Source organism: Bidens hawaiensis, unplaced genomic scaffold (genome assembly GCF_021521415.1).
Source record: "Bidens hawaiensis isolate Kalapana, Puna unplaced genomic scaffold, B.hawaiensis_p1.1 tig00001961_1, whole genome shotgun sequence".
NCBI lineage: Eukaryota > Viridiplantae > Streptophyta > Magnoliopsida > Asterales > Asteraceae > Bidens > Bidens hawaiensis.
Window position 1 is genome coordinate 1629357 of NW_027491109.1, and position 71840 is coordinate 1701196.

General features: G+C 35.5%; 7 protein-coding genes across 7 annotated transcripts; 3 read left to right on the forward strand and 4 right to left on the reverse strand.

Moving 5' to 3' along the window:
- Window positions 1-3624: 3624 nt before the first annotated feature.
- On the reverse strand, window positions 3625-5785 carry LOC143604697 (U-box domain-containing protein 45-like). The gene is made up of 3 exons (XM_077081098.1): window positions 5769-5785; window positions 5266-5694; window positions 3625-4714 (listed from the first exon to the last, which is right to left on the reverse strand). The coding sequence occupies exons 1-3, from the start codon at window positions 5783-5785 to the stop codon at window positions 3781-3783; spliced, it is 1380 nt and encodes a 459-aa protein (XP_076937213.1). The 3' UTR covers window positions 3625-3780.
- Window positions 5786-11610: 5825 nt separating this feature from the next.
- Window positions 11611-13599, forward strand: LOC143602978 (uncharacterized). Its single transcript, XM_077079924.1, has 3 exons — window positions 11611-11988; window positions 12076-12160; window positions 12244-13599. Exons 1-3 carry the CDS (start codon window positions 11866-11868, stop codon window positions 13464-13466), a joined length of 1431 nt encoding a protein of 476 aa, XP_076936039.1. The 5' UTR covers window positions 11611-11865; the 3' UTR covers window positions 13467-13599.
- A 348-nt stretch (window positions 13600-13947) lies between these two features.
- On the reverse strand, window positions 13948-19915 carry LOC143603919 (uncharacterized). Its single transcript, XM_077080577.1, has 12 exons — window positions 19820-19915; window positions 19616-19718; window positions 18665-18808; window positions 18431-18546; window positions 16478-16632; window positions 16307-16395; window positions 15585-16224; window positions 15343-15497; window positions 15100-15179; window positions 14623-14734; window positions 14456-14530; window positions 13948-14364 (listed from the first exon to the last, which is right to left on the reverse strand). The coding sequence occupies exons 2-12, from the start codon at window positions 19709-19711 to the stop codon at window positions 14221-14223; spliced, it is 1806 nt and encodes a 601-aa protein (XP_076936692.1). The 5' UTR covers window positions 19712-19718; window positions 19820-19915; the 3' UTR covers window positions 13948-14220.
- A 21710-nt stretch (window positions 19916-41625) lies between these two features.
- Window positions 41626-43105, reverse strand: LOC143602988 (ethylene-responsive transcription factor ERF071-like). Its single transcript, XM_077079930.1, has 2 exons — window positions 42928-43105; window positions 41626-42133 (listed from the first exon to the last, which is right to left on the reverse strand). The coding sequence occupies exons 1-2, from the start codon at window positions 43103-43105 to the stop codon at window positions 41649-41651; spliced, it is 663 nt and encodes a 220-aa protein (XP_076936045.1). The 3' UTR covers window positions 41626-41648.
- Window positions 43106-53014: 9909 nt separating this feature from the next.
- On the reverse strand, window positions 53015-54658 carry LOC143603000 (RING-H2 finger protein ATL2-like). Its single transcript, XM_077079938.1, has 2 exons — window positions 54458-54658; window positions 53015-53909 (listed from the first exon to the last, which is right to left on the reverse strand). Exons 1-2 carry the CDS (start codon window positions 54619-54621, stop codon window positions 53291-53293), a joined length of 783 nt encoding a protein of 260 aa, XP_076936053.1. The 5' UTR covers window positions 54622-54658; the 3' UTR covers window positions 53015-53290.
- A 3746-nt stretch (window positions 54659-58404) lies between these two features.
- On the forward strand, window positions 58405-63649 carry LOC143603011 (PGR5-like protein 1A, chloroplastic). The gene is made up of 11 exons (XM_077079948.1): window positions 58405-58780; window positions 61669-61884; window positions 61985-62085; window positions 62148-62204; window positions 62415-62491; window positions 62627-62678; window positions 62764-62874; window positions 62979-63076; window positions 63149-63224; window positions 63335-63476; window positions 63549-63649. Exons 1-9 carry the CDS (start codon window positions 58420-58422, stop codon window positions 63216-63218), a joined length of 1143 nt encoding a protein of 380 aa, XP_076936063.1. The 5' UTR covers window positions 58405-58419; the 3' UTR covers window positions 63219-63224; window positions 63335-63476; window positions 63549-63649.
- A 1880-nt stretch (window positions 63650-65529) lies between these two features.
- Window positions 65530-66537, forward strand: LOC143603019 (expansin-A7-like). The gene is made up of 3 exons (XM_077079957.1): window positions 65530-65701; window positions 65821-66130; window positions 66219-66537. The coding sequence occupies exons 1-3, from the start codon at window positions 65530-65532 to the stop codon at window positions 66535-66537; spliced, it is 801 nt and encodes a 266-aa protein (XP_076936072.1).
- Window positions 66538-71840: the final 5303 nt, after the last annotated feature.

Here is a 71840-nt window from a genome sequence, read left to right on the forward strand (position 1 = left end):
GAAGAAAAAACGTGCAAAGTTGAAACTATAGGACTAAAACTGCAGATTTGTACAAAACATAAGGACGAGAACCGCAGTTCACTGAAATAAGTATTATAATAAAGAAAGAGTAAAAATACATGTTTACCCTTGACTTAACGATTAAATTTAACGGGGTTAGTGATTTGGATGTAATTGGCAAGAACTGGGAAAGGTGGAGGCCTGGAGGGTCCGGTCCATATGCAAAAAATAAACCTTTTGAACTAAATTCACATTATCTGTCAAACCATAAGAACGAAAATGACACTTTACTCTTATAATTATAATGATACCTTTTTTCATATGAGCATAGCAGAAATAAGAAACAATATTACATAATACAGGAATAAAACGTTTGCAATTAAATAAAAATTAATATGATAGTTATTTTAAACAAAATTTTATCTATAACGCTAAGGTGATATTTGCGTCACCTAGCTATTTTATTTAATTAGGATTAGTTAATGACCAAAATAAGAAATTATAATTAAGCATCAAACGAATTAGAAAAGTATATGGTGCACACTTGTTTTGATAATTTTATTATTTCAAGCACATAAAACACCTTATTGGTTCAAGGTGGTAAAGCGTACCGGTAGCAAAGTGGCAACCCTGGTGCTGATGTGTAGCACTTTTTTATTAATAACAAACGTGATGTAATTGTCAAGTGACCAAAGAAGATGACTAATGGCATATACACTATATTCTTCTACACTTGTGTAATTAAAATCATTTTATCATCAACACATGTATTGTATATGATCACACCTAGTCCACCTCAGAACTAGAAACACTGAGACCCAAAGAAATTTTCCATGCTTATATAGTTATAGCTAGTATTCTAAGACTAATAAAATAAACACAACAAACATCATAAGCACAAGTTTAATGATACACAACCACACTAACGATGATCATCATCTCAAAATGGCAAACTCTTTGAAATTGAGATAATTGTGAGTGATCTAAAATGTTGCGACGGGACGAAATCTTGTGGCAAGTTGGCTCTTTTAGCTATCCTCCTCATATTGCTATGCAAACTTTCTTGTACCAAATTCTTAACCGCTTTACTCTCATCACTCATCATCATGTCTGAATCCTTTACGAGGTCTGTTGATCCCAATGATATGGAATCAACAAATCCACATAGAGGCGCTGAAACATTCACTCCTATGCTGCCTACAAAGGTTTTAGACACTTGTTTCTCTTTATCATTACTTAAAATTTCCAAAATCCGAGAGGCTCGTTTTTGTGCTAAGGTGCTACCTAGAAGTGTAAGTTCAAGGAGCGAAGATTTAACCCAGACTCAATCATGAGTACTCGATCTCTATACGACTTGTGAGCCATCACCATCAAGATGCACGTCACTTGTTCTTGACATTCAGGCGAATCCGACCAGCTTAACACATCAACTAGTTATTAAATATTATCCGTAAAGAATTTTAACATGCTAGTCATCATTACTCGAAAGTGAAAGTTGTATTTATGTTAAAAATGTGGAAAATGCCAAAAGATAACTACAGTGCAACAGGTATCTGAAATAGTTTTTAGGATAAAAACAATTTAATAAGTTGTCCACGTTTGAGGTCATTATAATTATGCCGATACCCTTTTTACATATTAATAGGATTTAGACCCGCGCTTCGCGACAGGACCGTTATATCGAACAAAATACATAAGTAAAAACGTTAAACCATAAACTCGTTGCAAGTCGATGCAAAGTCAGTCTGTATCAAGTTACAACATCGAAACTAAACAAAAGAAATAAACCTGTCAATGCCAAAATACAACAAATTATCATGTGTGGAACTAAAAAGACCGGCATGTTACTGTTGCGAACCAACACAAATTCGGTTCGTATCAGCGGTACCAACACAAATTATTAAACATAAATTAGTAATCCAAAAAAAATATTTTAAAGGCGAGCAAGGTATCAAACGTTGAAACGCGAATATAAACCATGCGATGATGAGATATTTTAAATCATGAAAAAAATTTTCGGTCATTATAAAGACGAACTATAAAAAAATATGAATGCAAAGTTTAAGAAAATCATTTAACCAACAAATAAAATATATAAAGCCGACACTTGCCCAAGTTTAATGTTTAAAAATATAGTTGGTTAAATATTATAATTAGTTCACAAAAAATTATAAAGGAAGTAAAAACTATATTTTTATTTATGGAATTATGATTAATGGATTAATGGTTTTAATAATTAATAAAATATTAAAATATGAATAGTAAATTTGTGAGGGGGATTTAATCCCCTTTTTAATATAGATATTAATGAGCATAGCAGAAATAAAAAACAATATTACATAATACATGAATAAAAGAGGGTCGGCCTAGTCATTTTGGTGGCCTAAAGCGAACAAAAAATACCGGGTCTTTTTTTAAATTAAAAAAGTTAAGTTCGTAGCTTTCAGATTTTTATGTATTCTGCTTCGCATTTATTTAAATGAATGAGTTAAAAAATATATCAAAATAATTTCATTTCCCTTTAGACAATATATTTTATAACATATGCTAGTAGATGACAATATTTGATTTGTTTTTAAAAGTAACCAGCCAAAACGTGAATGTGTTGAAATAAAACATGAATGTAAGATAATGAAAAGCATCTTGAGGACAACACCAAACACGTTTGGCCACTTTCAACATGGGCATTTACAATTATAATGTTCATATGTCATCTTTATCTTGAGAAAAACGAGTGTTATAACTAATATAATTTAATCTTCTAAACTTAAAACTTTTGCCTGTTGGAAACTACAATATACACTTAAGTTGTTGAATTGAATTTTGTTAAAAAAAATAAAAGTGGTTGGAGAACTAAAAAAAGAGTATTGAGTTAGATCTTTATGATGAAAAAAAATTGAAAATGTTGGATTTCTTGTTTGGATTCATGCAGCCTAGCTGCTTCCCTCCCAAGAGTAAGAAACCAAGAATAAAGTATATTCAAAAAAAAAAATAGTGAACAAAATGAGATTTGAACACTAGTCTACCACACATTATTTAAATAAGATTCAATTTACCAACACACCACAATTGGTTATTTGGTTTCATAGCCAAACTATCGTTAATTTATATTAATTACATATATTTTTTTTAATTTGGGGCCTCAAAAATTGTGGGGGCCAAAGCCTTAGCCTTAGCATGCAACACTAACGGGCCGGCTCTGGAATAAAACGTTTGCAATGTCAAAAATAAAAAAATAATATGATATAGTTATTTTAAACAAAAATTTATCTATAACACTAAGGTGATTTTTGCGTCACCTAGCTATTTTATTTAATTAGGATTAGTTAATGACCAAATAAGAAAATTAAAGTTAAGCTTCAAACAAATCCGAAAGTATATAGTGCACACCTGTTTTGATAATTTTATTGTTTGAATCACTTAAAACATCTTGATGGTTCAAGGTGCTAAAGCGCACTGAATAACAAGGGTTTGGGGGCTTGATGCAGATGTGTAGCACTTTGTTATTAATTACAAACGTGATGTAATTGCCAAGTGACCAGAAGATGACTAATGACATATACACTATATTCTTTTACACTTGTGTAAATTAAATCATTCTAACATCAACACATGTATTGTATATGATCACACCTAGTCCACCTCAGAACAAGAAACACTTAGACCCAAAGAATTTTTTCCATGCTTATAGCTAGTATTCAAAGACTAATAAAATTAACACAACAAATACCATAAGCACAAGTTTAATGATACACAACCACACTAATGATGATCATCATCTCAAAATGGCAAACTCTTTGAAATTGAGATAGATGTGAGTGATCTAAAATGTTGCGACGGGACGAAATCTTGTGGCAAGTTGGCTCTTTTAGCTATCCTCCTCATATTGCTATGCAAACTTTCTTGTACCAAATTCTTAACTGCTTTACTCTCATCACTCATCATCATGTCTGAATCCTTTACGAGGTATGTTGATCCCAATGATCTGGAATCAACAAATCCACATAGAGGCGCTGAAACATTCGCTCCTATGCTGCCTACAAAGGTTGCAGACACTTGTTTCTCTTTATCATTACTTAAAATTTCCAAAATCCGAGAGGCTCGTTTTTGTGCTAAGGTGCTACCTAGAAGTGTAAGTTCAAGGAGCGAAGATTTAACCCCGGACTCAATCATGAGTACTCGATCTCTATACGACTTGTGAGCCATCACCATCAAGATGTACGTCACTTGTTCTTGACATTCAGGCGAATCCGACCAGCTTAACACATCAACTAGTATCTGAAACAAATCATGAACACCACCAACCGCCTTCCGTCCATCAGGAGTCGACACCACATTACTCAAAACCGACAAGATCCGATCGCTAACTTCCATATCTCCCAGTTTGACCAACATAGATGTCACAAAATCATCAATTTCAATCATGAGTGACACATTTGAACCCAAAAGTGACAAGTTGTAAAGTGCCCTTAAACAATCTTGAACAACTAGTGAATTGACTCCACTTTTGACTGAATTCTTGAATGTGTTGACCAAGAACAAGATGGCTCCTGATGTACCAATGATGCCCTTGTTCGAGTCAAGTGCGGTTAACCCGAGAAAATTGGCTACAATTGCTGCATACACATCTTGATTGACCTCACCTTCATCTACAGATTTGACAAGATCAAGCATCTTGTGTACTGCCCCAGCTTTAACAATGGCAGCTTTGTTCCTGAAAATAAAATTATTCAAGATCAAAAGTTTTTCAACAATTGAGTAAACCCATTAAACAAAGATCAGATATAACTGTACCGTTGCGTATGAAACCGAAAATCTATCCGAAACCAAGAAAGCTGAAAAAACCAAACCAGTAAAACCGAGCCGATGGTCTGATTTTATGTTTTTTTAAAAACCGAACTTACGGTCCGGTTTTGGCTTTGGATGTAATAAAAACTAAACTAAACCGAATATCTAGAGTTTCATTTTATTTTTATTTTTATAAGAAATTTATAACACTTAATAAAAAAGTAACTCAAATATTGTAGCTCAATGTATAATAATCAATTCAGTATTAATTAACAAAATGAATTAGACATAAATTCATTATTATGGGTTTTTTTTCATCCAAAATTATCAAGCTTAAATGACAAAACCGAAGAGAAACCAAAAGAAGACTGAAAAACCGAAACAAATTCAAATTTTGGTCGGTTTTGAGCATTTAGCTCAAAACAGAAACATACCAGATCAAACCGTGCACACCCCCTAAATAATGGAAATGCTTACGTGTCATTTCCGATTCCGATATTAAGAAGAGCGTACAAACCGGCGATTTGGAAATCAAGATCGCCGGAATCAAGCATGCCGACTAACGGCAGGATTGCTCCGAGCAATGCTAACGTCGTTCTGACGTCAGCATTCTCCTTCGTTAACCTCCTCACATCCTTGGCGCCACCCAAAACATCATCGTACTGTAACCTTCTAACCACTTGTTCCAACTCTTCCTGTTCCTCTAATAGCTCCGACATCCTTAGTAACTCCGAAAGCTTCTCAGACTTCTTTTTCTTCACACCATTATTATTATTATTATTATTATTATTATTATTATTATGTGACGATGACGTCAGATGTGCATTCTGATTCAACAGTGTGACTGCCGCATCCGATGGTGTGGATGAACTTGCGGCGACACGTGGACCATAAGTTGGTGGTGTGCTGGTGGTGAAGAAGAAGCATTGAACCCAGAGAGTTTTGTTGTTGGAATGATCGGCCCATTTAATCAGTGGTACATTGCACCGATTGACATTATTACATTAAAAGATATCGGAAAGCAGAAGTAAGAGTAAATGATGAGAGGTGAAGGTTACTTGTGATACAATGGAGGAAGTATATAGTATAGTGATGTGTATCAGATACAGAGACAGAAAAAAACTAGCTTTAGGGTGGGTCCACATGGGAGCAATGGTCCGGATGACCATTCCGTTCAAAGAACGGAATGTGATGACCCGATCCTTTCATTCAGGACGAAACTCACAACCAGTAAACTTTTTGGCTTACCCTTGAAACAAATTGTTTTTGAGAAATTACAATAAAATAAGTATATTATTTCTCTTTTGCTTAGTTAAATACTATTTTAATACAATTATTCTTCTTTTATCTTCTTTATTCACAACCACTTTCAAAAAATATTAAAAAAATTATACTATATTGATTTGTGTCGGCATCCTTAAAACACCATATTAGTCGGCGATGTTTTAGGCTGAGGTGTGGTGGCTATGTGATGGTGAAGGATGATTCCAGATTTAAGATTAAGTAGGTGGCTACAATAGCTTTGTTCACCGTCTTAACCAATCCTCCGGTTTTGGTTACTAGAATGGCAATGGTGGTCGGAGTGGTGATGGTGGTGGTTGAATGATGGAAGTGCAAGCGGTTTTTATTAATGAAGCCCTAATCGGGGGGAGGTTTGAAAGGAGGGGGGATCTGATAAATTTTTTGCAGGTATAGACGAAAAGACCAAAAAACCCTCATATTTAACTGAGTTTTTCTAATCCAGTTAGCGTAAAATACATAATGTGTTAAGAAAAAAATGTTTAAAGGACACCGTCTGTAAATAAACTAAAAAATGGACACGATCCATAAATTGGCTTTGTTTAAAAGACAAAATTTGTAATTTTGTCTTAATTTTTAAATATAAAATTTTAATCTTTCCTCTACTTACAACCACGCATAACTATATCAAATAATTTACAAAACTTACTCACATAATTATAACTTATAAGGCACAGCCTGAGAATGCTCTTAGACAATACTCGAACTCATAATCTTCTGTAAGAAAGTCAAAGGGCTACTGCTAAACCAATTGGCCTTTGGTAGTTGGTGGGCCTAGGGCTGTTCACGAACCGAACCGAACGCAAACATGCTCATACTTGGTTTGGTTTGAAAGCGGGCCGAACCGAGCGGATTGAATTTAAAGAAACGAACGATATCTTTATGCTTGAACTTGGTTTGGTTTTGAAACCGAGCGGCTTGGTTCGGTTTGGTTTTGCTTGATTTCGCACAAAGTTATCAATTTTAAATTTTTAAAACTTCAAAATATCATTATTTTAAGACTTTTAACTCAAAATTATCACTTTCACCTTTAAAATGTATAAAACTCAAAGTTAACAACAAAACATATATAAAACGAGCGGCTACGGTTTAAAATTGGACTTTGAATTCAACACAAAAGAGAGAAATTAAAAACTTTAAAAAAATAGTATACTTTTATATATATATAAATAAAGTTTATATATAAAACTAATAAATAAAAAATAATTCGAGCAAAACGAACCGAACCAAACCGAGCCGAACGACTCAATTCCAAACCGAGCCTAAATCAAACGAGCATTTTTCGAGCGAACGACGAACGAGCGGCGAGCAGTTTGGACAGCTCTAGGTGGGCCCAACATTCTTGACCTATTATCCTTAAATAGTAAAATTGGGTTGATACGAGTCATTTAAAAAAAATATGTGTTGACATGGGTGGTTGTTTCTCATAAAACATGTTAAAAGTGTGTTGATTGTGACAACCTTTTAGATACAACGGTCGGAATGAGTTGGTGTAATTTTTCAAAAGGGTAAAAATGGGTTTTGTGTATTTTTCAAACAAGTCAAAATGAGTTGATATGGGACACATAACTCGGCGCCGGTATGCACGTACAGTGGCGTACCTACCTTAGTGGTAGGGGGTCGGCCGACCACTGTGAAAAAAATTTTTTAGTGATATATATATGTTAAAATTCTGACCGATCTCTGTTAAATTTTGACACCGACCCCTATGTATTTGAGAACGACCATTAACTGAGAGAACTTGAGATGAAAAAATTAGAGTAAACCAACCATATTTTCAGGCAGCCAGCGCAAATAAGTATTCTCATGTTACAGTTAAAGAAGAAAAGAAAGAAGAGACCTAATTTAACATTTTAAGGATGTAATGAGACTTTATTAACTCTCTTTCACAACTCATTATTTTACCAAAATTTAATAGGACATTGGAAAATAAAGATAAAGTCAACAAAACATTTATTTGTGCACATTTATTTATTTCTTAGTTAGATAACCTAATATATAATAAAAACCAGTATGTATTTTTTTTCCCAAAATTTACTTTGCCCATTTGTTTCGTATATGATTAATTAACTTTTAATAAACTTTTGTTTTGTTTTTATATTTTATTAATATATGAATATCAAACAAGATGATATTATAACTAGATACCAAAAACTAAGAACTTGTAGAAAACAACTATAAATCTATAATATATATAAACGAATATCCAAAAATCATAGGTGTCACGATGTGGTCGCTCCCCCTTTTTTTGGCGTCACCAGATTTGCTTAATTTTTAAATGAAGGCTTCTCATGCATTTGACCCGAATTAATGGGTATGGGTCTTACCAAACCCATATATTCCTTAAACGGGTTATAACATCTCATTAAATAAAAAATTATTCTCACAAAATTATTGATGTAAAAATCTTATAAAATAGGATACACTAAAAATTAATATCTTATTTATTTTAAAAAAGATATATATATATATATTATTTAAATTAAAAAAACAAATTTTATAGTAAAAAAAATAAACGGGTCTTGGGTCTCATCAACCATACGTATATTATTAACTTTCATAAATATTATTTATAATTTAAAAAACCAATTTTATAGTAGAAAAAATAAACGGGTCTTGGGTCTCATCAAAATCATATAACTTTTAAACCGGGTTATAACATCTCATTTATTTGTGAAACAATTTATCATCAAATCATAAGTATATTATTAACTTTGATACAATAAAAAATATAAATTCAAAAAATAAATAAATATTAGAACAAACAATATAAAACAACATATATAAACGAAAACATAAAAATCCTACGTGTCGCGATGTCGTCACTCCCCCTTTTTTTGGAGTCATCAGATTTGCTTGATTTTTAAATGGAGGCTTCTCATGCATTTGACCTGAATTCACGGGTATGGGTCTTACCAAACCCATATATTCCTTAAATGAGTTATAACATCTCATAAAATTAAAAATTATTTTCACCAAATTATTGATGTGAAAATCCTATAAAATAGGATATACTAAAAATTATTATATGATTTTTTTTAAAAATATTATTTATAATTAAGAAACAATTTTATAGTAAAAAAAATAAGCGGGTCTTGGGTCTTACCAAACCCATATAACTTTTAAACCGGGTTATAACATCTTAGTTTTGTGAAACATTTTTATCATTAAACTATAAGTATATTATAAATTTCATTACAATAAATAAAATTAAACCCAAAAAGGTATATAAATATTAAAAACGACTAATGTAAAACAGCCACCGTAATACGGGGGATAAAAACTAGTATATTATATATATAGATAAATATTTGAATTTTGGTGCCACAAAAAAGTTCCCCGTTTCTAGACCAACCATTTAAAAAAATATTTAGAAGCCATCATCACATGTTATATGTTGTTGTGATGATTATCCTAGCATCCATTAAAGCTCTTTTGCATCTATTGTTGTACTCAGGTTCGAGCCCTTACTGCCACATTTCTTCTTTTTTCTTTTTCTTTTCCTTTCATTTTGTTTTAAATAATTTTTTCTTTGCCCATTTTTTGTTTTAAATATTTTTTTGTAGTTATTGTTAGATTATAATTACACCGTCGATACTAATCGAATTCGTGTCTGTTAAAGGCCGAAAGCGTTGGCTATGTTAGTTAATAGTTTGTTGTATTTAGGCTCGAGTTCATGTTGGTTCGCGTACGCAACATGCTCTTTGTTTTTTTAATGTCTTACGATACCGACTGAATTCACGTCGATTCGTAGCCACATTTTATTTTGTTATATTTGAGTGTTGACAAATTTTTTTTATTGACTACGCACCAACAGACCGACGCAACGCGTCGGGTGTGATAACTAGTTGTATTTTAATTATGCTTAACTAATGACGTATCATGTATTTTTTTAATTTTTTTGTTATATAGTAATATGATATTTTGGTTGATTACCTTTTTTTTAATATGATTCGCCCCATTTGACCCGACTTAAACGACCAAACCGGATCGAAAAATTATTTAGATACCAATTTGACCCGACCGTACAACCGAACTGGACTGAAGAAAAATTTATATAGCGATAAACAACTAAGTACCGACCCGAAAGTTTTCCGACCCTTGCAAGAAAATTTTCTGGGTCTGCCACTGTGCGCGTAACGTCAAATCGGACGTGTAACATGTCCCACTACATTTGTAATACAACATTTGGCGCGTAACCGGTAACGGTACTCGTGTACCTTCGAGTTTGGACTAAAATGTCACAAGTTTCTCTTCTTCTCTATTAGTTTCTTTGAAGATCGACCATCTCAAATATGGTCTTAAAAAGGGGGTGATGGTAGTTGTGGCGGTAGTAGCAACGCCAAGCGGGCCAGTAGATGAATAGATGATGGCGACAGGGAATGGTGGTGGACGGTGTTAGTCTATTTGAATCCGTTTAATATTAGCAAGTTTTAAATGAATGATCTATTATATAATTTAAGTTACTCACATCAACCTTTTTAGTTATAAAACTTTATTCCGGGCTAGTAGGATCAATCTCATTAGACATGTTTTTGTCAATTGTATCGTGAGATATATTTTGCGTAGATTAGTGTTTGATATTGTATTCGTACCACATTTACAAAACAGGACCAAAGACTAAACTTGAGACCACAAGAGTGCCCAATATTTATAGACCAGGACCATAAAAATAACTTGATCCCACAAGAGTGCTGCCCAATATTTATAAACCAGGACCAAAGGCTAAACTTGAGCCCACAAGAGAGTAGAAATGCATAAAACCCGGTTTTTTTGGGTCGAACTAGCTCGGTTTCCAAACCGATTCAAATCTAGCCAAAGAAGATCTAAATTGTATCGGTCAAAACAGATTTGGATTAGAAACCAGTTTATAGAGAAAAAGGCTGGGCCCATACAAACCGAGTCGGGTGGGTTTGAAGACCGGTTTGAAAAATCCTGTTTCCATGATTTAGAATATTTTTTTTAATTTGTATATTAACTCTTGAATTTTGATTGATTTAATTTAATTTTAAAGTTCACATAGATAAGTTCTAATATGAAGTTTTTCTATGTTCTTTTCTTTGGTTATACCAAAGTGAACGTAATAACCGATTGAAAATGTGTGTCGTCGTCGTTTGGAGTTTAATCTTCATCACTGTTGTTTTGCAGTCCTTTGAGTTCTTGTGCGGTAAGTGTGACCAACAATGCATAACACCAAGTGACGATATCAATTATGAGGTGCAACCGGTTATACATGTCCAACCCGTACAGGCCCAACAGATTCGGTCTAAATCCAGCCTAAATCTCCACTGGCCTGCCCAACCCGAGACCAACCCACCATTAAACGGTCCAGCTCTCAGATTTCTAAACCCAACTTTTCGGTTTTGGTCACAGATTGGTCCCGGTTTTGACCAAATGCACACCCCAAAATACATAGCAACTTGTTGCAAAAATTCGACAGAAAAAAAAATACTCAAAAGACTAGCAATGGAACTCCTGCTGGTAACTAGAGAAACTTCCAAGAAACACACCAAAATATCATTCCAACTTTAATTATTCTTAGCAACAAATCTTTATTCTCCGACGCCCATCGTTGCAACACTTTATTAACACGACATTCCTTTCACATCGACTGGTACAAGCGCACTCACATCAAACCTTTCTTAAAGAATTCACGGCTCAAAACCGCATGCTATTTTAATCAAGTAAACAAGAATATATTACAAGTTCCTTTTAAACCACAACGTTTATATACTTTGAACAAAAAGAAACAAATTTAACACGAGATAGATTCTTTAGATGTCCCACACACCTTCCCTTTTATATATTCCCTCTTTGTGCACAAATAAATGTCTCACATATTTTAATTCCTTCGTTCCATTCCACCTTCAATTGTTCATCATCATGGTTCCAGATTTACAGGTATTGTATTTGCCCCTTATGAAATCTATCTAAGAATATTAATACACAAATCTTTTTTCTTAAATTCTATGTTCTAAACTCATGCAGAAGCCTCGAGTCACCGAGATACAAGTTCGAATGGACTGTAACGGGTGCGTTCAAAAGATCAAGAAAGCTTTACATGGCATCAATGGTGAGTTCTAATTACCTTGCTACAATCTTACTTTACTAGTATGTTTTGTTGACTGATTTCATGGCTGATTTTGTTGTTTGTAGGGATATACGATATCTATATCGACATCCCGCAACAAAAGCTCACATTAGTCGGGTGGGCAGACCCAGAAAAGATCGTTAAAGCTATCAAGAAAACGAGAAAAAACGCCACTATATGTTCACATACAACGCCAGAGTCGGAGCTGCCAGAGGAAGGTGAACCGCCATCTTCCGACACAGCAAACCACCCGCCTGGAGAAGATGCTGCACCGCAAGAACAAGCCCCACAAACAGAACCACCACCGGAGCCGGAAAATCCTCCACCCGATGCAGCGGCAACGGCAACGCCACCGCCACCGCCTCAGCCTACAGAGTCTACATCAAACCAACCGCCACAATCTCCCGGACCAAGAGAGGCAGAAGAGGTTCATGTTGTGTACCGTTATCCATCTGAATATAATAATGACCGTGTCTACAGCGGACGTGTGGCCCATTATCCAGCGAGTCAAGGTGATCCACGGTTCGGTGAAGGGTTCAGACACGAGCCACCACAACCTATCCATGTGAACCATAGCTATAACACTTACAAGCCCACGCCTTATGTCACGGAATATGAATACATCCGTCCACCACAACAATACACCCCTTATCGCACACCGGAACCACCACGATATACCTCCTATAGATGGCCTGAGCCGCAACAGTACTCGCATTACAGCCGACCAGACCCGCCACCACGACATTACAGCCGACCAGACCCACCACCACAACATTACAGCCGACCAGACCCACCACTACCACAACATTACAGCCGATCAGACCCGCCGCCACAACATTACAGCCGACCAGAGCCGCAAACGCCACAACATTACAGCCGACAAGAGCCGCCAACGCCACAACATTACAGCCGACAAGAGCCGCCACCGCCACAACATTACAGCCAACAAGAGCCGCCACAACGTTACAGCCGACAAGAGCCGCCACCGCCACAGCCACAGCATTATAGCCAAGCAGAGCCACAACCGCCACAACAGAGCCATACGGAGCCGCCACAACAATACACGCATTATAACCGTCCAGAGCCACCACAACAATACACTCATTACAATCGTCCCAAACCACCACAACAGTACACACGCTACAGTAGACCGGAGCCATCAGCACATTACACATACTACAACAGATTCGAACCACCAGATTACAATATGCACTACAATAGCAGCAGAAATGATGACATCAGCTCACCTTTTGGAGATGAAGATCCAAATGGATGTAAAATTGTCTAAAACGAAACAAATCCAATGCATCTTTTGGTCCAATTACTGGTTGCCCAACAGGTTAATGGAGAATAACCAAACAATTGATTAACACCATACAATATAATATTCCCACAGAAACATGTGATGGTGATGATAGAGAAGAACAGATTCTTAGCTTGTGAGTGCATGAAGAATATATTCTTCATTCCTTTTGAGAATGAGGTGTGTATCTTAAATACTACTTTAGTGTGTTAAAAAGGAATACTAATTCTAAACTTAAAGTTTACCTAATAATATGTATTCTTATTTTCTAAAAGTCTCAACCTTTTGACATTATTATGACTCTAATCTGACTATCTTGACTTTAGTTTCAAAATCCTGCATGTCATGCACGCTTTTCCTGTAGACCTAACTTGCTGCCAGTGACAAAACACGACTTTAATTATGCGAATATATCAGAAACCTTGTGCTCCAAACGAAACAAAATGTAACACAAAAGAAGAGAATAAGTGAAAAAAGAAAATGCAAATTTTCTGATATTCAGTAACTATAGCTTACAAGAGCAATTACATTAAGTTATCAAAATATCACCAAGAAAGAAAAAGGAGAATAGTGAGACAAAATTGCTTCCGCAGGATCGTTTAGAACGTGACCAAAGATTTGATAATAACAGGAAAACTTCTAAATAACTAATTATACCTCCACAGATATCATTTCTACATGGGGAACATGATATCTAATGAAGAAAACCAAAACCTATGCTTGTCTGTCTGAAACTGACCTAGTTATTGTCATCTTCACTAGTATTTTCAGATGCTTCATCTTCTTCAACAGAAAGCATATCTTCATCATCATCATCGTCGTCGTCGTCATCTTCACTTTCTTCTTGTTTCAGAGGTTGGCTTCTATCAGCAGCCTTGTTGATCTGTTCAGAACAAAATTTCAAATCCCCATTAAAACATGAACAAATCTCATATTAATCAAGGGTTATATCCCTTGCTATTAAAGAGAGTAACCTGTGCTGTTATTAGCTGCAAACGCCCAGATAACTGCAGTAGAGACTGAATAGACGATCCTTTTGACTTTGTAAGCTGCAAAACGATTAAGAACATTTATTTAATAAATTAAGATGCTAAAACAGCTAGGAGCATATTATACTAATAAAGACTCAATATAACCATACCTCATGCAGTGAATCCAGTATGTTTGATGCTGATTCTGCAGATTTAACATAGTGCCCGTGATGCACTAGTATGCAACAAACCCATGAAAGAATGTACTGCACGTTCATTGACCTATGACAAAGAACGTCTTTAAAATACTAAACCACTATGTTTATTTAACCCATAAGGCTTAATTTGGCTTCAGGGGAGTTCATAAATAAAAAGGTAGAAATGCAAATTGAGCATGTTGGGAAACGAGTTAAAATGGGTTCGGTTAAAACTTAAAAACAGTTTAGTTTGATCCTTGTCAGATTGGGTTAACCCGTAACACTTTTTCGTCCAAAAGTTTCAGTTCATAATAACCAATGTACCAGATATTGGATCAAAAAGATATACGTTGGTTATGTTTCAACTTTTCAACAACTTTAGTAATATTATAATAATCACAGTTATTAGTAATAACCAAAAGTAAGACAGAAGTATTAGAAAATGCGCACCTTGATTGCCACATGGACAACAATATTTTCAACAATGTAAACGCATCGTCCGATGTCATAGATGAAACAGTTGCTCTTATCTGTTAACATTTTAGTAAAAATGCATATATGAGAAACATGTTAACACTACTTTTCAATGCACTTAAAGCATGTTTTGGGTATATAAAATAGTTTCTAAGTTAGACGAGGTATTCATGAAATAGCCTCCAAAAAGCATGCACGAAATGTGAATAAGCAAAAAACCTGTTTTGGTGGTACAGCATCTTCAAGGTTGACACCGTTTAGAAGCTTGGATAAAATAACTGTGTTAGATTTTATATCATTATCACTCATGAGAATGCCTTCAGCTCTTAACCGATCTTCAAAGCATACGGTTACTTTATCCATTTCCATATCATCTGATCATAAGATTTGAAAATCAAAGTGAACAATAATTTACATATTACCACTATAAACATCAAACTAAGAAAAGATCATATGTATACCTTTAGTTAACGAAAGTGGATCTCCACTTTTGGCATCATCAGCCACATTGAAAATCTTAGAAACTGGAAGCAATGCACCTTCAGTATTTGCACGGTCTAATGCTGTAACTGTTGAGGTCGGGACTTTCTTTGACTTGTGAGATTGGGTCAAAGGTAAGAGGATACCATCCATTGAACTGGCTAGTTTTGTGTCCGTACCACAATTTACCAAAACTTTCTCAAATCTCGGTTTTATCAACAAACCATGAGCAAGAAAAACATGTCCAGTTGCAGGTTTCGAAAAACTTTGTAACTTTGCAGAGAATATAGTAGGACCCGCACCCTTGTAATTCTTAGAGAAATCATCTTCTACGGATACCATGACTTTTGTTGACTCGGAACTGTTTAACTCCTCAATATTCGTTCCACTCCAAAAGTAACAAACACCCATTTCTGAAATGGCGAGTACAGATAGACCTAAATTATCTGGACCGTATGACTTGCTATCTATGAAGATAGCAGGATGGTCCATTGCAAGAACACAAGAAGCTGATTTCTTTTTGCTTCCATCTATCCCCCAAATGGCAATGTATCGTTCACCAACAGCAGATGAAATTACATATTTGCCATCATCAGAGAAAGTCATACACCGAACAGCCACCTATTATAAGATATAAGATTAAGCAAAAAAAACAGAAAGCAAAAAAGTTAAATATAATTATAAACACAAAAAACAAACTTACAGGATGCCCGGAAAATTTCTGAATCTTTTTGTGGTCTGAACAACTGAATATCTTTAGTTGAGCTGCTGCTGTTGCTAAAAGCTTCCCATCTGATGTTTAAGGATTAGAATAACAAATGTTGCATGATGAAGTAAACAAAAATTCAACAAAAATTTCAGATGACATATATACCTGATGAAACACACATTGCAGATATGGCTTTTGCAGAGGCTTTAAACTTGCTCAACAAGTTTCCGGTCATGGAATCAAGTTCACATACCATCCCATCAACACCAGCAGTATACACATGAGATCCACTTGTAGGAGCTGAGATGGCAGTGGCACCCCTGCATATTATATATATAGATAAATATTGGATCTTGGTGCCGCAAAAAAGCTCCTCATTTATAGATCAAACATTTAAGTAAATATTTAAGAGTCATCACCAACTGTTATATGTTGGTGTGGTGGTTGTCTTGGTACCCCTTAAAGTTCTTATGCCGTTGTTGTGCAGGTTCAAAACCCTTCCTGCCACCTTTTTTTTTCTTTCTTTTTTTTTTTTGCTTCTTATATTTGTTTTAAATAATTTTATTTTGTAGTTATTATTAGTGTATAATTGTTGTGCAGGTTTGAACTTTGAAACCCTTAATGCCATCTTTTTTTTTTGGCTTTTTATATTTGTTTTAAATAATTTAATTTTGTAGTTATTATTAGTGTATAATATACTAGCTTGAGACCCGTGTATTACACGGACAATTAATAAAAAAATCATGTTTAATAATTAAGCGAAGTCGAAACAAATAAATAAATAAACTTATCATGCATATTAAGAGACAACTGTTATACATTTGTGTTTAAAACAATTTAAATATTCATTCATTTATTTCAATCATTCAAATTAGTAATTAATTTATTAACCATCCCTCACGTGTGGCCTTGTAGGTGGCTTGAGTTTTTTAGTGGTGACTCAAGTTCGAATCCTACTTGTGTCACTTTTGAATGGATATTGACAATGAAGGATTTGAGCTAGGCCTTATGCAAAGGTTGTCAGTTCGAACCCTGAGCCCACCCGGTCTTCGTCCCACCGTGTGTTACGCCAGAGAGTGTTGCTATTGTGGTGGCACAACGACTGTCAAGTGGCAGTCGACGTTATGGTTTCCTGAGGGAACACCCAAGCGAAACTCTTAAGCAAGTGGGGCCCCGGTTTAGACAACACAGTATGGTCAGAGTGTGGCATCAGGTCTCTCTAAATTTGGATTGTGTTGTAGTCTAAGTAAAAGAAAGTCGTCGTTCTAAAAAGCAAAAAATAAAAATATATATACAAAAAATATTTAAAAAAATAAAAAAAGTTAATGTTATTAACAACTAACTTGGTCTAGTGGCAAAGATGTATGTCTTACAACCAAATAGTTGTGGTATCTAGTCTCACTTGAGACATGGGGGGAAGAATTAGTTGTTCAAAAAAAAGGTATTTAATTTTATTAATTAACAAATAAATGGTAATGAAGGATTTTAGAGATTTAATTGGTTTTAAATTGTGAGGATTAATGTGGAGGTGACAAGTGGCAAAACATTGTAGTGTTTTATTAGAGAGTATAGATATATATTACACAGTTGATATACCAACCGAATTCGTGTCTATTCAAGGCCGAAAAACGTTGGTTATTATTATTTTTGGTTTGTGGCTGTCTTTTTTTTTATATATGTTAGTTGATAGTTTGTTGTATTTGTGCTCGAATTCACGTTGGTTCGTGCATGCAACAGGTTTTTCGATTAATTTAGTGCTATCATCTTTGATACCGACTGAATTCACGTAGATTTGTAGCCGCATTTTATTTTGTTGTATTTGAGTGTTGACAAATTTATTTTTTTACTGGCTACACACCAACAGCCTGGCGCAACGCGCTGGGTGTGATACCTAGTTGTTATTAATATTAAATTTTGGCTATAAGAAGCAGATTTATAAAAATTACTCTAAAAAATATCATCTTTTTCGCTGCCGATTTTTTAAAGTGAATGTTACAAGCTGTAATTCGTGTGTTAGCTTCAACACATGATGCATGAAGCATTGCATATAATTTTGGTAAACTATTATCAAGAACCTTGACATACATAGAACTATAAAAGAATGAAATTAGAACTCACCCAGGATGACAATCACTAATCCTCCACTTTAACTGGCCAGATGATACATCCAAAGCTAGAATATCCCCACCCCCAGTTCCTAAAATGAGCAATGAGTTTCGAAGCTTCCTTTTTTTCTGACAAAAATATAATCAAGTAATCAATAATGATTAATGGCAACCAAACACTTCATCATATATGTATAATAAATAAACCAATTCATTTATACAAAGAAAAAGAAGGCAAAAAACAAACCTTTTTCTCCAAGGACAACCATTTCATGCAAGTGTAATCAACCGACATGTGTCCACCTTCAGGTTTAGCAAAAATACTGGTTTCATCAGTCGACACAATGTTTGCAAAGTCTGTCTGCACTTGGCCCTTAATAGTGTCCCAAATCTGAAGAAACAAATTAAAAAGCATCATATCATCAGCCAAAAACCTCTAATTCACAAAACCCTAAAACTTTGAAAGTAAAGTAAATGATACTAGAGGTGTAAACGAGCCAAGCCACTCATAAGCTACTCAAAACCGGCTCGTTAAAAACTCAAATCTAGCCGAACTTAAACAAACTTGAGCCCAAGCTCGAGCTTAAAATATTTGCTTGTTTAATAAACAAGCATGAGCTTCACTTTTCAAACTCAAGCCGACTCGCGAGCCTATTACTTAGCTAGTTTATATTTAATAATTGAAATATACAAATCTATAACAATTCTTATTATATGTAAAAAAATGCAATAAAAATAAGTAAAAAATATGTATTATGTTGTATATAAAAATTTTACATAAAATATATAAAAAAAATCAAGCCCGAGCTGGAGTTTGAAAAACTATCTCGAGCTGAGCTCAAGCTTGAAAAACTGATCACAAGCTGAGTTAAAGCCTAGACAAGCTTGGGCTCAGCTCGACTCGTTTACACCCCTGAATGATACAAAGATTCATAATCAACCTCTGTGAACTTAAAAAACCAGCTAAACAGCCAATTTCAATTCTTCAGTTAAAAAAAACAGTAAGTGAGCTCAATTCTTCAACGAGCAACCGATTTCAAAATTTGACACACTCTGATTTTACTTTATTTCATATTACATTAGTTTATATAACATCTAGGTTACTCTAATTTATACTAATTTCACAGTTTAATTTTGAAACTAATTTTAGAAGGTAAAAAGAAAAAAGAATGCACATAAGTCAAAGTCAAAACCCTACCTTAATCCGGCCGTCACCGGAACTGATAGCAAGGAAGTCCAACGACGGACTAAACGAAGTCAATACGTCTCTGATATTAGCTGCTGTTAACTCCATTCTAAACCTTCAATCAATAATATATATATATATAAGTCGATTAATGTTAAAACAAAAACGTTCATAAATATGTGTATGACTAATGATTTAAATAATAATAATACATACCTGTTACGGGAGAGTATATGACGACGGAGGAGTAACTAATAAAGTAGCAGTGGCGGCGCCGGTAGGATGATGTGGCGGTGGTTGTTTCTCCTTCTGCTTCTTGTTATAAAAATGGTGGTGATTTTGAAAAGGTAGGTTACCTCCTTGTTGTGTTTAATTTGGCCCTTGTACTTTTGGTCTTTGTCCAAAACTAGCTTGTTATAAAGGAGGAATGGATTTTATATACCAGCGTCTGCAACGGGGGATTTCATAGTTGATAGTGAATGAATACCTCACGTAGGCTGAGAGGGTATTTATAGTCAAAGAATGTCGGAACATGATTGGGCCAGCTGTCCCGTTCTAGAATATCTCCCGTAACCGTCTGGATACGTGTCCTTACGTGATATGTTGAGCTATACGTCCCATGTGTATGGGTATAACAACCTGGACACGCGTCGTTCTATGATAGGATGAGTTAATTCCTAGCCATGTGCACGGTTATAACAACCTGGTCAGCTGTCCTCAATTCATTGGTTAACGGGTCACGTGTCCTTCAAGTAACAATCGTGGTTATTCTTCTAGAAGGTAATTAGTTAGTTAAAGATGTCCTGTGACATTACCTTCCTATCGTCCCAGCGGGTGAATATGTTACCCTGCGGATGACTTTAGAGGGTGTCTGGATGCTTCCGCGTATGATAAGTTGTGCGGGTGATCCATATGCTCCGCGGGTTGCATATGAGGGGGTTTTCTCCTACCCGCGGGTGATACTTAAGGGTATTTGAGTCTTTTTGGTACCCTGCCTCTATAAGTCACCCAGTTCAGTGTTTCTTTCACGTGAAGTTTTTATGCTGGTGAAATTTTGGACTTAAGATATATTTGGGGATTTTTGAATTTTGGAGTTTGGTAGAAATATCTTCTGTTGGTGGTGTGGATAACCGTGAAAAAGGACAAGTTGACCACTTGCAGGCGCGTGAACAGACGATGGGACGTTTATGTCGGCTGTCATTGTACCCGACTGTACACCTTTTTCTCTTTTTCGAATTTCCCGCGTGACGTGGCGTCTGCTGTGTAACACCCTTGGCAAACACAACATCGTCGCACTCTTAGGCTATCCCACATCGGCTGTGGACAAGAGAGATCCTTGGTTCATAAGTAATGTCCTGCCTCTTAACATCACCAACGCGTTTTGGGCAACCAAAAACAAATCCGTGAGCTCTTCGTGGGCAGAGCGGACAATATTGGTGGTGCGAGGGGCCCGGGTGTTACAGGTGGTATCAAAGCCACTCTTGTGCCGTTCGGGATGAAGGGACATGCCTCATCGAGGACGATGAGTCCAAAGGGGGGTTGTTTGTAACACCCTTGGCAAACACAACATCGTCCCACTCTTAGGCTATCCCACATCGGACGTGGACAAGAGAGATCCTTGGTTCATAAGTAATGTCCTGCCTCTTAACATCACCAACGCGTTTTGGGCAACCAAAAACAAATTCATGAGCTCTTCATGGGCAGAGCGGACAATATTGGTGGTGCGAGGGGCCGGGGTGTTACACAATCACTCCTAGAAATTTTCCCTCTTTCATCCCGAAGGAACACTTGGCTGGATTCAACTTCATGTTGATACTTCTCAGAGTTTCAAATGTTTCTTTTATGTCTCTCAGCATTTGATATTCCTCAATGCTTTTAATCACAAGATCATCCATATATACTTCCAAGTTTCGACCAATCTGTTTCTTAAATGCCTCGTCCATCAGTCGTTGATATGTAGCACCCGCATTTTTTAAACCAAAGGTCATCATCTTATAGCAAAATGTGCCTTGGTCTGTGCGAAACGCTGTCTTGTCTTCATCACCCGCCGCTATGCGGATTTGATGGTAGCCTTTGTAGGCGTCTATAAAGCATTTAAACTTGAATGGAGCTACGACATCAACTTTGAGGTCGATTTCCGGCAATGGATAACAATCCTTGGTACATGCCTTATTCAGATCCTTGAAATTTATGCACACCTGCCATGTCCCATTGATTTTGGGGACAATGACTGGATTGGCGACCCAAGTCTGGTATTGTATTAGGCGGATGATTCCAGCATGTAAGAGGTCCTGAACTTGTTCATTCATTGCTTTCGTTTGTTCTGGACCCATCTTACGCTTCTTCTGTACTATTGGAGTAAACGCTGGGTTTACTCGCAACTTGTGTTCTGCAATCTTCCGCGGGACCCCAGTCAGGTCCTTGGGCTGCCATGCGAAGATGTCGAAGTTTTTTTTCCAGCAATTGCTTTAAAAACGTCCTTACTATCTCAGAGATAGCGGGTCCAATCGTTACAGTTTGATCTGGGATCTTTTTGTTTAATACCCATTTCTCAGGTTCAATCCGTCGAACTTGCTTCGGAACTTTGTTGGGTTTTGAACTTTCTGTCGTGAAGCAATGACGATTAATGTGAATAATAGCCACACCGGTGCGAGTCGGAACTCCCACTGCACCGTGTGCTGTAGAAGGATGGGCATTAAAGTCACTGATCGCTTCCCTACCCAGGATGATGTCATGCTTTGATGTTGCTGGCAAAACCAAAAACTCAACCTCTTCGGTTCTTGAATGAATTCTGTCACTAAGAGTGACCGAAAAAGATATCACTCCTCGCGGGTGCATCACCTCGCCTCCAAATCCAGATACAGGAGCATGAATGGGTTTCAAGCTCTCCTTATCTTCTTCATCTAGCTGCTCAAAGCACTGTTCGTACATTATATCCGATGTACTACCAGTGTCGAAGAAAGCATACTGCGAGAGATAATGGCCAAAGAGGGCGGTGATAATCAAAGGATTCTTGTTATAGGGGCCTCCTTTAACTCGTGGAAAAATCACATGCTCATTCTTCCATTCTTCATCCAGAAATTCTCTTCTATTTCCACCAACCTTGTATTCGACTTGAATCATATGAACATTTAGGTTTTTGACTTGTTTCTTTGGCGGACCCTGGTTATCTCGCGTGGGAGCCTTACCAGTCCTTGGTCTTACACCTTTGACCAAGTGTCCCAATTCTCCTGATTTCACAGCCGCCTCAATTTCATTTTTCAAAGCGACACACTCGTTCGTATTATGACTTATGTCGTCATGAAACGAACAGTGTTTCTTAGCATCAAGGAATGATCTCCTTGTGAGTGGTTGCGGTTTCCTGAAATTCATGTTTTCAGTAGTGAGAATTTTTGCAGGTGTTTTCAACAGTGGAGTCCAATTGTTAGAGCCTCAAGCTGAGGAACCCGCTTTGTTTTTGTTGCCGATCAAAGATCTAGCATAGAATGATTTAGACGCCTCCGCGGACGGCTGGAGTCTAGACCAAATTGTCCCTTTTGCCTGCTTGTTCGGCCGCGGGGTCTGGAATTCAACCTTTAAATTCTGTTTCTGATTATTGGATGCCAAAGTCTTTTGAGTCCTTGCGAACAACTTCGTTGCGGACATAATTTCATCCCAAGATTTGGGCATACCATCTCTTCCGGTTAACGTCCAAATCAATTCATCACTCTTCACATTTTTGCGGAAAGTTCCTCGCAACATATCTTCACTCACGCCGCCAATATTGAGACACTCGTTGTTAAACCGGGTAATGAAGTCTTCAATATACTCATTATTCCGCCTAACCACGTCTAATATTTCGGACGAATCGCGAGTGTGTTTCTTCTGCTGACTAAAGTGCTGGGAAAATTTGGCTACAAAGTCATCTCAACTCTTTATTTGTCCATCCGGAAGCTTCTCAAACCACTCGCGCGCTGCACCTGTAAAAGTTAATGCGAACATGTGGCACCAGTATGGAAGAGTCCAACCTCTGACTCCACCTACGGCCACAAAGTTCAGTAGATGATCACTGGGATCAATCATCCCATCATATTTCCCTACGAATGTTGGGATTTTCGCATTGACTGGGAATGGGGCAGTTGCAATTCGTGCAATGAACTTTAATTTTTCAGCAAAAGTAGCCGGGCGATATGGCTTAAAAAAGTATTCCTCAACATCGCTATGATAACCCGCCTAGCGAACTACCGCCTGTGGACGACTAGTTCCCACATGCAAATGGCCGGCTATCACCGTTGTAGTAACTGATATCACCTGGACGGTATGACGGGTTGTAACTATCATACTCGTCAAGGTAAGATGGCACACGCATGACCATACGAGGAGGATCATGTTTTCTCCAAACTTCCCTAGGATCTCTCTCCGTCTGAGCGCTGTGACGGATCTGACTCCTCCTTGCTGTTGCGGGAAGAGAGGGAGATTTCCTGGGGGATTCATCATAATTCAGAGTTCGAGCTTGGAGTCGCTCTTCGCATACCCTACGCTCGTACTCTGATACAACATTCTCTTGCTGGATACGGAACCACTCGTCCGGAGACAAGGGTCCTCTAGCTTTGGAACTACGATGATGAGTTCCCACCGGTTCGGAATCGATAGAATCATCCTCTAGACCTAATTTCGAATGAGTCTGACGATTTTCTCTCGTAATTCGCCCCGGGTTGCCAGATTTGGAACCTCCTGGCAATGTGACATGTCCTAGGTCCGTTGGAGTAGGAACTGTAGGTGCCGTGACATGTCTTAGGTCACCTGGAGTGGAACTTCCAGGTGTCGTGATACGTGCAAAGACATTTGAGGCAAAGCCTCCCAATGCTTCAGTATCAGTAGTACGTAAAAGCGGTGCATGTGTTCCCGTCGGCCCCTCAGGAAGCTTACTCATATCGTACGAACAAAAAAAACCAACAAAAACTCTTGCAGTTCTAACACCAAAACGGATGGCGCCAATGAAGAAACACGGATCCAATCCCATGGATGGGTCCTGGATCCAATGAGTCCACATGGTAAGATACAATAACAACCAACACGATATGAACACAACTTCCCAAACTCCAATGACCGGAACCTGCAAAACAGACACCGTGAGGTCGTTACGGGAAGGACAGGAGGGGGGTCTTCCCGTAACCACCATCCAGCGTGAGAATAAGTACAGTTCTGACAAGGAGAAAGTACTCAAGTAATGTTGGTAGATAGTGGAGAGTGAATGAATACCTCATGCAAACTGAGAGGGTATTTATAGCCGAAGTATGTGGGAATATGATTGGGCTTCTAGAAGATCTCCCGTAACCGTCTGGACATGTGTCCTTACGTGATAGGTTGAGCTATACGTCCCATGTGCATGGATATAACAACCTGGACACGCGTTGTTCTATGATAGGATGAGTTAATTCCTGGCCATGTGCACGGTTATAACAATCTGGCCAGTTGTCCTCAATTCATTGGTTAACGGGTCCCATATATTTCAAGTAACAATCATGGTTATTCTTCTAGAAGGTAATTAGTTAATTACGGCTGTCCTATGACATTGCCTTCCTGTCGTCCCAGCGGGTGAATATGTACTTTAGAGGGTGTCTGGATGCTTTCGCGTATGATAAGTTGTGCAGGTGATCCATATGCTCCGCGGGTGGCATATGAGGGGTTTCTCTCCGACCCGCGGGTGATACTTAAAGGTATTTGGGTCTTTTTGTTACCCTACCTCTATATTTTTATTGTGTGTCATCGTTTTTACATAAGTTCACGAACTAAACAAACAATAAGTTGTCTAAAGAATGTTACCTAAAACCCTTCCATACTTATCAATTTGGTAAGTTTCAAATCTTTAGGTAGTGTTTGATATTAGGGTATGTTTGGATGGAAGTAATGGAATGAAGAGGGAATGGAATAAGATAAGGAATGAAATGAATAAGAGAATGCTATGGATTATTACTATTCCTTTGTCTTGTTTAACTTGGAAGTAAAACCCTTGGTTTTCTCAAGTCCCTTCGCTTGAGTAGGAGGAAGATTCTGGGCAACAGAGGCATCATCTTTTTTCTATTTTTTACTGGCCCCTGCGCCAGTTTTGCCTTTAGCCTTGCGCTTGAGTTTTTGCGCTTCAGCTTCTTCCTCCTCCACTTCCTCTTCCACAGGCCCCAACTCATAATTAGCGAGCGCATCTACAATACGCGCAACAGAAATGTTAAAACCAAATTTGGTATTCTAAGGGCCTAAGCACAAATACAAAGGCTTACCAGGCGCATCGCTGTTAAAGCAAAATTCTAAATCGACAGGGATGAACATATCATCGAAGCGATCAGGGAAAGCAACTTCCCCAGCGCTCAGCGCGACAGAGCCACCTTCCGTATGCTCGTCATAGGCGGCGTGGATGTATTCCTTGCTTTCTGCATAAAACAAGACAAGTGATATCAGCAAAACGAATTATACTCGCGCAGAATTAATGCAATGAACAAACAACCCACCTGAGCCATCATCATGGATGACAGGCTCAGTCTCGCTGTCAGTCCACCTCTTGCTCATACCAACCCCCACCAGCGCTTCCTCGCAAATACTCTTGGCGGGGGATGGTTCAGCAGATAACTTCTTAACCCATGTGCCCGTTGGGTTCTTAAGGACATTGTCATCCGCGGGCGCAAAAGTGATCGCGCGCATAGTCATGCGGATTGGAATCACACCAGCCTTGGCGTAGAAAAACTTCTCAGTCCAATCATGAAGGCTCTTAAAAGTGACAGTAGAGCATTTAACCTTCTGACTACGCGGAGTAAACGAAAACCAAGAATCTTGAACCTTTGGTTTATAGAAATATTGAAAGCGGCGAGGAGTAGGCTCTTCGCGCTGAGCTTTGCACATAAACTCAAAATGAGTCATGCGCACCAACCCAAAAGGGTGAACTTGGGATATGTGAATCCCATAAAATTGGAGGAGCGCACCTATAAACCTCGTCATCGAAAGACGAAGATTACAGTGGGTGAAAAAATGAGAATATAAAGAGATATAGCCGGCGGGAGGATCCGCCGTCGTCTGCCCGGTCGCCGGGAGCAGACAACCATACTCAGGGAGAAAACCCTGAGAGGCGACGAGATTATCAAAATCAGGTTGTTTCAACTTGCAGGGAATCTCATCCCATTTCTTCACAGCCTTGTTCTTCCCTCCCTCCTCCGACGAGGCCTCGGCAACTCGAGTACCCTTGCCAGCTTTCTTCAAAGTAGACATAACCACTGATTTTACACGGCCTTTACTAGGGAAAATTGTGGTGTCTGGGTTATCAGACATACAATTGCGAATCGAACAATATGGTTACTTTAAGCACGGAATTCAGGGACAAAGACGAAAGCTCTTAATCGGAATGTAAATGATAGGCAAAAGCTCTGAAAGTGACAATGGAGATGAAGAAAAAACCGTTCAAAAGGTTTGGCTTTATAGGCCTAGGAGAGAGGGAGAGAAACAAGTAATAATCAGATCTGCGCTCACGCGCCCCCACTCGCAGGCGTAGGCCAACAAAAGCGCGACACGTGTTCCTGACACTGTATGAGGAGACGTGAAAGGCCACTGTAGCACCTCGAGCACACGAAAGGTCTGACACATAACGTCTCCATCTCTGATGCATGTCAACACCAACCAACCACGTGCATTGACGATTCGTTTTAACCAAAGGGATGGAATTTCGCGCAACGCGCGTACAAGAAAAGAAAAAGAAAAAACAAGCCCTATTAAAAAAGCAAACTATTAAGTCTAATATCTATCTTACCTCGCTCGCGCGAGACAAGACACACATTAGACTGGGGGGCTTGAAGGGGTATGCACCCGCCTTAACATCGAGCGGGGCGGGTCAACCCACAAGATATTGACAAGAGGCTTGAAATCAGGATGTCATGAAGACACAAAGCCAAAACCTATGCGCAAGCGCATGAAACACCTGCGCGTGGCGCATATCACATATGGACACAACACACACATTTGGTGTGAGAATAAAGAGAAGACCCTGCGCATCCCCGGGATAGGCGCATAAAGGCCGCGCGTAAGCGACACACAACAAATGAGACAATAGTCTAATCCAAATCAGGATAAGGACAACCATGATTGTACTCATCAGACAACCTTCCAGAAGGTATCTTTTAAGGAATAAAGAATGTGCTGATATTGACAGTTGCCACCGAAGGGTGGACAACTCAGCAAAGCCCATGTGCCACCACGTGATGGCACATGGGTCAGGTGAAATACCTTGGTCAGAGAATAATCAATGAAAAAGCACCAGGTGTCCTAAGTACACGTGGCGCGAAGCAGTAGGAGGAGGCCAAAAAGGCCCTAATTGGGTCTGAGCCCAATCATTGGAAACCCTAGCACTATAAATACTAGGAGGCAGGCAAGAAAATGGATTCCAAGTCCTTTACTCATTTTCACATCCTTATTATCTTCTCCTACAATATCTTATTCTCACACCGGAGTGTTACCCCAAAGAGGACCCCTCTGTCCCTTTCTGAGGGGTAAGCTCAAGGTGCTGTTCGTTTTGTAGGTGGAAGAACTCGTATCTCGGAAAACCATCGGTGATATAGCACACTCGTACTCGAGGAACGTTGATCGTATACAAGTAAGTCGATTCACGCTTCTTCAGTGGCAATGACAATTTTGGCCGGTATAGTATAGGAATGGTCGGGTCAGATAAGTTTTTCTAGTGTGATCATGATATTAGTTGTAAAGCTATTTGGTTGTTTTGTGGCATACTTCTTTTTACATGATTTTGTAATATTTTGACACATCTCTTACCTTAAAAGAGTTATAAAGGTGTTTTGAACTAGTGTGTGCAGAGGATGAATTGATTTTTTACATATATTCTCATCTATTTGATGATCTTAATTATAAATCCGAAGGTAATATTATTACTGATCAAAACATTATTATTATTATTTTTACATATACCCTCATCTATTATTGTTAATTAGTATGAATAAGAGGTTTATAACCCAATCCCTTCATTATCTGAATAATAAAGTCTCTGAGTCTATCCCGTCTTTTAACCTTAGCTAGTTAGCTTTGAATGAAAACCGATTACAAAAACACGCAAATTACTCCAACTATGCGACACTTTTAATTAAAGTCAAGTGTAGTGGAAATTACAAGACTTGAACAAACAGACAAGCTGCAAACTCAAACCCTACTTAAGGTGTTTATTCAACCGACCCTAATGTACTACGTACGTACACAAAGTCAAATTATTCAAAAACTTAAAACTAAGATAAAAAACATATAGCTTGGAACTCATTTACCCGCTTTCTAACTTCTTCATTACGTGCTGCCTTTTCACATTGCCTTTTCCAGGCCACCGCTAGGCGCCAGCGATTAAAATCTTTCGGTTGTTCAGGCCATCAGTGGCGGGTGGAATCACGACCCCATTATCTACGCCAGCTATCGAAATCTTTCGATTGTTCAGGCCGTCAGCGGCGGGAGCGGCAGGTGGAATCACGACCCCATTTTCCAGGCCGTCAGCGGCAGGTGGAATCACGACCCCATTTTCCAGGCCGTCAAATGGCCAAGTAACCACGACCCCATTTTCCAGGCCGTCAGCTGCAGGTGGAATCACGACCCCATTTTCCAGGCCGTCAGCTGCAGGAGGAATCACGACCCCATTTTCCAGGCCGTCAGCGGCAGGAGGAATCACGACCCCATTTTCCAGGTCGTCAGCGGCAGGTGGAATCACGACCCCATTTTCTAAGCCAGCTATCGAAATCTTTCTGTTTTTCAGGCCGTCAGCGGCAGGTGGAATAACGACCCCATTTTCCAGGCCGTCAGCGGCAGGTGGAATCACGACCCCATTTTCCAGGCCGTCAAATGGCCAAAGAAATTTGTTGTTTTCTATGGCATTAGCCACTGAAAATGCTACGAGGGCCGTGAAGGTGAGTGCGAAAAGTGCAAGTTTCGCCATTGAATTGAATGTCGTAATTAGATCGAGTTGATATATACACAGGAGGAGGTTGATTTATAGTACAAACAAGCTGCATGTAGTGATTTGCATGGCAAGCACGTGGAGAGGAATTGAAGGATATAGGGTTTGGATTTTAATTGACTTGAATTAATTTATAGGAGAGGAATTGAAGGATATAGGGTTTGGATTTTAATTGACTTGAATTAATTTATAGTACCTGTGGCTGGTTCAGATATAAGACTACTTCCATTGGCAATCTCATAATGAGATTAGTGGGCTCAAAATTAAAAAGAAAATTGAAAAAGAAAATAAAGCAATCTAGATTGGCAATCTGGGTTGGTAGAGCAAACTTAGATTCCAATCCAAACTAACCCCCAATAACTTAATTATTCAATTAACTTTTAATATTCGAACTAAAAGAAATAATTAAATACACGATATTTCTTAAAAAATTATGAACATCCGACATAAATTTTATTTAAAACGGACTTCGTTAAAAAATATTTTTTTTAAGTTGGGATGTGTTGTGAATGTGTGTAAAAGATTGGGATGAATTAAATTATGTAGATTGAGGAGATATAAATTAGTTTTATAATATGAGATTGGGATTGTTAAATTGTGAATAGGTATAGCCTAATAAGGGGTGCCTTGCCCCACATTGGCACGTATTATTGCCATCTGCCCTGACAACTTAAACAAGTGGATTAATATGCATGCATTATGCAGTTCTGTTTTTGTTCAGTGGATTGCATGCATGGGAATTCATTAAGGGGGTGTTTGGTACAGAGAATGGAATTATAGAGAAATGGAATAGAGAAATGGAATTGCAGAGAAAGGGAATTGGTCTGGAGAATGAGAATTGACTGTTCTGTTTGGTAGTACAGAGATTTCAGTAGAGAAATATAGCTGAGAATCATTTCTCTTGTTTGGTACATAGAAAATAAACAGAGAATTATATCAACTTTATCATTAGTACAAGTATTTTTTTCATAACAAATATTTATTAAAAAATAAAAAACAGTCAGATGAGAGTGGTGGTGACATTACTTGAACAATAGGTACGTTTACTATGTGCCATGAAGCAGTCAAGTATCTGAAGAAAGGAGGACCTGGAAGAAGCTCATATGAGAGTGGTGGAATAATATTGAATATCAGTGCTACTCTACATTACACAGCTGGTTGGTACCAAATTCATGTAGCTGCTGCTAAGGTTATACAAAAAGATTCTAAATTTAAGTAAACATTATGTTTATATACATTCATGTATGTATGTTTCTTTAATGTGTAATATTATAGGCTGCAGTAGATGCTATTACAAGGAATCTGGCATTGGAATGGGGTACTGATTATGACATACGAGTCAACGGGATTGCGCCTGGGCCGATAAATGACACTGCTGGCATGAGAAAACTCGGGTCAGATGAAATAAAAGCCGAGACCAGGGCGAAAAGAGGAAGTGAAAACGCTTTCTAGAATTGTGGAAAAACGTTATCGAGCTGCACCCACCGGGGTACGTTCTAGCAAACTCTAGCCTACCGGAAATCTGATTAATATGCATATTTGGTGATAACAACTTTTGGTATTGATGTAATTATCCTATATCCTCCTCATGGCCTTTCATGAAATGGGGTATGGATATTGTAGGCAAATTACCAAAAGCACCCGGTGGAAAAGTCTTTATGCTTGCCATGACTGACTACTTCTCCAAATGGATTGAGGCAGAAGCATTTGTACAAGTCCGAGAAAGGGAAGTAATATCTTTTATTAAACGAAATATTATAACTAGATTTGGTGTCCCTTCTGAAATTGTTTGTGACAATGGTTCCCAGTTTATCGGGAAAAGAACCACTAGCTTTTGTGACAGTTGGGGCATCAAAATGATTACTTCCACTCCGGTTCATCCTCAAGCCAATGGCCAAGCTGAGTCTAGCAACAAGATCATCATCAAGAGTCTAAAGAAGAAACTAGGATCCAAAAAGGGAAAATGGGCTGAAGAACTTCCTTATGTTCTTTGGGCCGACAGAATTACGCCCAAAAATGAAACAGGCCAAACACCATTCTCTTTGGTGTTTGGATCAGAAGCAGTGATTCCCACAGAAATGGTGGTCCCTACTACAAGAACCAGCATCCGTGATCCTGAAGCAAACGAAGGAATCCTTCTTGAAGACTTGGATACTATAGAAGAACTCAGAGACCTAGCAAAGATCAGAATGGCAGCTTATCAACAAAGGATAGCTGGGGCATACAACAAAAATATCAAAATCAGAAGATTTCAAGAAGGAGATTTGGTGTTAAGGAAAGCCTTCCAAAACACAACAAATCCGGCTGATGGGAAGCTGGCACCCAAATGGGAAGGACCTTATCAGATTGAGTCAGAAGCAGGAAAGGGGGCATATCATTTGCTTACAATGGAAGGCAATAGACTACCAAGAGCATGAAATGCTATCCACCTAAAGAAATATTTTTTCTAATCAGGATCCCATATCCTGAGAGGATATATTATCCTTAGAGAATCAAGGATCCTAAAATCGGTAATATCTATCTAATTACTTATTCATTTTATATTCTTATTATTCTAAGGATAATGTATTTTTAACATTTATTTTTTCCAAGTTTTTTAAGTAACAATGCAGATTCTAATGAGAAGTTCAATGTCTAAGAGGTTGGCCACCTCTCCCTTACATCCAAGGTACTATCATATCTCTCTCGGCTTAGCCCACGTTTGGATATGACTCCCGATGGTCATGTCCTCTAAGGTTTAAAGGTTTTCACCTTTCTTATAAATAGAGTTTCTACACTCTCGCCTGGAGCGCACGTTATCCAACGTATGGTCCGGGGCAGCGGGACCAGTACACACTTAGTGGCTGACAATTTCGTTGCTTTCGGCTATATGGAGGATCCTACGATATATGGTAGACGTACCATTTCCTAAGGTTTTAGAGGTTTTCACCTCTTCCCAAGGGCCTTGTCGCCGGTATTAATTCTAAGGTTTTAGGGGTTTTCACCTCTTCTCAAAGGCCTTGTCGCCAGTTTAACACCAGAATATTTGTTGGGCTTGTCCCCAGATTATTATTGGGCTTGTCCCCAGAATATTTGTTGGGCTTGTCCCCAGTTTATTATTTGGGCTTGTCCCCAGCTTAATGGGTTTGAACCCAGTTAACATTATGAAATATTTGCAACAGAATCACTAAGTTGTCTATGAAGATCAAACACATAAGGATCCTGAATCCTGAAACTATTCCTTCAAGGGTCGTTGAGAATTCAACATTTCTGGTAATTTAGGTCTGTCTAGACCTTCTGGTATGATCTCTATTAATTAACCTTTGTGTTATATTTATTTCAGTAATTTTAAACATATCAGTTTAGAAGGTTATTCCTTTAAAATTGTTTTATAATTGATTAATCTGTTTTAAGGATACTTTATCCTAGAATTTACCCTTTGAAATAATTTTTTTTATGAAATTATTAAAGATATAATTTCATACTGTTTATTTTTTGAGGATATTTTATCCTAAAAGATTTTCTTAAGGATCTTTTATCCTATACGTCTTTTACTAGAAATTATTTTCCAAATTATCAATAATGCTAAACTTATATTTAACAAGTGTGTGAAAATGAATAAACAAATAGATAGTCAAAAGATTTATATATTAACTAGAATAAGCCCCAAGGAGTTATCCAAAATTACCAAACCCGGACTTCACCATACGAAAAGATGGACCATCCATCCGGGTTAAGTGGAAATTACTAATAGTTCATAAAGTGCAGGAAATTAAAAACAGGGGCAACAAAGGCTTCATCCCCACAAACAGAGGATTCCTCCACCTTTGTCACCCCCGCCAATTGTCTTAAGGATCATAGATCCTTTATCCTAGAAACTATTGTTTATTACAGACCATAGAAATTGTTTATAAAAACACAATAAAAACAAAATAAAACGGGTTTAGGCCTTGTCTTTGTTATCCTTCATCGCCCGTTCATAACTTTGTTTCCGCCTCCTGACCCTTCACACCGCTTGTTCCTGCTTCGCCCGCTTCAACCATTATAGCTTCAGTCTCCTCTTCGGCCCCATCCAAATCGATCAAGGCTTGCCTCCATTCTTTGATTTCCCATGTAGATTTATCAAAAGATGGGTCGTCGGCTTCGGTAAACATTTTGATTCTGGCCTCGAGGATTGACTTGGCTGCCCATACTTTCGCTTCTTCTGCAACCCGGTTGATTTCGTCCTGCATCTGGACAGCCAAAGCAGCAGCATGTGCCTCTATCTCTCTTTTCTCTTTGGTCATCTTCGAGAGAGCCTTCTCCTTATCAGCAGCAGTTGATCTCAGCGCAGCGAGAGTCTTTTCATGCTCAGCAACAGTCTTCTCGTAGTGGTGTTGGGCAGAATCTATGGCCTGCGGAAGAAAGTGGAATAAGCTTGGCGAGATACTTGGAATAGTAAGAGTTAACAAAGATAAAGGATCCTTACAGTGGAGAGCATGTTCAGAATTTGCTTTTCAGCATCAAAGGGATCCTCCATGTCTGAGCTCTTCTTTCTCTTGGTTCCTGACTTTGTTCGGGTTGTGATTGAACGAGGCTAAGACGTAGGAGTTGACTTCGGGGTCTTTTGCTTGGTAATCATGCAATCAATATCCTTGAGGGAAAACTTGGAGGCAGATTTTCCTGATTTTGGAGCACCTATAAACGGCAATTGACAGATAAGTTTTCGATTATTAACACTTTCTATACTAAAAGTTATTATTCTTACTTGACATAATTGATTCTGAGTTTGGTCTTTGAAAAGATTCAACAAATTTTGCTTGAAAAGTCCTAATTGCGGGATCCAGTGATAAAATCCTCTTCACTCTGTCTTCAACTCCCTGAAGATCAATCAGCAAATCCCAATTTTCAACTGTACAAGTAATAAAAGTTATTAGCGGAAGAATGAAGTATCCTATCTAGATTATCTAAGGATCCTAGATCCTACCCCTTGGTATCCACTTCTTGGGAAGATTGTTTCCACCTGGGATGGAATCTCGTCTTACGAAGAAGAATTGGTTTTTCCAGAAGGTGCTATTAAGGGTGACCTTTGAATTGGGACTTTCTTGGTGAGGTTTCGATTTAAAAATAAAGCGATGGGAACCGTGGGTAACAAGATTGTATAGATATGCTAATTCTGCTAAGCCAAACTCGATTCCCTCCTCTACGATTATCCTTTCTATAGTATGAAGGACTCTCCACAACATTGGCGCGGCCTGGATATAAAAAATCCCCGCCAAGTTAAAGAACTTTTGGGTGAAAGTAGGAAAGGGATACTTGTAACCTATGAGAAAAGGCTGAGCCGGAAAGCAAATCCAGTTCTTTGAAATGCTCTCACTTCGAACTGAAGAATCGAAGGGTTGAAAAATTGTATCTGCGGGAAAGTATGACCGGATTCCATCAATATCCGAGTCTATAAATTTACAGGTTTCGGAGGACGGTGATTGAAGAAGGTTTTGTGAGTACAGGTCATCGGGATGGAAAAAGGAAGAAGAAGAAGATGTAGAAGCAGTTGACATGTTGAAAGAAAATAAGCAGAAAGGAGAATACCTGGAAGACGCTTGGATATTTGATTATGTGATTATTATAATTATCACATATATAGGCGGCGAGTAATTATGGTTAATAGATATTGAACCGCCTGACACACATCTAATCGCCTTCTGTTTTGCAGGGTTTTTAAATTTCAAATTGACAGTTGTTTCACATAATCACCCGCCATTTTGGGGGCAATTGTATGGCCACGATTTTTATACTGAGGATCCTTTATCCTTGACTGTCTTATGGATAGTTTATCCTTGAAATATACATCAGGATATAAAGGATCGACGATCCTCGGTATTGTTTGTTCACCAATGATTGCGTTTAGTATGGTGATGTGTTAGACAGATATATCAACTGTGAGACGAACTTGCATCAATTATCCTCACAAGACAACCTTTAGCTGGAGCATGGATCCAGGATCCTAATTCAACATAGCTGATTCTGGACGAACTCTCTAGAAGATTGACGTTTAGATAATAACAACGGTATCTAGACCTGGTCTACCGCCTTGTTCGCTAGTGAGTGACTATCAGCACGTGGTCAAAGAGCATGTTGGTGAAGAATGGGAGACTAGCGGATTTATAGGGCGAAGTTGTTAAGTTTGTTAATTACTTTTTTCTTATATATTTGAGTATGATCGAGCTAGAAATACACATGTATCTACAGACACGCTAGAGCAGAACCGAACACTCTCTCTATTCACTAGCTTTCGTTGTAATCTCGATCATAAACTCCACAAACACTTGTAATACCTTTTTGTTAATCAATAAACTCGACGGTGATAGTTTTCACCACCCGGGGGTTTTTGTGCCGGAGACCACGATAATCACATACTCACCGACCAAAGGTTACCTTGTTGATCATTGACTAAAGTAATCCAACCAAAGATTATCTTATTAATCCTTGACCGGAGTTATTTTACCAACGATTACCTCGATAAGTTTTGACCGAAGTAAGACTATCGTGATTAAGGGCTTTTTCCCTCGTGATCAAATCACGGTGTTCATCTCTATTTCGTTCATATAATCGCTGTTATCATTTTAGCACTAAACCTCACATAACAGATTTGGATACATTATCCTTAGCAGATTTTTGTCCAAAACACACACCATTGTGTCTTTTCGCTTATCATTGTGTCTTTTTTCGTCATTGTGTCTTTTCGCGCACCATTGTGTCTTTTCGCTTATCATTGTGTCTTTTTTCGTCATTGTGTTTTTTCGTCATTGTGTCTTTCAACATATCATTATGTTTTTTTAAATACTAATAACACCGTTGTGTAATAATAATATGTAAAAATAATGATAAAATAACAACAAATTATCTAATACATAAAACACAATGATTAATACATGTTACACAATAACTTGAAACATAAAACACAATGGTGAATAAGTATAACACAATGACCTAAAACGTAAGACACAATGATGAATACGTATAACACAATGACCTACAACATAAGATACAATGGTGAATATATATAACACAGTGATTTGAAACGTAAAAAACACAATGGAAACAACATATTACACAATGAACAGCAAAAAAACACAATTAAAAAATAACTCGTTAATTTTTTTTTTATATATAACAATATGATACTCATATTAAAGATAAAAAAATGCTTATTATTATGGTGATTTTAAAAAAAATAATGTCGTATGAAAAAGTTATGGACATTTTAAAATGATGGGGGAATTGGCATGTGCCTTGCATGTGGAGAGAGAAAGTCAAGAAAAGTGGGTTATTACCTTCATGCCCTTTTCATCAGTTTTTTTATTTATTAAATTAATCTCAGTCATTCAAATTTAAGATCAATGGATAGATTCCTTCTCACATTTTTCATTTTTGTTGTCCTTTGTGTTTTAACTTTATCCTAGTAATGAATATTCTTGGTGGTGTGTTTCCTATATTGTAAGTTGTTTACTGATTTTATATTTTATAATTTATAGTGGGAAATTAATTTACCTCCGTCAATTAAATCAATTCTAACGGAGGGTGCTATTTTGTGAAATTAAGTTTATAACAATTTTGTGATACAAGGGTGATACTTTCTTATTTCTTTGTCTCACATCCAAATAATAATGCATCACAAAAATTGGTTGATAGTTCACAGTATACATTAGTAAAAATTGGTTGATGGTGTGTTGTAATTTGGTGTTTACAAGGCGGGTAAATCGGTGTGTGTTTTTTTGATGTTGGTGTGTTTCTGTTAACCGGTTAGTAAGTTGTTATATGCTATGATATTATATTTTGTTAGACTGTGTTTTAGTTTGGTGATCAATAGTTGGTGTGTTTATGTAATGAGTAGGAAGACGAAGTCAAAGAAGATTGAAATAAGAAAGGTGAGAGAAACACATTATATATATATATATATTAATTTAGAGATTTCTGGTATCTCACATTTCTATACTGTTCTTTTCCTACCTATTTTAATGCATAACGTACAAATAAATATTGCTTAGGTAGTTACAAATGAATCTTGACCACACACGTTAAACCTTGTATCTCTTTCTGGCAAATCATCATTCGCTGACGGAAAGCAAACGATTGTTACTACATATCCATCACACGTCGATTCTTCGTCTTCTTATTGTAATTATTTACCAATCTAAGGTGATGTTACATCTTATTGTCGGTGACAGTCCTCATTCAGGTAACTACTATTTTGTTTATGTGATGATGATGCTTTGATTTTAGTTTCCGTACATGTCGCCCTCTCTGGATTAATCGATCAACGCCGACTAATTCGTATCTCAATTATTTGTTCTTCGATGACTGAATTTTTAGTTGTCAATAGAAAAAAAAAACTAACCCTAGGTTGAATTGGAGTATTGGACAGTCAATTAGATTATGAGTACATTTCTGTCAACTATATGAACAATAAATTGAATCGTTCTTATCAATTGGATGTGTTTCCGTTCCCTGTTTTGAACCTTTGCCGATATCTTCATCTGATTTCAAATTATGGTTCTTTCATAATTGGATTCAATTGGTTGCTAGATTTTAAAATCAGATTATACAATCGAAGGACCCTCCTGCTTCCAGAACATTAGGTGGAATTGTGCTTTACAATGAATCTAATTCAACTGACTATGATATCATTATTCATAGCAAAAATGATGTAAAAATATATCTAAATGTGTGCAAGATGTTTTCTTTTACATGTATAGACTGGGTATTTTTATGCACAATTATGTCTGTGATCCAAATGGAGTGTTGGAAGTAGGATTATGTTGCTAATGGCTTACTGTCACATGGTTTGCTTTGTAGTTTGTACATTCTATTCACTTCCTACCACTTACAAAGGCTAAAATAAAAGATTGTACAAATCTCTATTTTGTTAATTTATTTTTTTACTTGAAGTTGCTTAAACAAGTAGGTAGAAAAATTGATTATTTGTAAGGTTTCCAAATATCCCTTAGCTGATAGGTAACTACTAAGATACCTTTTATTCTTCATAAAATCTATCTTTTTTTGCAAAAACACTAAAAATGATCGACCCACCTCCAACAATGATATCGTTAGCATCATTTTCAGGTATGCCTTAACCACTGATTCAGATAGTCAAAGTTAGATTTCTATACTCTGATGTTTATAGGCTACACCCTAGAGATGAGTGGTATATTAATTTTTGAATTTCTTATAGATAGATTATGTTCAATTACAAAATACTATAAACTTCATACTGTTAAAAGTTTTTAAACGAAAGTTTTTGGGATGTACAATAATATCTCTTCTTTTTCATACAATTTACTGCTTTAATTCTTAAACGCAAGTTTTCCAACCAAATAGCGACTATCAGATCGATTTGAGGATTTGGTGATCGGCCATGCTTTAGCACTAACAGGTATGGTTTTTAGCTTGCTTTTCTTCCATTTACATTGTTGTTTTCCTTGATTTTATATTCATTAGGTTCTTGAGGTAGTATCAACTAAACAAGAGTTCAATATGATTGTTGTTTTGAGTTTGGAAATCTATATTGAGAGTTATGTTCATATTTTTTTTGTTGCAGGATTGGCTAGGTGCCCATCACGGTCGAGAAAACCGATTGCCCATCATGGTCGAGAAAACCGGGTGCCAATCACGGAAAGTGGGAGATATACAAGTGGTTTGTATTAGTGAATTATAAAAGATGGAATACATGAAGATAGTACATTGATGAAGAAAGAAAACCCACTGCGAAGCGCGGGGGTAAATAACTAGTTAACAAGTAAATTATAATGAGTGAGGATAAATAGGAGTTTCTATATAGGAGTTTCTATAGATATTCGATTGACAAATTTACATGTGTTTATAATACTATTGACTTTTTTACCCCTTAACCCTCTAATTATGCCTTTAAATAACACATCGAACAAAAACACACCAACTAATCTAAACCATTAGATCAACCGATTCAACCCTCCAGATCTCTTCCTACACTTTATCACCATTTTTTTTATAATAACATCACCCTATGTTGTATTAGAAACAAATAACACTTTATTACTAGACCACAGCGGCGGAGGTACAGCATGGCCACCGGGTTCGTCCGAACCTGCTCTTTTTCGGTTTTATATATAACTATAGTATCGAATTAAGGAGCGAACCCATTCTTTTTCAACGAGCGAACCCAATAGAAAAATGAAAGAAGTAGAAAAGAAAAGCATATTGATGTATTTTGGATTTGCAGGTTCTATGTTGTTAAAAGGGAAGAAGAAAGACGTGCTTTCATTTCAATATTTCATAATCTTTATTTGCTTGACTGTTTTTTTGGCTTTAAGCCCAACACAATATTTTAAAGCTTTTTTAAATATTTCTTTGATTTTTTATATTGTCTTTTGTCCATGAGTGAATATACATTTGCTTTTATTATGTTCATTTAATTTAACGAGTAAACTATGCTTCAAATAAAAATTTAGCTCTTTTAACAATGGTAAGCAAATTTATTATACAATAGTGAGTTCAAAAAAATTAACTATGATTTTGGGTTAAAACCTTTCGGTTCAACCTATTAAATATTAATCCATTAGGTTTGAGTAATGTTAGTTTTATTTGGTAGGATTCCCTATAATGTAAAATTATAAATTTAACATATATTTTCGGTCCCTTGGCTTAAATATTTAGTCCACCAGGTTAGTTTTTGTTTAATGGGTGACGATGATTTTTGTCTTTGTTATATCAAAAATTAATTCTTTTTTAGAATAGTGATTGAAAATGTTAAGAATCATTTTAAAAACATGATAACGAGTAGAAAACAATTAAAATATGTAATATATTTTTTTTACAAAAAGTGACTTTTTATTTTATTGCATGTTGACAACACACTTTTGTTATGATACTTATATTGCGTGTTATTTATTCGATTCGACTCGCCCCCGCTTGAAAACTTTGACGCCGGAAAAAATTCAGCATCGAAAATTTCCGAACCCATAGGAAAAAATTCCTAGCTCCGCCACTGCTAGACCATACAATATACGTGTGCTTACGTAATGTACTAGCACGAATGCCCGCTCTATGTGACAGTCAAACTAGTGTTGGCATCTAATCCAATTTGTGCATAGCATGTCCGCTGTTATTATAGTGCAAAATAAAATTTATGTCATTAAATGCATATTAATGTAAGGTGTTCAAATGATTTCCGACTTAAATGGTTGCAGTTCAAACAAAATAATAAATTTAAATAAAGTTATTTTAAAAAAATAAAATAAGATAAAATTAGAATAAACTAACATCTAATGTAATATGTTCACTCATACACGTATGTTTCATTATAACTTATTATAATCTAGTATGACTTCTTGTATGTATAGATTAATAAATAAAAAACTTCTGTTATTGAATACGGACTGAATGTACGTAGTTAGCTAATGACTAAAGATCATTTATTTATTAAAAAACTTATAATTACATGTAAATGTATTAAATATTGTACCATGTGAATAAAAGGTTGTAAACATATAAAAAAACACTAAAAGTTGATTATACTTATATGAGTTGAATATCATGCATGTTCGTTTAGAGCTGCGAGCCTAGTCAAGTTCAAATGTTCAATTTGTAAAGCTTGTGCTAGAGCTCATTTATTATATTAGCCCCCAAACTGGACTTGCGTTTTACATTTAACGTGCGCATCCTGAATAGCTTACGAGTTACGAGCGGTGCGACTCTTTACACCTCAACTTTCCACCCAACATACACCATATCCATAATTGATTAATGGACCAGGCCACATTATCAGGCCCATTACTACTACATACATTTGAATATTTGATCCATAAATAGGCCATGCCTTCTGGCCTGGTTAAACACACCACAACTATTTAAATGATGCTTATAAGTAAAAAAAGATCACCATGACTCCATGAGCATCAATGTACGATGTACAAAATCATAAAAACAGTGTAAACACAAGGCACAAATTTATAAAGTACATCACAACTTCCATACCAAAAGCCACACAAATTATTATCTATCACACATGACTTATTCAGTACTAAAACATTCATATTTCGTACACAATGATACCAAAAACAACTAAGTCCGTGACCGAGCTAGAGCTCAAAATGTAGCCCAAAGATCACAGCCTAGCTCATTAAACTGAGTGGACTCATGCTCGGGACCTAAAAACGTCTCCCAGTTCGAGATTTGCTCCAATAACTTTAACTCATCCGCTGACAAATGGTTGTGTAGATTACCATAATCCATCAACGGCTGAGTTGACTCACTCGCTGTCGAGATCTGACCATTGAGCTCGCATTGATTAAGTGGAGGTGGTGGCTGTTCAACTTCAACACAACGCTTCTTGGCAGGCTTAGGGAAGTTGAGCCTGGCCTTATCGCCTCGGATACGTATGGCAGCTGCATCATAAGCTCTAGCGGCTTCTTCCAGGGTGTTGTATGTCCCGAGCCATAAACGAACACCCTGCTGGGGGTCTAGGATTTCGGCAGCCCATTTGCCCCATAGTCGCTTGCGGATCCCTCGGTAGAGATTCTTACGGGGTCTAGTTTTATTCTCTATGGGGTTTTGAGACTGCTTCTCACTGCCTAAAAATCCATAAGTGTGTTTTAATGATTTAGAAAACAAATAAGTGAATAACATTAATAATTTTACTGTAAATCTAAAATCTATCGATAGATACCAATCAAGATTTATAAATTAGTAACCAAAGTGAGGTTGAATTACTCGAAACTTGTAACAATTATTTTTCATGGCCATTATGAATCAAAAGCTTCTAACATAATGTAAAAAACGATTATATATTTGAAAATAATTTCCTAAACTCTTTTATTACGTGACCCGACCTGACCTGGACCAGACCGAAAGTTTTTAATATTTAGTGATAGACAATACAAAGTTATAGACTAGCTACCAAAAGATTTCTGTCAAGTCACTACTGACGGTTTGGTTTTATGTTTTGGTAGAAAGTAATGGAAACCAAAGTTACGATTCGGTTTCGGATTTGCGTGTATTGAAAAAACCGAACATATAAATTTTCAGTTTATATTTTGAATTTTATGTGATTTATAATACTTTAATTCTTAGTTAAATTCAAATATTTTATCACAAATGTAATTAATGTTTAACTAACAAAAAAAAGGCCCGGAATTATTATTTTTTAGCAACATTTTTACATTTCAAAATTTTCAAGCTCAAATGGCAAAACCAAGGAAACGGAACCCAAACCAAAAACTAAGAAAACCAAAACCAAACGGTTTTCAAAAACTTAAAATCATTACTATTCAGTGTGAGTTGATTCAACATGTCAACTAATATCTAGCTAAGCGTCAGATGCATTCATAAATCATAATTATTAAGAAAAAAGTTTAACTGTTATCACCTTGATTGAGATTTGGAGTAAAATCATCATTTCTAGCGAATTGGATTATAGATGACGGCTTGATATCCCATCCAAAGGGACTGTGGGTGTTGGATTCATTCCAGAGATCACTGGCGGCCACCATCCGGCTTCGTTCTACGATAGGATCAACGTCGGGCATGGCATCACCACCGCACATATTTGCTGTTTGTCGGAGAATGTTTAGAACACAAAGAATGAAGAAAGAAGAAGTTAAATCAAAGTGTGAGTTGACGCATAAGTCTTGAGAGTATTAATAGCGGACAAAGGAGTTTAAATGTTTAATCAACTTTTATTTATAACATTTTTTTAATGGCCAACGAATTCTTTAGATGAGTTGCTAGTTAAATTCACCATATCGAGATACACTCGTCTTTTGATCCGTGAAAAACTCTCACCTAAGGTCAACACCCGTGAATACTCGCGCAAAGACACGACAATACGGTGAGATAAAAACTTATTCACTTCAAGGATCCAACTAATGAAAGTCACATATTCACTTAGTCTCCAATCATCACCCCGGTAACTCTAAAATTAAATACCAAGGACATAAATCTCCCTCACCAATCCACCACTAGTTCCTTTTTTTCCCAAGTTGTATAGCATTTTTTTATTACCTATAATAAATTGTCTTTTTTACTTTTTAAAATATCGGTATGTAATTATCTCTCTTTATTTCTTAAAATATGCTTCTTTGTATGTTTGGATCAAGCTCTAAATTTACGCTTAGACACAGATTTAGCACATTTGGGTCTAACCAGACCGGCATATTCTCTTGTTTATGGGACTTAACTAACACTCTCGCATAGACTCTATATACAATATTACACTTATACTTTTATAGAGTCACGTTAACGTACAATAATCCTTAATGTTTCTTAACATATGCGAATCACGCTCAAGGCAAAAGCAAAACGCTCATAGGCAAAAACAAGTCAAAAACGAAACGTTATACATTAACCCTCCGTTTATCCATTTGTCATTGAGTTCCAGCCGGCCATTCATCGTTCAAATTAATCATCTTCTAAACATCGTCAAAGGTAATTAAATACATAGTTCTGCTCGTCGTGTTCTGTTGTACATTAACCCTAAGGTTAGTTTGACCAAAAACAATCAGAGTAATCGATTGGATTTATTAGGGTTTATAGTTGATTTAGGGTTTGTGTCTATTTATTTTTAAATTATCAGTTTTCATGTTATAACAAGCTAACACCCTAGCCCAGTTGGCTAGGGTGGTTGCGTTGAGTGGTTTGAGCCGCTTGGGACGCGGTGTCGAACACCCCAGCCCCCTTTATATTTGGAAAACATTTTCTGGTTATTAATTAATTACATTAAATCATTAAATAATATTACAAATATGCTAAAACTTATGATAATTTCATATTTTGTTAAAAACCGACATATTAACTAGTTTCTTTTCCGGACCTTGGTTAAAACCATATATATGTATATATTTTAGTTATTAAAAAATTATTATAGGTTTTAATTTATAAAAAGGGTTTTAATTTAGAATATATATTTAAAATTGACCACGTTATTTAATATACTAAAATATAGTATAAATTCAAGTATTTTATAAGAGATATGTTATATAAATATTATTATTTATTATTAATGATATATAAATATATTAAACGTATTTTTAGTTTAAAATAAACATTTAAAGCAAATCTCTTTATTTAAACAATAAAAAGCTTTATAAATATTTAGTTAAGTATTTTAAATAATTAAAATCATATTATTTATGATAAACCTTAGATAAATAAAAGTGATAGTAAAATTGATAACAAATTAAATAATAAATATTTAACTTTCGCAAGAACACACTCGATCATCAAAATTCCCGATTCTCTATTTAGTTTAATTCCGTTATTCAAATTATATTTATTTCCGCAACTATTCTTTATTAGGATATCTCGTCGATAATTCCCAAAGAACTTGATCTACCTCTTTTTGTTAACTAATCATTATCTCTTGCTTAATTGCTAATGTGAGTATTTCACTCCCTTTTTTACTTATTTTAAACCTTTTAGGGATATATGCGTACGCTTTCTATTAGCCTATTATATAGTATTCAACAACAACTGTTTAACGTGTGTATATCGGCTTATGCCTAACTTGCTAGTTGTTTGCTTGCTTTATTTTTACCGGAGAAGGTCCATCATTAATAGTATGATCATACGACCGTCATAGTGGCCGACGTCCAGTCGCATGACAATGGTTTCATCGACAACTCATCTTTGGTAACCAATGCCCGATTCGCATGGCAAGGGTTTAGCCCTTTCTTAATTATCTGTGTGAATTGTTTATATGCTATGGCTTAATTATTTGTCTCAAAGGAATAGATTCTGTTTTCTCTTATATATTATTAATGTAATGTCAAAAATCTGGTGTTTTACTCACTCAACATGTGTTGGTGACAAAATTTCTATTTTATACGCATATGCAAGTTATCATATGAATTTAATGCAAGCTGGTGAAGACTTAGTGAAAAATTTAAGTTAGAAGATTTTAATCAAAATCAATTGATATATAAGTTTGTTTTGTTGTATGTACTTTGTACTTGATTATTTGAATTATTCAATTGAATAAATAGATATTGTCACTTTTAAATATTGCATGATAGTAACTTGAGAGCCGTGACCAATCAGTTCACGTCCTGGCATTTTCGCCTTAGGTTGGGGTGTGACAGATGTGATTTTATGGATCAATTTCATGAATATAGGTATTTTTGTACGTTAAGGTGCGTTAAGGATTATTGTATTTTATCATTTATCTACTTTTATATAAGTTTTCTTAGTTTGAGTTCCCCATATTATGGGTGTTTATTTAGGTTTTTGCTTTTAATTTTTTTTTTGTTATTATATATTTTGTTATGATTTATTTTTTATAATATAGTTTTATTTTGATTTAATACATATATATATATTAGTTTGTTATGTTCATTATTATTAACGTCTAGACCTTTTCAAATGAGATGTGTAGGTATTTTTTAGATTTTAAACGAATGGACATAGACGAGCACTAACATGTTAACTTTTTTAAACGAATAATATGAACACATATGATTTTTTTGTAGGCATCTATAATATATACATATATTTGTATGTTGATATCATACCGACTTAATAGTTGAATGTTGGTCCAAAGTTACGGCCTTGAGTCTCATTTAACGGTTTTCTTTTACACTTATGCTTCTTTGGTTTGGTAAATGTTAGATCTGATCCATACGAGTTGAAGACCCAACCACAACAGCTGACGTAATAACATCTAAAAGTAGGTAAATACATTGATAATCATAAATATTTTATGTTATTATTTTTTACGTTAGTGCTTGGACTACCTCCAATGCACGAGTGAGAGCCATCTTGAGGTAGATGATAGTTTAGACTAATTTTGAGGTTTTAAGACCGACTTACCCATAACACCATCAAGGAATAAATCCACAACTATGAAAACACCTCGTTGAGTTAGGTTTCAAACCTAATACTTCAAAGATTTTAAGCCATCTTTCGTGTCATTGAACCAGAAGACCAACCCATTTTATCTTATTGTTATTCAAAAGATTTATATTTCTTTGAATTGGAAATAAAAAATCAAAATTTCTAGAAGTTTGAAAAATTCAACGCGGAGAAATGCGTATGAAAAATATATATTAAATTAAAAAGGCGTTCACTAAATTAAAGCATTGTGGTGTGTCTTCCACACGCCAATTGATTATTATTTGGTTTAATTATAATATTTTATACAGTAATATAATAAAATAATCAGCATGACACACGCCAAATAATCAAAGTGACTATTTGTAGTAATCTAATTGACTGTGAATTCACAACAAGAATCCACTACTTTATTATCTTTATTATTATTATATTACTTATTTTTCCGTTCATAAGTTGATGACCTTTTGCTCACCACAATTATTGTAACTTCAAAACGAGTAAATGTATAAATCTACCATTAAGATTTGTTAAAAATGCTAACTACAATTTACCTGTCATGAAAGAGTCTCTTGATATGCAAATTAGACAGTAATTCTTCTCTCAAACTACGTATGGGAAAAATACGCATAATCACTCAATATAATTTTCTTATAAGTTCTTTGTGAATTTAAAAAGGAAATTCACATAATCACGTCGATGTCAAGGATGTAACTGAGAATGTTGTACGGTAAATGATCAAAAATACAAATAGACACTTCACTAAAGTTAGATCGAGTAACTATGTTATTGATGACCTTTGCAAGTCCAAAATATAACCTTAATTATCTTTTATATATAGGGTAAGTGTATAGATGTCAATCGGGATCATACGGTTAGTGTAATATACATTTCTATTTGTAATGTAAAATCCAAAAAAGTTGTTTGTTTGATCACAAAAGTAGAGGTTATATTTAGGAAACAAGATAAACTTAATTATTTGATTATAAAGATAGGAAAGAGGCTATCACTCTCGGTTTTAGGTTTGGTTAAGAGCTAAACTAAAGTGGCGGTGGAGATTTTACATTAGTCCGAAGTCGATTTGGATCAGGTTAATTAATATTATCCATCGACACAATTGTATGTGATGCTTTCGATAAAGTGAGGGTTCTTGAAGACAATGGGATTCATTGAGCTTAATGAAATTCATGTCATACTCCTTTATCGTCTAGGCATGATTGTCCGAACTGAAGACGCCTATACAACGGACTATGTATCGCACAACTGTTAATTGAGATCTAACCTCCTTAATGATCTTTGCACTTGTCACCCCTATAAAATTTATTTAAGACAAATTGCATTAAGATCGGTGTAGCTTTTATATTATATTGTTCTATTCATGAAGAAAGGAAACATCATTTTAAATTGTGTAAGTGGGGAACACGTCGTTCGTGCATGTTCCTTTTATTATGTGATCGATCAATAGTGATGTTTTTTATTAAAATGTCCCAAATCTGGTTTATTAGTTTTAACTAAAACACCTAACCACCAATTAATATTTATATAATATAGTATATAGCTATTTTGCACATCACAAAATCACAAATCATATTAATTTATTTTGAATTATTGGATTAAAATAATCTCACGTTTAATGAGTTGGCCAATAATAATCTTACCTCAGTTATTTCTCTCTGGTAGTCCCACCGTTAAAAATAATTAACGAGGTTAAGTTTTTGCTGATGTGGCTAATGACTTGGCATTTTAAAATCCAACGTGGTTTTTTCTTTATTATTATCTATAAAATAAAGTGTTAGATCACAACAATACCCCCTCCCTCATCTTGTTCACCACCACCGAGTCATCGTGCTCATTAACAATTTAACATTAACCACCAAGGCACCAACCGGTCACACCTCGCCACCCCAGTAAAACTAGTAGCCCATCAAATTGTTTAAGATGGTTTAAGGTACTTTCAGGTGGGTTTCGGGCGTTGGCATTGATAGGGGTGGTGTCAATAACCACCGATCGATTGCAGATGGGGTGATAGAAGCGATGGCGGGTTTGAAACCGATTGATGGAAAAAACAATAAACAAATTTGGCAGGCCGTTTGACACAGATCTGACGATGACGGGTTTGAAAAAATGGTGCTTCTTTCCGTTTGAAACAGATCTGCGGCTGCAATGGCAGGCCGTTTGACACAGATCTGACGATGGTCGCCGAAGGGAGTGCCGGATAAGCAGAGGGGCGATGAACATGCTTGGGGTAGAGGGTCATAGTTGGGGTTTATTCATTGCTGTGCCTTTGAAGATGTGGATTCCACGTAATTAATCAGAGAGGGGAAAAAATAAGTAAAAGCCATGTAGGATATTTAAAATGCCAAGTCATTAGCCACATCAGCAAAAACTTAACCCCGTTAATTATTTTTAATGGGGTATCATAAAACAAAAAAACATGGAAAATGTGGGACTGCCATATAGAAATAACTGATGTGAGATTATTATTGACCAACTCATTAAAGGTGGGATTATTTTAATCCAATAATCCATTTATTTTTCTTTTATTTTTAGTACAACTTTAAAGTTTTTTCAATACATGTAAAATATAATACAGGGTTATATATATATATACCAATTAATAAAAGAAAAATAGTAACAATTACTTTGTGATATGAATGAATATTTGATAATGTTGTTTTAGCCTGATTAACGTTGTTTCAAGCATTTCGTATACAATCGTGCTTCCTTTATTTCAAAAGTTTCTTTTTTATATACTTTTATTTATATATATTAAACTTTGTACACGTTTCTGATATGACTTCCAGTCGATAAATATAGAAGTTGAATCAGAAACGTTGGTGCCTAATGGTTTGGACATGGTACGGAGTTAAAGAGCTTAATAGTAATGATTAGGCCAAGTTTAAATAAACGTAACAAAAACAGGAGAAAACCCACCTATATTTACCTTTCTTCTTTGTTGTTACCCGTTTATAAGACTCAAACACCGATTGAATTATTGAATGATGAGAACTTGATGTTTTAACAAATGATCACGTTGTTAATTAACATATTAGTTAATATGTTCTTTGAAAGCACTAGAGAGTGTATGACGACTAAAAAAAATACCAATAAGTTTTTTATTTATAATTACGAATTAATTTTATTAAAAAAAACAATGATTTTTGTCGACATAAAAAGGTTAAAAAATTATTAAGGTAAAGGGGTACTAATACAATAGATTTAAAAAATTATTTGAAACACAAGAGTGTGGGTGACACACGGCATTAGATATATTAATAGCATATAAATAATAAAATAAAATAATTAATAAACTAACGCACAAGACACGAAATAGTGACTAGGAGTGTCAATGAATAAATTGAACATGACTCAATGGTAGAGTATTTATTTTATAAGTAAGAGGTAGGGGGTTTAAATCTTACTATCACTAATTTATATGGGAGACATGAGAGATGATCCTGGCTTGCCAGGGTTCGAGTCCTGATCTCACCCAGTTTTATCAGCTCCTCGTTGTCGTGTCATTTGGCGGGTGTGGGGGTCGGGTTTTATCCGTTGAATCCCTCAATAGATGGACCGCTATGGCTCCGTCCGTCCGGACTAGTGGCCGGCTCGAGCTACCTTTAGCCAATGAGAGCCGCATACATAGTACCCGGCGTTACTTAGTTGGTCGTTCAAAATTAGTGTTTTTCTTATCTTTAGCCAATGAATCACTATGAGTGCTCTAGCTTTTAATCAAAATTAGTGTTTTTTCTTATCTTTTATTTATAAAACAAAAATAAAAATAAAAAATGATTTACACTATTTTTAAGCAACACTATAAAATTTCAGAAGAAACAATTTGTTTTATAATTTTTAACTATAAAATTTAAGTTAAAGAAGTGTGAATTTGTCTGATGTATAAGCAATAATTTTATTTTCTTTGATAATATTTTTTTCAAAGTTAATTATTTGAATATGCTTATAATAGTTTCAAATGCAAATAAAACTTTGTTTTTCTACTGTTGTATTTATATTATTATAGAATATTAATGATAAATAAAACGACATTTTAAATTTTAAGTGGCGAACATGGACTTCGGTGAGTTCACGCACCTATGATTAATTATTATTATTACCTTAATATAAATGTTAATCAATATTAAATTATGCCAACTTGTTAATTAACTAATTTGTTAAAAATCATTTCAGGTCTCTTCCAAATGATTTATATTAATTTGTTTTACATTTTATATTACGTTAAATTACTAACGGAATCTTGTATCATGTCGAATAATTGATGAAATCTTTGTGTCAATTAATTTCACTGACATGTTTATCGAGGAAAACCTTGGCATGCAAGGAAACCTGGGCATTTATATGGCTCCTATAACCATGTACGAATCATTTAGACATTTAGTCAACGTCAAGGTTGACACCTCTGCAGACTTGTCGTGTGCAAAAAAGTAGACAAGTCGTTTAACACTATATGACTATCATAATTGACATCCAGATAGTGTATGCCTTTGAAGATAGTTTACTTTTAACGACTCCTTTGAAATAACTTTAGTTTTTTTCTTTTTATTTATAACAAAAAAAATAAAAATTACAAACGAAAGTAGCTTTCAAAAACATTTTATACTCTAGAAAAGATTCCATTCGTGACGAAAGGAGTGACAATTTCTTCTATTCGAGTGGCATTATTTAATTGAGTAAACTACATTTTCATCCTTGTGTAGTTGTGTATATATAAAAGCTTAGATCATCCACATCAACAAACCTATACAAAAACCGTCATATCGTCGTCACATCATATTCCAAACTTTTCTCAAAAACTCACTTTTTTCCAAAAAAACAAATCTCTACAAACCCCATTAAATATTATTATAACTATAAATACATAATATATGTATATATATAGATGTGAGATAGGGAAAGAGAAATATGTCACCTCAAAGTTCATTTCATATTTGCACTGATGAATTTTCAATACAAGGACTTTACCTTACAATGGTGAACTTTGTTTTTCTTGAGTTTGTAACACGCCACATAGATTCGGACGTTGGGAACTGATGCTTGTTGTGGATGCTCTAACATGTGTTATACTTTTATGGTTCATATTTATTATTCTTTTTCATTTATCACGTCTGTGTCACCTATGTTTTCTTTCATCATTCAGTCTTACTACTCAATCCATGTTATGATACATTTCCCTCATTCCTCATCGTTCCTTTCTTTTTAATAACAAAAAAAATATAAATAAAAAGAAAAGTAAAACAAAAAAGTTTGAGTAGGTGAGAGGCCACCCACCCTTCAAAGGATGAACATGACCACCCTCATTCTGGCCTCGTCACACATGAAGGAGAGGAGGGTTGCGTAGTGTTCAAATGAGCCCTTTGATGTGGGAGATGCCACATAGGACCCTTCCTTGAGGGAGCATGAACCATACCTCATGGCCTTATGAGAGATTCTATGTAAAGAAATTTAAATTCCCTTAAAGTTACATTTTATTAAAATTTTTGTTTAATTGTGGTTTAAGTTAACCGAACAATCGTTAATGCCCCATCTGTGATTTACAATGAAGTGCTAATCTTGTTTAAAGGACTAGAATGGTGAATTCACAAAGTTAAAGGGTTAAATATTAAAAGTTAATGATAGAGAAAATTACTAAATTTAGAGATTAAGTTTAATTGATTAGAAATTAGACACTCATACAATATACAATCTACTTTATAAATTCTATACAGAAACATGTATGAAAATAAATAAAGAACAATGCGTAATAATCTAGTGTTATGTATAGCCAATTTTCTAAAGACAATATGCATGCATTGAGAATAGTAATATAGAATCATAGAGAATTGTAAGGTGATGAAATAAAACCTAATCAATTTAAAGCCCAACAGCCCATGACGTGTAGAAATAATATAGAGTAATAATTAAAAAAATAAAACTGATCCATATCAATTAAAAGCCCGACAGCCCATGTCTTACCAATTCTAACTTTTCATTCAAATCTAAAAAGAAACTATTACTTTTTTTGGGAAAAGATCATATACAATAATAGTTTATCGTACAATAGGTACGTGAATTTCCTTTTTACATGAATTGATCCATGAAATCACAACCTAACATCTCAGAATCGTCAATACATATTCAATTAATCATTGGTTCACCGAAAAAAGCAGTTTTGGATCGTTAATCGATCAATTTTTTGTTTTTTTCACGAAAACCGCTTTTGAGCGTTTTTAGGTTTTTCCTTTGAACGTCTCGCGTACCTATCGTACGTTAAGACATTATTGTGCAATATCTCGACCTTCTTTCACTTCATCAATCATCATTTATATAGAAATTAGAAACAACCTTGGTAAGAATATGTATAATCGGTCCAGTTTGGTTTAGTTCGGTTCATTAACTTCGGTTATGACTTAGTTGAATTATTGGTTAATTGTTGGGTTCATTTTATGATTTAATTCGTTAACAGAAAAGTTATGGATCAGGTGGAACTATAATGTCATGAATCGTGATAGAGATAAGGTATATCAGTATATGCATATATTTTGTATTACAACTAACCGAATGTACAATACTAACCGAATATACCTGCAATAATCTAACATAAATTATAAATAAATTTTCTGATATTGATTGATGTATCATGTATCTACTAAAAAATGTGTTTGATAAACATAAGGCGGCTTGATACTTCTAAAGACCCAACGCTATTATCCTTCTGACTTTTGAGAAAACGCCACGTGTCGGATCCATCGGTTGTATCTATCTTAACATATCATAACGATAGCCACCAAGATGTCCATTTTCGTAATTTTAACGGTTTTGTTACTTCTAGTTTTTAGTTTTTAATTTTTTTTCTTAACGACATTTGTTACTTCTAATATAATTTAGACCAATAGTCTACTCCATTGTGCTCAGGTTCTCGACCGACTTGACTCTTGATCCGACTCTTCTCTCTGATGCTCGAGATCCGACACACAACTTGATGACGGCGACACCATTGGCGATTTTCTATTCATGTTTATTATCATCTTCAACGACAATAACCGACTTCCCGGTGACCTAAACTCATTCTCAGCAACCGAATCGCTCCTACTCGGCAAATCTATCCTAACATCAACTCGTAATTTCCTCATATCCCCCGACGACGTCGTGTCGGGGGAGCTAACACTTGAACCGGGTTCAGTTACATTCAGTATTTGCGGTTGAACCGGTTCAACCGGCGACCGACAAAGCGGGCAAGTTGAATTACTAAAAAACCACATGTCTATACATCCAATGTGAAACTTATGTTTGCAATTAGGTAAAACCCGACCCGTCTCACCGTCCTCAAATTCCGATAAGCACACAGCGCATTCAGGGATACTCGCATTGGATTCCGGCGAGTAGATAAATAACGGGAGAGACTTTATGACTGAAGCGTGGAGCCCGCCTCTCGGGGAAGCTAATGGTACATTGTTGTCGACGTAGTAGACACGGGTGGAGCGGTTGGAACGACGGATGTTGTTACGACGGTGGAGGCGTTGGAGATACCTATTAGCATTGGTTAATTCAATCAATAACGATTACAATAGATAGAGAATAAATGAGGGGCACAAATTTTCAACATAAAACAAATATATTTACACATAGAAATTTTTGGGTAAAAATGAATTAATTTACACTAATGCGTAAAAAAACAGACTCTCAGTCTCTGCAAACATTTGGCATATTTAAACCATTGGATAGTTGAACCCGACGGATTAAAGATGGACATTTGAGAAATCTTTTTTGTCAAATGGACATTTGCTGAACTTTGAAATTAAAATTGATATTTTGGGGATTTTCTATAAAAAAAACCTAAAAATCTATGATAAGCACGTGAGCTCATGCTGGTAAACTCTAATATAAATACATCAATCAATCATACCCAGTGGAAGGGTGGGATGTACCGTACCTCTCTATCCGATGAGATAAAGAGGTGGCTAGAGAGATGACTAGACCCTCAGCTCAAAATAACATTGTATGGGGAAAATAAGAGGCATCAAAGTACAATAGTAATAAACTCTAATAAAAATGAAGTCAAATAATAATAATAATACCAGCGAGAGTAGAGGTGGAGTAAGACCAAGAAAACAACGACGACAAAGAGGCAGATGATTGATGTGAGCATGATCTTGCCGCTGAGAGCGTATGTTTTGGATGAATCATCTTGTGGTTCTTTGGTGTATATCCGCCGGGTGTGGATCGGAGAATCTGAAGACATGGTGGTTGGGTAATCGGAGTGAATGAATATGGAATCGGTGATGATGGGTTTATATTTATAGGGTAACAAAACAATAATAATAATAAGATGAAGAGAGAATTTAATAGGGAAATTTCGAGGTTGGTTCGAAGTGGTTTACAAACCAGCTTTGGTTTTGGTTTTGGTTTTGGTTGATTGATATCATATTATATATATATCTACCTCGAAAATATGCAAATACTTTGACGCGGGAATTGTCAAATGACGGAATTACCCTTTCAACCTTCACGTGTCCTGTGACTCAATATTCTACCAACCTCTTTCTAATTTGTTATTATTGATTATTAATTATTAATTGTTAAAGCTCTGATTAAAAAAAACTTCAACAAATAAAATACTAATATAATGATTAGATTTAAGCTAAATAATTAATTTGAGAATTGTAAACTCATTTGTAAACTCACTAAACTCAATTGTTTGATTAAAAATGTTAATATTGCCAATAACGACTAAATATATAGTTACAACTAGAGATGTAGAAATTAGTTAACGGGTTCAAATCAGTTTGATAGGCAAACCGTTGATTTGGGTTGGGTTAGTTTGAAAGCCGGTTTCCCAAATTGCTTTTCGAGGTATGTTTCTAAACCGGTTTACCTGTTAGGAACTGACTTTTTTAAACACTAGTTATATAAGTTTTTACTATATTATAAGTTGTTATTATACGTGCAATTAATTACTTACAAAAAAAAAGAATTGTGTATATATAATATGCTAATATTAATAGTTAAATGCCAACATAATTAAATTCTGTGATTGATTATAACGTCTTAACATTAAAACTTTATAAAAGCTCATAAATAACTAAATTGATGTAATGCACTACAAAGTTTGATGTACACAGTACACTCGTAGTGTTACATTGTTTAGAATCTAAAACTTTAAATTATGTATAAAAAAACTCTAAAAGTTACTGAAATGCATATATGCTTAAGACTTTACATTTATTATTTTGACACAAGATTTTATAAATAAATTTTCTACTATTCTATTTTCTGTCTTAGTTTTTATAAACTAGAGTTTTATGCCGTTTAAAATAAAAGGGTTGGAGGAAAATTTCAAAATGACTATTGGAAATTTGGAATATAGGAACAGGGTTATAGATGGAAATACCAGGTATTGGTCAACGTCAACGACTCATTTACTTCACGGCCCCACATGTTTTAAAATCCATGACTTTGCCATCATACTTAGGCTGAGGGGTGTGGGGCTTCAACGGGGGCGCTAGAGCCTCTCCGTTCGCGCCCCCAGGCGCTAACACCACACCACCAGGGCGCTAGCGGGGGCGCTAACGGGGCGCTAGCGCGAAAAAACATGCAGGCGTGGGCCTGTTAGCGGGAGAAGAGAGAGTAAAGTGTTCTTGGTTTTATACAAAGAGCCGTTGGGCTCTTATTTAATTAAAAAAAAAATTTCCTATATAATTATACCCCATTAAAGCCCCCATTAAAGCCCCTCACACCAGGGCCAGGGGCTCCAACACCCCCCTTATCCAGTTTCTCTCTCTGCCACACGTCATAATATTATTGGTTGGAGCCCCCATTAAAGCCCCCCACATCCCTCAGCCTTATCAGTGATTTCAGATGTTTCGTTCACTTGCTAAAACGTTTTACAATTTTATAGCGTTTTAAAAGTTTTTAATATCTGGTGTATTTTCTGATTTTTTACCAACTTATATCATCTTGTCATGTTAGTTCGCTTGTAACTTGAAAAGATATGTTTAATTAATTGTTTTTGTTTGCCGTTTGAGAAAAGATTTCACTTGACTTGCAAAAGGAATAATATATCAGTAGTTTTCACATTAAATGCAAATTAATATGCATATTTTCAACATTTACGTTACGTGATACATGCAAATTATTTTTATTTGTTGTATGGCATCAAATACTAGTTTTTACATGTTTATACGTATCTAACGCTTGATCATTTTCGATAAGCATCCCTAGTGTGGAAGTTTATGTATCCGCAACTGAACAAGTCGGATACAAGTCACCAAACTTTATGATATAAGTATATTGAGTTATTTTTGGAAAAAAAATATATATATACTAAACTTTTTTACCCAAAAACAATTGTATTCCTCAACATGTGCAAATTTCTCGTATCCATCTACAATTATGTTTTCAAGTTTTACAATTTCTTCAATAAAGAATTTTCCTTTTACTCTTTTTAATTGCCTTTACTGTACGATAATTGTTTGTTAATTATTTTGTTACGTGACGATATGTTCACACTTCACACTTTCCTTATCTTTTCTTCTGCTTTTCGACACATGCAAATGCTATATATTAATTTAATGCATATAATCAGCTTTTAGAATGACGTATTGAATAATACCATTTATAAAGTACCCATTTTAAAATTGATTTATAAACACATCATATATTTGATACTTATGAGTCATAAAGTTTTTTGTATTAAAATGCGATTATATCATGCTTTGGATTATTTTATACTTATTCTTACTACACTTCCTCACATGTTTTATTTATTTAACTTTCCTCAAATATTTTCCCGTATAATAATCAATAAATTGTTATATTATTTAATAGTTAAAAAATAATTAGTTTGTCGGTTAAACCATTAAACATCTTTGTCATGTTAAGAGAATCTTTATGTGGTTAATATACGTGTTAAAATATATAATTTAATTTTCTTTCTTACGTATGGTTCCTAACAATCTAATATTCGTTCAAATTATAACTAAAGTAAATGAGATTTTGATGCTCAATATGAGTTTTGAAATGGAATTTAAAAGGTTGAAGTTCATAAAACTACAAGCAGAAGACATGGTGGTTGTGATGAGTTTTGGTTTTTAAAAATTTATTTGTTGTTCTAGTTTGGAGTTACAAATTGAGATGAAACACATGTATGATCTTGTGACGTCGTGGTTACATATGGATCTTAAATGCAAATCAATTTAAATCATTGGGACGATTTTGCAAATTTTATATATGATCACAAGAGTGCCGCTAATTTGCTAGCGAGAGAAAATATACATCACAATCACAAGAACATGTGACATATCAATTAAATTTTCTCAAGAGGTCGGAGGGGGGTTTGAGTCAAAATTTCAAAATGGTTAGTCGGGATTCTTTTTTCATAGGATGCAACTGACCTCTATACCATAAGTGAAGGTTCGCCCTTGCTCATAGATAATAACTACATGCTTGTTTCTTAATGATTAAAGCTGTTGTGTTTCGTGATTCTTTAAAACACTGCTACGACATCTCACTAAGAAAATAATAATTATCCCATCTCGTTTCACTAATTAGACAATTTTACACTCACAAGTCACGACGCCTCACTAATAAGATAGTAACCATTAACCGCCCTTATAATACCATCCTAATTTGTATAAAGGTTGTCACTTTTATATCTATATATGGATGTTGTGAATAAATATTGCGTTTGAAATCAAGAAATCTGTCTTACCTAAAGATTCGTGTTTATTAAGAATACTACTCATCAATTTAAAGTCAGTTAATAAAATTTAAGGACGTAATGTATTACAACTTTTAAATTAAACGACGTTTTATAATTATCTTAGTTAAAAGACATAATCTTTCATTTATGATAAATATAAAGGACGGAAAGTGTAATCTACTAAAGAATATTATATTGATTAATTATCTTCTTAAAGTTTTAACTTTTAAGGAGTTAAAGAATGAAAATTATATTAAAAAAATGCAAAAAAATATTTACCATGTGGAAGATGACGTGGTGAATTCTATGTCATAAATCTGAACCAACTAAGCTGCTGACATGGCATTTCCACATCAAAAGAAAATGAAAAATCAAGTACCTAACTTTCCCTCCACATATTCAAACCTTACCTTATCTCTCAATTTGTCTGATCCTTCAATTCCTTACACAAAACAAGAACCTCAAAATGAATTCACTTTGCAATTCTCAATATCAACTCTGCGGCCACCCACGAAAATGGGTTTCGCCGTAACCTCTTCTCGTTTCGTCGCGGCTCCAATTCGTAGACCCTCTGCTGGTTTATCGGGTTCTAACCGATCGGCTGCTTCTAAGGTTCAGTTGATTAAGGTGATCGGTAGAGAGTTTGCGATTCGGCGGAGATTGATTATTATTTCCCCAAAGGCCACCAGTGATCAACCAGGTTTTATTATTGTCTTATTGCCGCCTTATAAACTTTAATCATGTTTTAACACTAGTAAAAATATAACTATTGTAATCTTTAATAGGGAAGGGTTAACCTAAAAACAAATAGTTTACTAGTAAGACTAAAAATAAATTATAGCCATTGGATCATATCAATCAATGGTTGAAATTTAAAATTACCAAAAACCGTCATAGTTTCCTAGAATTACTCTTTCATCATTATAACCAACATAGTTTCCTGGAATTATTCTTTCATCATAGGTTTTAATGTCAAATGTCAAAATTCTATTGGTTCTTACAATTCTTAGGAAACTACTTCTTTTTTTCATCTTTAATATTTCAATGTAATTATTATAGAACAGTTGAGTTTTACAAAGTAGTGATTACATCGAAACAGAAGGTAAGCGGGCAACAAGCCGCGCCACTACCTACTTTTTGAATTGTAAAAACCAGATCTTTTAAAAACTACACTGGCTGATATTGGAGTCATAACATTACTATGCATGACCCGTTTAACTCGGATAAGTAACTCCACAACTTCAGATGTAAGGAAACCAAAAGTGTCAGAAGCAATTAAAAGACATAAAAACACGTGTGTGATTAATTTCTAGTACAAAAAAAGGCAGGGCCGTCTCAACGTCCTCAAGGCCTAAAACTAACTAAAATGTGAGGCATTTTTCTTTTCTTTTCTTTATGCGTATAACGCTAGAGAATATACAAAAAATATATAATATGGATGATAATGATAATGGATATGAAGCAATTCTTCTTAGCTAGTGACCTGTCAATGAGTTCCTAATTTTAAAAAATAATTTACTTTTTAAATCTCATAATACATAACTCATATTTAAAATGGAGGCCCTATAAAACTGAAGGTCTGTCCCCGCTGTGTAGCTCAGTTGGTTAAAGGGGCGTAAGACTTGGAACAATAAAACTGAAGGCCTAAAACCATAGCCTCATTTAGCTTAGCCACGAGGCGACCCTGAAAAAAAAGGTGTTTTTGGTATGTAACATAGTGGTTTGAAACATTACTTAAAGATCTTTTATAGGGATTTTTTTTTAAATTTGACAGGTATTGCTAACATTTAGAAAATTAAAAAAGGACAATTAAATACACGTGTAAGCTATGTCAATTAGTGATTTACGCGTTTAATCCAAAAATATCGAAACTACTAAGGGCGCGTTCGTTTCACGGAATGAAATGGAATTGGAATTTGCATAGGAATTGGAATTGGAATTGGAATTTAAACATTCCCATAGGAATGGAATTTGCTGGAATTGGAATCCCAATTCCATCTAACGTGGTTGGTTGGCCAATGAGTCGGAGGCAATCACTTTAACCCACTCTACCGACGACCCACAACGTTTTTGGACGATCCGGCCGCTGGTGATCCGAACCGCTTCCACCCGACCCGACCCGGCTCGCTTTCGTTTTTTTTTGTATCGTTATTTTTTCCAGTTTCATTTCGGTTCGTTTTTTTTGCTTCAGTTGGTTAGTTTATTGGGTTGTGTTCCGGCTCGGTTTTGATTTTTTGGTTCGTTTAGGTTGGTTTTTCGTTTTCTATTTTCTTCGAGTTCATTTTTTTCTTTTTTGTTTAATTTTTTGAGATTTCGGCCCGTTTCGGTTTTTTTGGTTCGTTTAAGTCGTCCTTTTCTATTTCTCTTTGGTTCAAGTTCTTTTTTTTTTGCTTATTTTGGTCACATTTTTCGTTTTGTGTTTGGTTCAAGTTCGTTTTTTTTTGCTTATCTTGTTCAGTTTCATGGGTTTCGGCTCATTTCGGTTTTTTTTCGGTTCGTTTATGATGTTTTTTTTCGGTTTATGTTTGGTTCAAGTTCGTTTTTTGCTTATTTTATTCAGTTTTTTTTGTTTCGGCCCGTTTCGGTTTTTTTGGTTCGTTTATGTCGTTTTTTTGTTTCATTTCCGTTTCGGTTTAATTTTTTGTTTCGTTTTGTTCGTTTCCCTTTTTTTGTTTCATTTTAGTCGGTTTACTCGGTGCGGTTTAACTTTTATTTTGGTTAGTTTTTTCGTTCGGTTTATGTTTTTTTTAAGTTTCGCTTTGGTTAGTTCGGTTTCATTTCATTTCGGTTTCTATTCTTTGTTTCGTTTTGCTCCATGAAATGGCCGAGGCGTCGGTGGACCGGGTTGGGTTGAGCCGAACAGACCCTGTCGTCAAACTGAACACAAACTGACGCGGGGCGCCGAACCGAATGCGAGCTGACCCGGGGCGTTGATCCAAACGCGACCCGGCCCGGAGCACTGAGCTGAAAGCGCTAAGACTCGGAGCGTCGACCTGAATGTGAACACTCCCGAAATGTCGACCCGAACGCGACCATGTTAGTCGCCCAAATGAAGATTCCATCAAATTTACTTGAATTCCTTCACATGATGGAAGGATTTAGAATCCCTTTGTTTAAAGGAATTTGAAGGAATTGAATTCCAATTCCAATTCCAATTCCTTGTCAACCGAACACACCAAAATAGAATTAAGATTCCAATACCAACGAAACGAACACGCCATGGCATGGGATTTTAATTCAAATTCCTTTGAGTTCCCACAAATTCTGTGAAACGAACGCGCCTTAAAGGTTAGGGAAAGTATTAGTGATGAAATCGGAACCCTAATTGGTAGAATTCGAGCCTGACAGCCGACAGCCCGGCCAAACCACCTATGGCTATTTGGCACATGATCTGGCTCATCGACACTTTTCCAACTGTAGCTTCACTTGTATAGCCTAAGTTATGCTATTTATAAGTTTGGGCCTTTTTCATGTTTTCTTTTATCTAGTTGGTCCATATAAGAGTCTGCTAACTTCTGGATCAACTACTGATCGGTAGGCAATTTCAAGTTTTCAACGCAAATTGATGTGGTGTTGTGTTTCTTTCAGGTCAAGTTGAAGGAGAAGAAGAAGTTGTTGATAGCAACATAATGCCTTATTGCAGCTTAGACAGACAAAAGAAGAAAACACTAGGAGAAATGGAACAAGAATTTCTTCAAGCGTTACAAGCATTCTATTATGAAGGAAAAGCTATCATGTCAAACGAAGAATTCGATAATCTTAAGGAAGAACTCATGTGGGAAGGAAGCAGTGTTGTTATGCTAAGTATGCATACTTTGTAAATATGTTTATTATCACGGTGTCACCTACTGAACTCTTCATATACCATGATGTAATATATCGTCTTTTGTTATATGTTTTGCAGGCTCTGATGAACAGAAGCTTTTAGAGGCTACAATGGCGTACATATCCGGTAACCCGATAATGAGTGATGTAGAGTTTGACAAATTGAAAAAGCAATTAAAGGTATGCAAATGATTACTAGCTGTTCATGCTTACAAAACTAATAATAATATACATTATTTCAGAAAGATGGAAGTGACATAGTGGCTGAGGGTCCAAGATGCAGTCTTCGCAGTAGAAAGGTATGCGCGTAAAAACCTAAATTATAAAATTGTATGTTAAGCTCGGTAAAAAGCACAAAAAGGATCTTATATGAATTATTAATAATGTAACACTCCATCTGATTATTTAAACTAACTTTGTTGTTAAAAACCTTTTTCATGAAAACTTAGTTGTATGCAGTGTTGTAAGTTGCAGCATAATCTGTTACTGATAAATATATTTGATTGTAGGTTTACAGTGACCTGTCTATTGATTACCTTAAAATGTTCCTCTTAAATGTCCCGGCTGCTGTTGTTGCAGTAGGATTGTAAGTGACACTTCGCTTATTATGCTACTTTTAGTGTTTATAAATGATGCATATTATCGCTTGTTACATTTGATTTTTTTAACAATTATGTCAACTTCCCATATTAATTGCTTAGAATATGTTTGTATATGGTAGATTCTTCTTCCTTGATGACATTACCGGGTTTGAAATTACATACCTTTTGGAGGTAAATGCCGCTTTTGTCTGTTTTCTTGCAATTTAAAGTTATATTTTTTTAAAAACTTTATAGAAGTGTAAATATATTTTATCAGCTTCCAGAGCCATTTAGTTTTATCTTCACTTGGTTCGCGGCTCTGCCATTCATAATATGGTTAGCCTTTACGATTACCAACGCCATTGTCAAGGATTTCTTGATATTGAAGGTACGCACACGTCTTCATCAAGTATTCAAGTTATTCCTTTTAGATCTTGCAAATTAACACTAATCTTTGTGTCATGCTAATATCTCAATTTTATTATTTTTCAGGGCCAGTGTCCTAACTGTGGGACAGAGAATACTTCATTCTTTGGAACCATATTGTCAATTTCCAGTGGTGGTTCTACCAACAATGTCAAATGCACAAAGTGAGTTTGATAAGTTTATTTATAAAAAAAAATTATCGTATATTAACGTCACATTCAATCCTCTAATTTCAGCTGTCAAACCGCACTAGTGTTTGATCAAGAAGACCGTTTGATAACATTGCCGGAAGGAAGTGAAGCTTGAGTCAGGGTATAAACTCAATTTCTGCAACATTTAATCAACTTTCAAGTTTGCATTTGTAACTTTTATACTTTAACCTTTTATATATATCGTTTACAACACAAGTGAAACAAATGCAGGAGACCATGATTGGCTTAATGTTTGAAGGAAGATGCCAATGTAAATGTACTTAGTTTTTTAATTCATAAATAGGGGTTACATGTTTGTTAGGCAGTACTGCATAAGCGTGCATTCGCATTTTTATCGTGGTTCATGTATATTCATGTGCATGTGCATGTGCATGTGCATGTGCATGTGCATGTGCATGTGCATGTGCATGTGCATGTGCATGTGCATGTGCATAAGATGAGAGCATGGATTCTGTATGTTGATATGTATATTTTACATTGGGTGCATGCTCTGTTCATATACAAGGCAGAGTCTTTAAGTAATAACATCCCACATTATACATATACTTTTGCTTTCAGATTCATGTTTGTAAAATGGACAATTTGTTATGATGTGATTACATATGGAACTATAAAGATACACACATGTCATGGAGCCCGGATAACTGAATAGCAAGTGTGTAAATTATCGTTAAAAGCGAAATAAATCAAAACTTATATATTATGTGCAATACCAAATACCATAACCGGTCATCATTTGGTTGGTGTTAGTCGAGTTTATTGTCTATTTTAGTTACTATTATTTAATTTGTTATTTATCTTTAAGTTTGTTTGTTAGTAAATATTTTATCTAGAGTTTTAATGTCAGGATAACTATTATTATTATTATTATTATTATTATTATTATTATTATTATTATTATTATCTTTTAATTTGGTTACACTGCGAATTATGGTTGATGAACATATTAAAATCCTGAATTCTTTTAAAATGGGCGAATCTTCTTTAGGGCCAGGGGGTCCCGGCCCCCTTCGTAATTTTGCACAATAGTGCAAATTAACCTATTTTCATTCGAATATTTTTATACGTAGTGTAAATTTGTCCGTTTTTGCTTAAAAAATTTAAGCATGGCCCCTCCGTTTATGAATTTTCTTTATACGTATTTTCGCCCCCCCCCCCCCCCCCCCGGTTTGTTTGGTCCAAGCTTCATCACTGTCTTTTAGTTGTCTACTTATTCGATCTAATGATTCTTTGGTTTGCTTCAATAATAATTACATTTTTAGCACTTTGTGAATCCAAAATATATAATTAACATTCGATTCGATGATCTCAAATTCTCAATATGCATTTGTTAATAGTTCGGTTGGTACAAATCATTTTATTAATACGATCTAATGATCTATCTATATATATATAAGCCGATGATACGTACGTCATAGTCAGCAGAGAATAACAAGACGTGCAACGGAATATGTATATAATCTGTCAATATTGTCTTTCATGCATGAATATAATCGTACATTAATATATCATGTATTCAAAGTTATATAATAATCGTGGTCGGGACACGTGTATGCCCTAACAAATTAGCATACAACCTGCTCGCACGTTTCAACTTCATGGATTTTTGTATAGTCGTACGTTCAATACATATCTCAAAAACTCATATATCAATTTTATCAACAACCACAATCTTTTTATTTTATATTAAACACTTGAATTTGGATTCTACACGTTAAATTAATATTCTTCTTATCTATATAAAAAAAAAAGCACACCGTCCACTGTTACAAATGGTCAATATTGTTGTGTGAACATATGAAATTTTCTTTAACAATCAAAAAGTAAAGCCCGCTATTTGGGATAACAAAATTACAAAACGTAAAAGGCCACCCTATACTTCATATTCATATGCCCGCGATTACAGACAGTGCTGCTTGAGATCTAATTCAAACTTGCACCACTCAGCCCAAGTCTTTACTTCTTCTAACGGCCTCCCAAGTTAGTTGTGCTAAAGCCCGTTGATGTGAATATACGATAATAACAGCAAATCCGTGCATCACAAGTTTATATCACTGTATTATGATTATTTTTAGTTATATATCTATAGTAAAACATATTTGTTATTTGTTAGTCACTTATTCTCTCTTATCATGCCATTTTTATTTTGTTAAAGTTTACCAGTTCTAGATTATGTTATGGTGAACTCGAATATCCGCATTAAACCAAATCCATCATAAAAAAACTACAAGCAAAAGGTTGACTTACAAATGTCAACCTTCGTGAGGGTCACAAAAGCCACCCACCTCCTAAAAGATTTGGCTAGTTTTTTAGTACTATAAATGGCTATTGATGCTGAAGTCCATATATAAGCATATATATATAGGTTCTACTAATTTCTCTAGCATATTTAGAAATCAAACTAAATGGCTTCATTTTATCACTCATGGAGCTTTTGCTGCTTCTTTAGCGTTGTCACACTCATAATCTCCTGGTTCGTAAATCCAACAGGAGCCGTGTACCATGGATATGTTCCGAGCCCATGGACTCTAGCACACGCCACGTTTTATGGTGACGAGTCTGCATCTGCAACCATGGGTATGTATTATATATGTACTGCATGTATTATAGTTTGGTGATAAACCAAATAATAGTATAGGTATATAATAAACTCTACTAACAATTTGGAGTGTAAATAACATTTTTTTATGTTTCAGGAGGTGCTTGTGGATACGGAAACTTGATCACCAATGGATATGAAATCGATACAGCCGCATTGAGCACGACTATCTTTAGTGACGGATATGCATGTGGCCAGTGTTACCAAATACGGTGTGTCCAGTCTCCATGGTGCTACACTGGTTACGCAACCGTGACTGCCACCAACCTCTGCCCACCTAATTGGTCGGAGGACTCAAACAATGGCGGGTGGTGTAACCCTCCCCGAACTCATTTCGACATGTCCAAGCCCGCGTTCATGAAAATAGCTCAATGGAAAGCTGGCATTGTCCCGGTCATGTATCGTAGGTAAATTGAACGTTCTAGATATTGCCACATTAAACTTAATGTTACATATGACCTTAAAATGATGTTAATTTGTGGATCTTTTAATTAGGGTTCCATGCAATGAGATTAGGAAAGGCGGGATTCGATTTTCTTTTCAAGGGAATGGATACTGGTTGTTGGTGTATGTGATGAATGTTGCTGGTGCTGGTGACATCCATGAGATGTGGGTTAAAGGGACCAAGACCGATTGGATCAGCATGAGCCATAACTGGGGAGCGTCGTACCAAGCTTTTGCAACGCTTCAGGGTCAAGCTCTCTCCTTCAAGCTAACTTCGTACACCACTAAACAGACCATTACGGCTTACAATGTGGCACCGGCTAACTGGAACTTAGGATTAACTTACCAAGCTAGTGTCAACTTCCATTAACCATCGATGTTTTGCATATTATAGTTGATGGTTTTGTTGATTATCAGTTCAGTTTATACCGGCCTATACTTGAATTGTTTGAGCCATTTTCTAATTAGTGGATTATGATTATTATCTCTGTACGCTTCGTTTGTCCATTTAGAGCATCTACAGCAACAAACGCTTACAAACCGCCACATCAGCTTCACGTCAGATTTCAAACTTTTCTCAAAAACCTCCAATTTATTCCACAACAACAAACCTCCATAAACTACCACATCATCACCTAATCATCCAATTAATTTATATAAAATAAATTGTCTTTTATCATATATATTAATTATTTATAATTTATATTTGACATATAATACTTAAATAATAGAATTTATTGTAAAATTAAATTCAAAAATTAGATAAATAAAGGAAAATGCCAACAGCTGATGTTTATCTCTTTGGAATCTTCAATCAATTCATTATTCATCTTCATCAACGTATTTTTCAGTTCCACTTTTCTATTTCCATATCTAAACCAATATTGAAGGCTCAGTTCCTATCTCCTCTTCCTTTGATTATTTCAGTACATCAGACCTCTAAATCTCTACCATTTTCCATTCATCTTTCCTTCCTCTTGTTTCTTTTCTATTTTATTTAAGGGGATAAAGCTTGGCCCCACATCTTCTCGTCCGCAGGCCGGTTGCAGTCACGGACTGTTTCAACAGACTTGATGGCCACAACGCTGAAGTCCGTGCAACCCTCGTCCGCTGCTTAGCCACGTCATCCGGACCTTGGGATGAGTAGCCCGATGCAGATGCTCTAGGGCATTTGAATGGGTCAAAGTTGAATATATATACAAATATAGTCAACTCCAAATTTATAGAGCCTTGGCATACAAGACATATGCATTGTAGCCATTTTATTTACGTTTAGAATTTGTGTAGCCAAGTTGAAATACTTGTCATTATATTGGGTTGCTAACACAATTTTGCATGAAATTAGAGCATCTACAATGGGCTATATATCCCAAGGTTTGAGTCTACGTGACACCAAGCAAACTTGAGGATACTTATAATTAACCATTGTAAAGCTTTGAAGTTTGTGGCAAGTTTGTTTCTTCAAACTTGCAAGAAACATGCAGCGTGAGCCCCACATCTTTTATACACACACATACTATATGTACATATACATATATATACATATTTAATATGTTTATAATAGGGTTGTAAAGGTTTGTTGTTGTGGAAGAGAGTAAGTGTTTTTAAGAAAAGTTTGGAATTTGATGTGGCGATGACGTGTCGGTTTGTATGGGTTTGTTGTTGTGGATGCTCTTATGTCCGAACTACCTTGCTGCTTAAGAGTATTATGTGTCAACATCTGATTTGTTTGGCCTATATTGATTAGGAAATGTTTCTTTTTCTATTTTTGAGAAATTTGGGTCAAACATACATATTTAGGTGATCTTTCCATATAAATTTTTGTTAAAATTTATTCGGTCGGAGGATTGATAGGATGCAGACATCAGTGTTATAAAACCCGGTTTAAACCGACCGGTTGAACCGGTTAAACCCGATTTCGCACAGTAGGCCGGTATTTTGAGTCGGTATTTTTTACCAGTTTGCTAGAACATTGTACCGACAGTTTTTGTCTGAAATACCGGTTTTTACCGGCAAACCGGTTTTAAGCCCGAAATTTTTTTGATATTTGTGGCTCATATATTTTCAAAATTACTTTTAACCCAACAATTAACATACAAACGTGTAAACTTTAGAACTATTTTTTTAAAATTGAACGCTTTTGCATTATTTTTTTTAATATGGATTAACTTTTAGATTATTTTTTGTTATAAAAATCATTTAATTTTGGGTTATTTTTGGATTGAAGTTACATTTATAAAAAGTTATAAGATAAACTATTTAACCGGCTGAACCTCTCGGTATAACCCTGTTCAACCGGTTATACCATTTTTTAGCTCAATCCGATACATGTAACATGCCGGTTTTTAAAACATTCATAGGATTTTCTTTTAGAAACATGTGAGGTGTGTGTATGAAAAACATTTAATGTATAGGTTACGTAATTATATATATGGATTACTAGGTTAGTTACCCGTGTAGCACACGAGTTAGAATAAGTAATTTTTTTTAAAATAATAAATTAATGTGAAATACAAAAAAAATGTTTCACATATATAAAGATATATTATACAGTAAAAAAATTACACATTACGCAAATTAGAAATAAAAATTTGTTAAAAAATTCATAAATCATAAATTATTTATTTGTTCTTTTCTATATCAAAACCTAGTAGTAAATGGCAATTTTTTAAACCAACTCGTGGACCAAAACTCATTCTAATCTTAACCTTTGACATGAACAGTGTTAGTTACTTTAATCGGTTAAGAAACTCATCCATTTCGTATTGGTTACTTATAAAAATCTAATATTAATAACTAATGCAATACATTTTATATTAAACAAATTAACATATTTATGATGGTATTAATTCTTTTAAATTATGATGGAATTATTAAAAATTGAAAATGAAATATTAAAAAGAGAAATGTAGTTAATGTGAGAGTGATGAGGGAAAACTATTGGATTAAAACCGCAGATTTCGACAAACCATAGGGACGAAAACCGCAGTTCACTCAATAATAATAGATTGAAAAGAAAAAAAAGATAAAATATAAAACTATTAATAAGAAAAAGAAATATATATTTAACATGAGAGAAATGGGAAATTTTGCAAGAATCACTCATGTGTAATGACATATGGCATTAAGACCCGTGTAGAACACGAGTTAGAATAAATAAATTTGTTTAGATAATAACACAATGTAATATGTCAAATGATATAAAGATATAATATATGATAGAATTCATTACATATTACACAATACGGAAATAAAAAGTTGTTGAAAATTAATAAATCTCTAAATATTTTTTGTATATAATATTTGTAATTTTAACCTACATATCAAAATTAGTAGTTTCATTCTATTTTTTATTTCAACTTTAGATATTGAAACACATCACTTACCATGCTTTAAAACATGTTTTCAAAAAAACAAATCAAACCATCAATAGTGATTGACTTTAGATTTTATTAATCTTCATTGCAAAACAAACATAAAGTTAAAATATCTTTATTTGAAATTAATTATTTTATCTAAATCAACGCGAAAATTTGTTAGTTATAAAAGCTTAATATTAATAACTAATACAACATATCTATATAAAACTAAATAATATATCTATGTTTGTATTAAAATTTTAAATTAACAGATAGTTATTAAAAAGAGAAAATAATTGATTAAGAAGAAAAAAAAGAGATAAATATAAAACTATTAATAAAAATGGAAATGCATTTAATAAGAGAGAGAATCGGGAAAATTTTGTAAGAAGTTATCTTATGTGATGCTATGTGGCATTAAGAACCTTTATTTATTATATAGTAGATGTGCTCACGTAGTCGGCCGCATAGCAACCACACCAGACCGGTACCAGATCACATCGGTGCCGGAACATAATGTTACCAGACAGTTTAGGTACTTGACCGCCTATCGGGACGAAACGTAGTGGTGCCTAAACCCATCGGTGCATGTGGGGTGTGTAGCCAGAGGGTTTAGGGCGAAACGTAATGTTACCAGACTGGGGCTGTAAACGAGCCAAGTCGAATCGAGCCAGAGTGTGCTCGAGCTTGAACTTAATCGAGTTGGCTCGAGCTCGGCTCGTTTTCTTTATCGAGCTGAAAAATCGAGCTCGAGATCGGCTCGTTTAAAGCTCGAGCCGAGCTCGGCTCGTTTAAAGCTCGAGTCGTGCTCCTTTAATTTTTTTTTTTAAATTTTTATTTATTAATTTTTTATTTTATATTTTACCAATTTTGATATATAAAATACAAAAAATATAATTTTAACATACATATTATATAAAATTTATAAACTTATATGTTTTATTTTCGTTATTCTTTCATAAGGTTTTAGGTATCGAGTGACATAATATATGTATAATTTTTATTTATTTATTTCTTGGTATGATATTATTATATATAAATATTAAAATTTAGTGTTTATAAACGAGCCAACGAGTCGAGCCACGAGCCGAGCTGGCCCTGACTTGAGCTCGGCTCATTTAGAAATCGAGCCGAGTCGAGTCGAGCTCATTTAAAATCGAGCTTTTTCGAGCCGAGCTTTTTTCTCGCGAGCCACGAGCTTTTTGAACAACCCTATACCAGACCGTTTAGTGGTTGGATGAACATCCACTCCAACTCCTAATTGGAATTCTTGAATTCTGTCCTAAGTTTTGTGTTACTACAAGGACTCTTTCTACATATGGATGAACATCCACTCCAACTCCTAATTGGAATTCTTGAATTCTTGCACCATGTCTTTTGAGGCTTCCGGACCGATACTTCACGGTGCTAACGTTGATCCCCGTGAAACTCGATGGCAGATTGACGTTATACGGCTGTCCGGTTTTGAAGTTTTTGTAAGATTTGAAGGTTTAGTATCGGATGGCGAGATCAAGGAGTCGTGTGGGCTTGATTGCATGAGCTTGGATGGAAAATATTATGGGCAATGCCAAGAAAACAAGAACCACCCAAGTGAGAGTGAGATGGTGATAGTCCATTGATTAGAGGACTTGAATGTGTTTGGTGGCAAATGTGCATATCTTGACAATATGTTACTTTCTCTTAGGGGGAAATGTGACACCCGGTAAATTTCTCAATCCTATAAACTAAGTAATCAACCTAATAATTAGGTGATTGTAAATATCGAGCGCGCCATGTTAGTCAGCGCGTGCATTTGTTATGTGCGCCCTGCGCGAGCGCGCCATGATAGTCAGCGCGTGCATTTGTTATGTGCGCCCTGCGCGAGCGCGCCATGTTAAGAACCAGCGTGAGCATATGTTATATGCGCCATGCGCGAATGTTTTGGCTTTATGTTTTCATGTACCTTAACGTTATGATGTCTAATGGGTTGACCGTCACGCATGATGCTAAGGCGGGTGCACCCTAAATCGTTTATGCGCGTGCGGAAGGGAACTAACCTCCCCGCATGGCGGGAACATTGAGAGCTAGTTTGTCTGAAGCTCCAAGATGGAATTGACTTCAGCATAACTGATCACTATGTTGAAATACCAAGACCACCTGGAGAATCTACAAATGAAACTCAATGTCCCTGACTGCGAGAAGGTCACGCACCTACCCGCAGCAAAGAAATGTCCTTCACGCAGAAAGCTATGCGCACAAAGTAATACGCGCAGAACACTTAGTCTATTCTCCAGTTGTAAGGAGATTACTCCCGCCCAAAAAGAAACGGTAGCGT

What these genes read in the sequence shown, in the direction of transcription:
- LOC143604697 (XM_077081098.1), bottom strand. An exon ending in ATCGGAATCGGAAATGACAC is followed by an intron (nt 4,715 to 5,265) that starts GTAAGCATTTCC and finishes TTTTATTTTCAG; the next exon opens with GAACAAAGCTGCCATTGTTA.
- LOC143602978 (XM_077079924.1), top strand. Translation starts at nt 11,866, where the DNA reads ATGTCCCACACACCTTCCCTTTTATATATTCCCTCTTTGTGCACAAAT. An exon ending in TCATGGTTCCAGATTTACAG is followed by an intron (nt 11,989 to 12,075) that starts GTATTGTATTTG and finishes AAACTCATGCAG; the next exon opens with AAGCCTCGAGTCACCGAGAT. An exon ending in AGCTTTACATGGCATCAATG is followed by an intron (nt 12,161 to 12,243) that starts GTGAGTTCTAAT and finishes TGTTGTTTGTAG; the next exon opens with GGATATACGATATCTATATC.
- LOC143603919 (XM_077080577.1), bottom strand. Translation starts at nt 19,711, where the DNA reads ATGGAGTTAACAGCAGCTAATATCAGAGACGTATTGACTTCGTTTAGT. An exon ending in ATTAGTGATTGTCATCCTGG is followed by an intron (nt 16,633 to 18,430) that starts GTGAGTTCTAAT and finishes TATAATATGCAG; the next exon opens with GGGTGCCACTGCCATCTCAG. An exon ending in TTGTCCATGTGGCAATCAAG is followed by an intron (nt 14,735 to 15,099) that starts GTGCGCATTTTC and finishes TCTTTGTCATAG; the next exon opens with GTCAATGAACGTGCAGTACA.
- LOC143602988 (XM_077079930.1), bottom strand. Translation starts at nt 43,105, where the DNA reads ATGTGCGGTGGTGATGCCATGCCCGACGTTGATCCTATCGTAGAACGA. An exon ending in TACTCCAAATCTCAATCAAG is followed by an intron (nt 42,134 to 42,927) that starts GTGATAACAGTT and finishes ATGGATTTTTAG; the next exon opens with GCAGTGAGAAGCAGTCTCAA.
- LOC143603000 (XM_077079938.1), bottom strand. Translation starts at nt 54,621, where the DNA reads ATGTCTTCAGATTCTCCGATCCACACCCGGCGGATATACACCAAAGAA. An exon ending in CTCCACCTCTACTCTCGCTG is followed by an intron (nt 53,910 to 54,457) that starts GTATTATTATTA and finishes CAATGCTAATAG; the next exon opens with GTATCTCCAACGCCTCCACC.
- LOC143603011 (XM_077079948.1), top strand. Translation starts at nt 58,420, where the DNA reads ATGGCATTTCCACATCAAAAGAAAATGAAAAATCAAGTACCTAACTTT. An exon ending in GGCCACCAGTGATCAACCAG is followed by an intron (nt 58,781 to 61,668) that starts GTTTTATTATTG and finishes TGTTTCTTTCAG; the next exon opens with GTCAAGTTGAAGGAGAAGAA. An exon ending in AATTGAAAAAGCAATTAAAG is followed by an intron (nt 62,086 to 62,147) that starts GTATGCAAATGA and finishes ACATTATTTCAG; the next exon opens with AAAGATGGAAGTGACATAGT.
- LOC143603019 (XM_077079957.1), top strand. Translation starts at nt 65,530, where the DNA reads ATGGCTTCATTTTATCACTCATGGAGCTTTTGCTGCTTCTTTAGCGTT. An exon ending in GTCTGCATCTGCAACCATGG is followed by an intron (nt 65,702 to 65,820) that starts GTATGTATTATA and finishes TTTATGTTTCAG; the next exon opens with GAGGTGCTTGTGGATACGGA. An exon ending in GTCCCGGTCATGTATCGTAG is followed by an intron (nt 66,131 to 66,218) that starts GTAAATTGAACG and finishes TCTTTTAATTAG; the next exon opens with GGTTCCATGCAATGAGATTA.